This window comes from Ovis aries, chromosome 15, assembly GCF_016772045.2.
Source record: "Ovis aries strain OAR_USU_Benz2616 breed Rambouillet chromosome 15, ARS-UI_Ramb_v3.0, whole genome shotgun sequence".
NCBI classification, from domain to species: domain Eukaryota; kingdom Metazoa; phylum Chordata; class Mammalia; order Artiodactyla; family Bovidae; genus Ovis; species Ovis aries.
In genome coordinates, this window is record NC_056068.1 from 74,201,698 (window position 1) to 74,253,204 (window position 51,507).

The 51,507-nt window shown below is 48.9% G+C and overlaps 1 protein-coding gene across 1 annotated transcript; it reads right to left on the reverse strand.

Annotated features, from left to right (window-relative positions):
• Nucleotides 1-1,105: 1,105 nt before the first annotated feature.
• SYT13 (synaptotagmin 13) lies at nucleotides 1,106-44,392 on the reverse strand. Its single transcript, XM_027979653.2, has 6 exons — nucleotides 44,091-44,392; nucleotides 17,448-17,673; nucleotides 14,622-14,756; nucleotides 12,855-13,156; nucleotides 6,792-6,921; nucleotides 1,106-4,997 (listed from the first exon to the last, which is right to left on the reverse strand). The coding sequence occupies exons 1-6, from the start codon at nucleotides 44,271-44,273 to the stop codon at nucleotides 4,693-4,695; spliced, it is 1,281 nt and encodes a 426-aa protein (XP_027835454.1). The 5' UTR covers nucleotides 44,274-44,392; the 3' UTR covers nucleotides 1,106-4,692.
• Nucleotides 44,393-51,507: the final 7,115 nt, after the last annotated feature.

Below are 51,507 nucleotides of genomic sequence, written 5' to 3' on the forward strand. Positions count from 1 at the left end.
TTTAGTATTCTTGCCTGGAAAATTCCATGGTCAGAGGAGCCTGGCAGGCTACAGTCTATGGGGTCACAGAGAGTCGGACACAACTGAGTGATTAAGTAGCAGCATCCTTTTTCAGAGCCTTTGGTTTTAATTCCACATAAACTGCCTGATTTCCTACTGACCTGAACATTCAGGCCCTTCCCCTGGTTCATTGTCTGAGCCTCTTCCTCCTGAAGCCAGGGTGGCAGCAGCTACAAGGAGGCCCTAAGATGATAGGACTCTGAAGTTCCCTTGTCCCTGCCAGCCACCTGGAGCACAGGTGACTGCTCAGCCACTGCCCTGCCTCTTCCAGTGATGGGGCTATTTCTTTGGGCGTATGTTAGAGGAAACAAGTTTCCATCTTTCCTTGTCAAGAATAAAGTTCAAGCCCCAAGAGACCTTGCCTGAGAACATTCACAGCAGCAATTCCTCCAACACACACAAAAAAGAGAGAAATATCTAACCATGTGTCAATAGGGGAATGCGATTGTGGCATATTCATGCAATGGAAAATAACACAGCAGCAAAAAGTGAGCAGCTAGAGCGACAGAAATCTGCACTGAGGAAGCTCAAAATTTTAACGTGGAGCAAAAAAATAATGTGAGACAATTTGAAATTAAAAACACAAACTACTCTATGAGGTTTACACATACATATAGTAAAAATACAAAGAAAGGTTTGGGGTGAGAAATCCCAAGTTCAGGATGGTGATGTCCTGAGTGAGAGGCTAAGGGGATTTCAACTATATTTGTCAAGTTTTATAGAACTTGGCAGGAGTTCACATGTGTTTATAGGATTATTTTCCTGCATTGCCTATGTCTAAAGTTTTTATGTGTTTATTTTTATGCTTCATCTTTTAAAAACTATTTGTTCACCGATGGCTGCACAGGGTCTTCACTGCTGGGCATGGGCTTCTTGCTGTGGTGGCTTCTCTTGTTGCGGAGCACAGGTTCTAGGTGTGTGGGCTTCAGTAGCTGCGGTGCGTGGGGTCATTAGGAAGTCGATTCATCACCACTGGACTACCAGGGAAATCCATGTCCAAAGTAAGAAACAGGAACTTACACACAGGCACACACTAGGCAGCTGACCCTGTTAGAAGTCATTTATTTACCACTGCAAGGTTTTTGCTCCAAAGTGTGACACCAGACATATGAGTACAATATCTCATGCGTCTTTTTGTGCTTCGGTTCATGATTGCAGAATAGACACAGCACTGACAACAGGAAACACAGGCAGCAAAAACAGATCACAAGGACTAGGTCTTTTTTGGCGGTCCTCACCTCCGATTGCGTGGGCTGCAGTCTCCCGCTGCCCAGGACTCCTTTATTTCCCAAAGGAGCTGCCCCAGAGGACTGCTCTCCCACCTAGCTCTCTCTACACAGCATCGACTGGGGGAGATCCATCATTACTCAATCTACACCCAGAGTCATATCTCAAATTGAAATGGGCAGACGCGTGCAAGGTCTTGATCAATAGGCACTCAACAAATATATAGGGACTTGATGCAAGAAGTGAGTCGCAAGATGAATGAGATTAGACTCTCAGTTTTCTACCCCATCGCCATATCTGTGACAAAGTCAGATCAGCTCGTGGGCAACAGCCCAGTCGGAGACAGTTTCTCCCTTTATTTTCACCTCTACTTCATGCACTTAGAAAATGCTCCCTGGCAAAGGACCAAGTGTTTCTTTTAAAGAAAAGATCGGATGCATTCGCATAGACCCAATTACTCTAATCTGGTAGTCAATTGCAAAATTATCTGGTACAAGGTGAGTGGATGCAAAGATTACTGAAGTTTTTTCATCTGCAAGTCTGATATCTCTGGGTAATTTAAAATTCACTGAGATGGAGTTCTGATGGGAAACGCAGCTTTTATATTCTCATCTATATATCCTCATCCTTATAGCTCACTATGCTAATTATTTACATAAAGTAAAATTAAAGGGAAAGTCACTCAGCAGCGTCTGACTCTTTGCAACCCCATGGATTGCAGCCCACCAAGCTCCTCTGTCCATGGGATTCTCCAGTCAAGAATACTGGAGTGGGTTGCCATTCCCTTCTCCAGGGGATCTTCCCGGCCCAGGGATTGAACCTGGTCTCCATCGCTGCAGGCAGATTCTTTACCATCTGAGCCACCAGGGAAGCCCAATTATTTACACAGTGAGCTATAAATTATCATTAGGTGAATGGTAATACTCAACATTATGAATTTCTAGGCCAGCTGCTAAGGTTTCTGAGGACCTTACCATTGAGAACTCAACTAGGACTCAGATTTGCATTCAAGTTAGATAAAAATGTATATTTTTTCTCCTACTCCCCTACCCATCTTTCATTCACTAATTCATTCAACACATTTTTATTAAGGGTCGATGAGTCGACTGTACTCTAGGTGCTTGGAATACACCAGTGCACACAACAGGCAAACCCACCTGCAAAATCTGTCTTATTTCTGTTCAGTGAGATGAAGGCTGACACCAAAGATGTCAGGCAGTGACATGTGACTCCTTTCAAGGACACACATTTCGTCTGGATTCTGGAAAACGAAAACTTTGACACCAAAGAAATGAATGCCTCATGATATTCATGGGGTGGAGCTGATGGCTGTGGGTGGCATCAGGGGCCCCGAGAGCTCACTGCAAACATCTTTGGTGTGACTGTATGGCAGGCTCATGGACTTAGAAGGAAGTAGAACCCACCTTTCCTGATGTTAAGTCTAGGATCCAGACTCCTCTGAATTAGAGTAGCAGTTGTCACCAAGAACTGAGTGCTGGTCAGCTTACGCAAGGGAGGCTTTGCTCTGTTTCGGCATGCCAACCAAAAAAGGGAGGCCACAGTGGTGAGAGGGCTCTCAAAAGATGTGTTGTAGGAAGTCAGTGACCCACGCCTTGCCTAAAAAACACTTGGCAGGAGGTGGCCAGACTTAATGGGAGAAATGTCCAATTATGTGAAAGATCTTCTCATTTATGAGGAATGAGATATTGTTACTGTTCCTTCAGGGGATCGGCAGAAGTTATCTCTAAATGCTTTCCTACTGCTGTCCAGAAAGGAAAAGTGATGACAAAAGATGACACGTCTCTGCTCAAATTCTCAGGCAGAGACCAAGAATGACTTGACTTGTTACAGGACTGAAGGAAAGGAATTCTAGATCAGGGACCCAGGGTGACCTCTGAAGGCCCAGAGTTTCCCTGTCAGTATTAAAAAGTCCAGATGCGGAGTCCGTGGTTCTAGCAATGTCTGGCACTTGCCAGGGATGCTCAGCTGCCAACATGAAGCTTAGAAATGATCTGCTGGTGGCCTCGGAGTTTGTTTCTAGTGAGGGGTGGGTGCCTGTGGCATGGGAGCACAATTTCATCTATTGCATCATTCAGAGGCCAAGCTGCCACATCATTAGGCTGCGTTTACAGACGGTCAACAACAGAACCCAGAAATACTGTTACCTAGGCAAATATTACATCCGCTCGAGCAAGGCTCATAATATTGTACTTAATGATGTGGACAGCTATTTGGAATAATCAGGTAGTGATGTGAAACCTAGCTGCCGATTATTTACTAATTAAAGTGATAGATCCTAAACACAGCGAGAGGCACACTTGAAAAGACCTCCTATCCTCCTCCCCTTCCACAGACCCGGACTAAATTAACGTGCGCCCCAGATGGAATTCCTCCTCACGCAGCTGGGAGGCTGAGAAGGAAGGAGTCTGACTCAGAGGGTCACTTTGGTAATGCTGGTGGACATGACGACTAGTGCCCAATAACCAATGGGGGAATCCCACCTACTCCTAGTCAGGGAAGGGCTCCCCAAGTATAACAGAAACCGATTTTGAGATGAAACAATACAGTTATTCAATAGAAAGCACAAAATTCAGTCCAAGAGCAGGATCCAAAAAAGCACAAACGACAACATTAAGAATTCAAATGATTAAAATAAAAAACGGAGGCTCCTAAATTTCACACCATGGTTGAAATGTCCAGCGATGGCACTGGCTGCCCCAGGGAGTTGGGGGCCCGACGAGGACTGTGAAACCGAGTTGGGGGTTTTGTGAAAAGGATTTCTCCAAATGCAGTGCTCCAGCTTCTTCATCCAAACCACTCTGTGCTTGTTAAAGATGCAGGCTCCTGGGGTCCAGCCAGGATCATGGATTTGGAATGTCTAAAGCAGGGTCTGGGAATCTGCTGGTGATTCTTCACACACTGTTTGGGAACTGCTAGGTTAGTGCCTTGGGTCAGTAGCATGATTTCATGCCGGCTGAATTTCCATCCCGCCCTGACCATCTCTAATTCTTTTGAGATGATCCAGGATACAGCATTTCTGTCATCCTTTTTGACATGCTTATTTTTAAAAAGCCACATTCTTTGCATCCGTGATTTCCCCAATTCAGCTTTCTCTGCATCTGATACCCACTGCAAAACCTCCACACGGATCCTATTTGATAAGCATCTCTTTCAACAACACAGATCAGCAAAATGTGTTCCTTCTGATCCACATGTCCTGTCTCGGTCCTTGCTCATTCTTAAGAAACAGGAGTGTGATGGGAGAGGAAGAGGGTCCTGGTCTCTGCACACATGTCTTTCTTCTGGTGTCAGAATGCGGATGGGGCACAAGAGGAGGGGGCAGAGGGTAGTGGGGTGGGGAAGGGGCAGATTGTGCCCCAGGAGGGCGGCGGCTTGGGTGGCTGCCTAGAGGTGCAGCTGATGCCACATGGCGATCTGCCGGCGCGGGTTCTTCAGCATCTCCTCCCAGTGGCTGCGCTCGGAGCCCGAGGCGTGCAGGCCCAGGCTGCAGTGGCCAAGCACGCAGCTCTGCCCCTCGGCGCCCAGGCCCAGCACGTCCAGCTCCACGCTGGAGGCCCGCAGCAGGTCATCCGGCAGCTCGAACATGATCATCTCGTTCCACACGGGGTTGATCTTGTGCTTGGCTCGTTTTGTCTGCTTCTTCTTCAGCTTCCGAGCCTGGTGCTTTAAGGTCACCTTGACAGAGACATCTGGGGAGGGGCAGGGGAAAGAGACAGAGAGAGGGGCCAGGAGTCAGCTTCTGGGGTCTGAGGCAGGAAGAGCTGGGGTCGTGCTGCTCTTGGGGATGGAGAGACAGGGTCTCCGGCTCTAGATCCTCACTGAGGCTTCCGCTCCTCCAGCCCTTTCCCCCGACCTCATGGGCCATGTATTTATTCAACAGTGATTCAATGCCCACCTTATGGCAGGCATCAGTCTGAACATGAGGATACAGCAAAAGCTCCTGCCTGGACCGTGACAGGGTCACACTGAAACACCGCTAGGAAACCTTTCTCAAGAGCCCCTCTGAATGCCTTCACGTCCCATATCACGTCCCACAGGCCCAGGATGTTGGTTCAGACGTCCTGCAGCTTGATTTTAAACCCAGACCAGGAACACTAAGCTATCCCTATGTCTTCATCCCCTTAGCTCTTCATCCAAGCATTTTCATCCCTTCCTAAGATAGAGGTCTCCTGCTGGTTGACTGCGTTTTTCTCTTCTGTTCTTTTGCAAGTTTTACTGGAGGATCCCACCCCACGTGGAGGGTGAGGGCAGCCTGCCTTGACCCCAGTAGAGCTGCCCGGCTCCCAACCCCCACCCCAGAAATCAGGCAGCAGGTTACTAGACAAGTTTCACACAGCATCTCGAGGCTCTGGGCTGGGATCGTGTTTCCATCAGTCAAGGTTTCCAAAGCTAATGTGAGAATAATTGTTACTCTATGTTTATTGCTATAATTATCACCCCCAGGTGGTTAGTTTGTTATTTCAACAGAGATATTTAAGTGATAAAGTGTTGGGCTATAATTGTCCTGACAGGAGCTATAAAAATAAAATAAAATAAAAAGGGCAGGAGGCAAAGAATTGTCTAGAGGGGATGAGGCAAAGGCATTGAGTTCTGATCTCTGGCTCAGGGATCTGTCAGCCAGACCAACTCGGGTGATTTTTCATTCATCAAAAATCTCTTGCCCAGAGGTCCTGACTGCAGAGGCAATTCTTTATTTGCTTCCTGCTATAAATATCTATGTATTTATATCCTGCTCTGAGCACTTGGCTCCCAGTCCGGGTGTCACACGGCTGACCAATGCTGCTTTCTTTCCTGCTCTGACCAAAGGGGCTGTTTGGTCCTTAAGCCTTGGGGCCTGTGCTGGAGTATCCAGAGAGAAAAGCCAAGGCTTCCGGGCCATTGAAGAGATGTTTATTTGGGTATATGGGGCAGAGACGCCTCCTCAGCCTGTGCGCCCACATGCCTCTGCCGTCATCCACACCAGCTGGTCTGGGGATGGCAGGTCGACAAAGGCTGGGAAGAGGGAGGAGTCTAGGGTGGGTGTGGAGAGCAGAGTGGTGGCTAGCTGAGACTGGAGAAGGGAAATCCCACCACCTGCCCAGAAGATGTGCCTAGCCAGGCCTGGGCGACAAAGTGGGGCCAAGCTTCCCCTACAGCCCAGATTCTCCACTCCCTGGCTACAGTCTGATCCTAGGATTCCTGTGACCCACGGATGAGGCTGTTCTTCTCACTATGGATCTGCAAGGTGGGAGCCCTAGGAAGCTGACATCTGGGCACTAACGGGTAGGACTGGCCTGGGAGTTAATGGACATGACTTTAGGGAAGCGAGGGTGTCCTTCAGAACTGATTGTGAGCTTGGGGGTGGAGGACACAGCTGAGGCTGACTGTACAAAAGTACTCAGGTTCCAGGACCCTGCTCACCTGTCCCCACTGCCTCCCAGGTGCCACCTCCATCTGTGCACATACCTAGAAGGGCCCCGGCTCCCCTCTCACACCTCACTCACCCTTCCCCAGGAGCTCCTTGGACTGGCTAGAGTGGAGGTTCTTGGCCTTAATCAGCACGACTAGGAGGCGGTTGGCAGCCGGGAGGTAGCTGATGGAGAGAAGGACCTCTCCCATCCCCGCAGACAGCTCCTGAAACAGAATCGGGGAGGCAGGCGTGGAGCCTCACTTAGGGATGCCCTCTGGCCCCGTCACTATCGCTGAGGCTGAGGTCGCCCTGGAGTTGTATCCAGGAGGCATCCTTGAAATCACTTACCCATCAGGGCTGCTTTCTCCAGGCTTGCAGAAGGGAGGAGGGCATAGAGAGATCCTATGCCAGCCTGTGTTTCAATATGAGTTTGTTTCATTCGCCACAATTGTGATTTTAAAAACAGCTCCTATTCAAACCCAACATACCGAACAGATCAAAGAGATGCCATTCAGGATGCGGCCGGGACAGAGGGCCAGGACTTCCTCTCACTTTATCACCTGTGCCCCCCTCAGGCATCTTTGCACAGAACCCTAGGGTTCTAGTTTGAAAACCACTGCATTGACTGATCAGGTTCCTGGAGCAGCAGGATGTTGCAAGGCATTTCTGTGGAAAAGAATCCTGCCGGGGGGCCAGCGTGAGGAACTCCGCCCATGGCAAGGGTCATGAGGAAGGAGGCTTGGCATACGCAAAGGCATGATCAAGCCTCAGGAAACCCCCTGTTCCCAAGCATCTACCCCAAAACCAGAGTCTGTTTTATGCTCTCACCTACACCTCTGACTTTACGGGGGCTCTCCCCCATAACTGTTTCTCTCGGAGAAGGAGTAAACGTGCAGCTACAAGGCAATAAAAATTCCTGGGCGTGACAAGAGTGTTTCAGCTTACGGACTCCTCTGAAGGTTATCTAGCCCACCTGTATAGGTTCGTCCGGCCACATGTGATTGTTTACAGCCTCCCAATCTGAGAGGCATGAGATGTTTTAGACTTACTAAAGGCAAATTCTTTTGGGGAGTTAGAAATTATTAGTATAGTGGGTTGGTTAGGAATTATATTGCTGAAGGGTTTTTCATTTGTTGTGTCAATAATTGCTGCTAATTCTCTGCTCTGGGTGGGACAAGGATGTCTCAGGTCAAACCTCTCTGCTGACAGACTAGCTTGTGTGACAGGATTATCCATACTCCTGCCACTACGCACATGATTGTTTACTACCTCTTAACCATAAACAGCTTTTTCTTCTCGTTGAGTCAATGATGGCCGCCAGGCCTCCATATCCTTAGACACCTGGGAATATATTAATCAATATATTTGGACTATAGAAAAGGAAATATAGTAGTTTTTGATGTTAGCAATACTAGGCTTTTTGAGTTAATGGATTTTCTCTTTTGTAATAGATCACTGTACTTTGTTATAAATCACTGTGTCCTTGCTATGTAAAAATGTAACTTTATCACTATCTTAAGACTAAATAGATCTTAAGGGGAACATTGATGAAAGGATTTTCATTTGTTGGGCTGATGTTTGCTGCTAAATCTCCATATTCCCTGCCCTTATAATGAATATAACAAGCATATAGGAGAAATAAGCATAAACCTTTAAACATACAGGAGAAATAAGTATTAACCTTTAAGATTAATCATGTTGACCTTGGGTTGAATAAATTCCTTTCTTGATTGTAACTCACTACACCCTCACCCTATAGGAATGTAATTTTATTTGGAGGGTGGTGCCTGGTTTAAGAAAAAACACCCTTGAAAAAAATAAGTTTTTTGGTTATCAGAAATAAAGGATCATAAAATCCCTAAGACCTTTTTATGTGAAGCACCTGGTTTTGATAAAGGTCAGGACTGCTGACCCCCGTGTGACTCTGTATTCGTGCCTATGTGTAACAAAAGGTATATAAGCAAACCTAAAAATAAAGAAATTGGATCAGTTTCCGGAAAGACTGATTCCCCCATGTCGCTTCCTTCTTGCTCCCATTTCTCTGGCTGAATTCCCATCTGGATTCAGCCTCCTTTTCTCCACTACACTATCTCCTACTACACTATCCGTTTCTAATCTCTATATCTGTAATTAAATATGTATTTTTCCAAAGATGCCGACGCCGTCCCCCCACCTTCGAATCACCCTGGATCCACCGGGGCTGGACCTCGGCAGAATCCCTTCCAGCCCCTGCAGGGTTGAGAGATGTGATGTGATCACGTCAATAATGTGATGCACTAATGCTGAGCGGGGCTTGGCTTAGTCTACAGAATGACCAACCATGTCAACAAAGGCCAGGCATACGATGGGAGCTAACATACCACAGACACTCACTGTGCTTTGTGATGCCTCCAAGAAGCAGCCAGCATGTCTATCCTCCTGCCCCTCCCCCGCCCCCCACCGTCTGCAGCTTTAGAGAGTCTCTCCACTGAGATTCCTACAAGAGTTTGTTTGGAATTTCAACAAATCCATTGAAGGACAAAAATGAGTGGGAGTCCCCACAGGGGGCAGGTCATAGTCTGAAGGGTAGAGGGAAGCGTATGGACTCCAGAATCTGACCACCCGGGTCTCAAGTCTGATCTCACCATTTACTAGCCATGTGACCTTGGGCAAGTTATTTCACTTTCCCAAACCTTCATTTCCTCATCTGTAAGATGGGAACCATAATACCTCCACCCAATAGGGTGGTAAACATTAAATGAGGAATTATTTAATGGCTTAGAACAGTGTCTGGTGCACACGACGGCATCTTTACCCTTGCTTTGATGATTATCATCAGTTATCAAGAAAGGATAGTCACTACTTCTTGAAAATATTAATTGGGAACAATGTTTCTGGGTGAAGGGGAGACAGGATTTAGGGAGTAAAGCTGGATGGAGGAGCTAGCCAGCCCTCTGCTTGGGTCACACCTTCCATTCAGGAAACATGTCTTCAATATGACCGCAACAATTCAACCAGCCCTAAGTGGCTAGTCGTGTGATGGAATGTTTCTGGGGGCTGCCAGGAACTTTGGTAATGGCGTTAAGGGTAGCAGCTAACGCAACACACTCCGTGCTAGGTACAGTTACAATATCTGTCCATCAAGGCTGTCATCCGCACAAAGCTATTCCCAGCACGTAGGACACAGCTAACACATAATACATAGCGTGAGGAGGAAGAGTGAGACATCCTGTTTAATCTTGATGGCAAGAGTAAGAGGGATACTGACCTGGTTCCCATTTTAAGTCTGAGTCCCTGATGCTCAGAGAGTGAACTTCACTACCTGAGCTCATGTAACCTCTGTGCGTGTGTGTGTGTGTGTGTGTGTGTGTGTGTGTGTGTGTGTGTGTGTGAGTCACTCAGTCGTATCCGACTGTTTGTGACCTCATGGACTATAGCCCACCAGGTCCCTCTGTCCATGGAATTCTCCAGGCAAGAGTACTGGAGTGGGTAGCCATTCCCTTCTCCAGGGGATCTTCCGACCCACGGAATGAACCCAGATCTCCTGTACCGCAGGCAGACTCTTAATGGTCTAAGCCACTAGGGAAGCCCCATGAAGCCAGTTAAGTAGTGAAACTGAGCCTCGAATGGGGGTCTGGTCTGATGGCAAAGCCCAAATCCTAAACCTGTGGTCCTCCAGAATCCTCGACGGACAGACCTCTCCTTTCACAGTGAAGGACCTGAGCTCAGGCACCTGTCCAGGTGCCCAGTGGGGTGTTGCTGAGCTGGGATGAGCACCAGGCTTCTGCTTCAATGGCACTTCTTGGAGGTCCATCCACAGGTGTTGGCCTGGGCTTTGGCCACATGGTGCCCAAGTGAGAGGATCCTGGACCTGGCAACGTGTGAAGGGCTCAGCAGTTCCGTGCAGGGTGCCCAAAGCCCCAGACGAGCCCAGTTGGCGACACCACAGCCACCTGCCCCCTTGGCTCTGCTGCTGAAAGTACCTGCTGACAAAAAGTAACCCTCCTTCTTTCGCCATCCTCTCCCTGTCTTTCCCTGCTCCCCGTCCTTCTCTCGGGCTCTCGGGGAGTCACGCCAGCTGTCCTTGGAGTCGGCCACTCTGTGGCCCCCGGAGACGCACATGCTGCTTTTGGCTGACCATCTTCCGGTGAGAACTGGGGCACCGCCGGCACTTCCTTTAACCCATTCTGATCAAGAGAGGAAAAACACGTGGGCTATAGCAGCCGATGGCTCCACCCACTTTTTTCAAATCAGCCCGTAGGATCCGCTCTGGATGGTCAGGCAGAGGGGCTCCCAAGCCGGGCCTTGGGGCTCTCCCTTACCACTTACACTGAGAGCACCGCCTCCGACTTCTGAGTCTATGCTGCCCTCTGACACTGTTCTTATCCGTGGCAAACAGGCCAGGGGTCCAAGTGGATGCAGGAGTGTATTTGTGGGACAGTGATGGCTACAATGAGTGTGATGATCAGGATGAGCGATTCATGAGGGCGGGTCTTTGTCCTCATCTCCTGAGCTCCCAGCTTCAGGCACACTGCCTGGCACATGGTGGAAATCAGACAAAACCTTTGTGGAATGAGTAAGTTTTCTTCTAGGGGAAAGGGTAGAGGCAGGTTTGAGACTTCTACCTGTTGGACTGCCACCCTTTGCGGGCAGCACCAAGCACTCCAGAGGCCTGGAGGGGGAGGCCCTCCATCTCCCAAAGAAGCTGGGTTACCAGCTGAACAAATCCGCATGTTGGGCGCCTCTTCCCAGGGGCCCCGGCTGTGATTCCACACAAGTCCCAAACCGCACACTAATTAGAGAGTGTGCTGGGGGAACAGCCTGGTTCCAGCTGAGAGTGGCTGTCCATGCTTATCAATTTTCTGAGCCTGGGAAAGAGAGGAAAATGAGGCAAAGAAGAGACCGCAGCAGATGGGGAGTGGAAGCGTACTCTCTCCTCCCATGGTGTCCATCAGGAACGGCGCCTGCTGGCCACGGCTCCTGTACTACCGGGCACTTATGTCCCATGGCGGCGGCAGGACAACGTGGGCTTTACCAGCAGACTGACCTGACCTCAAGGCCGAGCATGCCAGGTCCCAGCTGGGCAACCCCACGCCAGTTACTGAGCTTCTCTAAACCACATTGCTCTTGCCTATCAGCGCATACTCCTGTCTCAGTCCTGCTTTGCTCATCGGGGGCAGAACTTAGGTAAAGTTCCAAGCACAGCAACTGATAGATGGTAAGTGCTCAAAAATTACTACTCTTCTTCCTATTTTTATTACTCATGGGAGTCGGCAAACTTTTTCTATAAAGGGCCAGATAGTAACTATTTTAGGCTTGGCAGGCTATATAGTCTCCAGAGAAGGCACTGACCAGCTGGTTGAGAGACTGGCCATCCAGAAGGGTCCCTCTAGGCACCATCATGGCAGGCCCTTGAATGGGGGTGTAAATAACCACACACTGTCCCACAGCCCTGACCCTCCTTGACCTGCTCACTGCCCTGGCCTGTGGGGATTGGTGGTTGGCTCTCCAAGGAACCTCTCTGGACAGCACGACATCTCAGCAGATGATTGTTTTCCACTCACGGCTTTGGCAGCTGGGGAGGGGTGGGGAGCCCCAATGTGGGCCCCCAGCCGTGGTCACTCCTTCAAAGTCCAGCACAAATGCCACTGCACACCAGGCCTTCTAGAACTCTCTGTCCTAGAGCACTTCAGTCAGGCCCCTCTTAGACATCTTATGTAGATAACATCAGTATCACAGCCACCATCATCATCGCCATCTTTTGTTCCAGTTTCTCCCTCTGGCTTGTCCTCTCTACGAGCAGAGGTGCTCCTCTCCCCTGCAGGGCCTGGCATGCAGTGGAGGCAACAGGGAGTGTGAGTGGTTCTAGATGGGGATAAACATCGTCAGCACCAGAGTCAGGGCGCTCACAGTGCGATCTTTTCCATGATGGTGAGGCCAGGGGCAGGGGTATCTGTGCCCGGCAAGCACCTGGCAAGACTAGGCCCCAGGAATCCCCAAATCCTGGACTATCAGTCTCCTCTAACCGCCTCCCGCCCACCCTATTCAAGACTCCACCTTACTTTTACACGCTGCCTCCCTGCCCAGACTCCCATCCCCAGGCTGGGAAGGTCTCCAAGCTCATTTCATGAGCACTGGCCCAGTCCTGGCCTGCCACCCCAGGGAGAGGCGACCCTACCTTCATGGAAGTCTTCAGCTCGCCCCACTGGGCAGCCCCCAGGGGCACGGACACCCCATCCAGGCCGAGGCGCAGCTCCCCGACCACACTGTGGCGGGAGAAGCGGTCGCACGTCCTCAGGGTCAGCGTCAAGGTCGCTGCGGGAAGCTCCTCCTCAGCCAGGGGGAGCACCAGGCCTTCCTCCCACGTGGTGCGCAGCTCCCGCTTCTTGAGGGCCGTCTGGGCCTCCACGGAGCCCATGCTGTTGGCCACGCTGCCCTGGACGTAGCAGTCACAGCCTCCATCGTGGTCGCTGGTCACAGCTGCAGCCAGGGAGAAACGGGCACAGACGCGGGGGTTTGTCAGGGACAAGGGGAGGCAGGAAGCATGGCCCTGCTGTGAGCTGCAGAATCTGCCTTAACAGCCATGACCTTGGGGGTCTGAAAGAGACCCCACCGGGGCTGCCTGACCATGCTGGCTTTGTGAGATCACCTTTTGGGAAGCCGTTTGGAAATAGGAGATCCTTCTCATTATTCCGAGACTTCCCCAAGGCGCCTGGGCCCACAAACTGCTGATGATTTTTATTAGGGTTGCCATGGATACCGTAACTCATTTGTTCTCTATTTTAAATATTTATCACATAACCACTTGTGATGTGAATCGCTGGGCCACAACCTCATGAGTGTTGTTTTACATTCTGAACCTCAGTGTTTTTAATGCTTTCCCAGTGGAGCTTTCCAGTTTGCACCTGGAGAGCTTTCATGACTGGTTCCTCAGTGACAATATGTGAAGTGGTATCTAGTGTTATGCAGAATGAGAGGATAAAGAACAAAGGCCATGTGTGCTAGTAGAAAGAAACCTGAACTGAGCTTCAGGGGAACTGGCCTCGTCCTGACTCTGGCACCAAATAGCCAGAGTAATCTTAGACAAGTAACTTGATGTTGTTAGACTTTAGTTTCCAAATCTGTAAAATGGGACTATTGTTAAGACCAAATGTAAGAAAGTCTATGAAACACTAAAAAAAAATCATACAAGAAAGCTAAAAGGAAAAATACTCCATCAAGAAAGCAAAATTAAATACAAAACTCCAGTTTTTCTTGTTCCCAGCTTCTAGTTTCCAGGCATCGCAGAGTAGCCCATTTTTAGCCCCATGTCCTTTGCAAAGTCTTAGCTTTGTTTGTCGATGGTAAAATGAATTATCAGGGTACGGAGACCAGGGACAATCTGATTCCATAGGAAAGACTGCTTGGTTCTAGGACTACAGAAGCTTTGCTAACCATTCAGAACACCCTCTGTGTCCAGCACAAAGCCCTGTTCAATGTCAAAGGCCTCTATAACAGAGATGATTAGCTGTTTATCAAAACAAACCAAAAAAACCCCATTCTTTTAACTGGGGACCCGGTAAGCCACATTTCCCAGCCTCCATTACAGTCTGCCGTCCTGTGACTTAGTTTCAGCCAATGGGAAGTAAGCATACATAGGTTACAGTTTCTAAGGAATGGCTGTTCTCCCCATCTTTCCACTTGCTGGGAATAGGCCACAAGGAGGCCTCAGAGAGGAGGAGCTGGTCCCTGAATCACTATTTGGAGGAAAGATGGCCGCCAACCAGGAATCCCCAGCTTGGACTGGTATATGAGAGAGAGGAAAAACTCCTGTGTATCTGAGGATCACACGCCTCAGGGTCTTGTTTGTTGCAGAGTGCTCATCCAGCCCCCAGTGCTCCCTCCAGCCACAGATGCTCAGGCAGACAGGCACACAGAAGGCCGTGAAAGTCAGCTAAGAGCATACCTTCCAGACGAGTCACAAATAGTTCAGCCTTCTGCCTGTCATAGTCCAGGCAGTAGTGAAGTTTGGGAGCTTGGTTCCAACTGGCAGCTTTCTCTGGGTTCCAGGTCTCCATGACACAGACATCCTCCACCACACCTATCAAGAAGGTAAAGTCATTACTGATACCGACACTGGGATCCTGTTTTCCAGCCCATAATTTTCTATCTCTGCCAGCTAGGCCATGACCCCAAACCAAAAGCTTCCTAACTGGGTGCAAAAGCATGGTGGTACCATCTGTGGTCCTGGGCATCAACTTCCAGGGACCATCACAACCCAGTGGGCAAGACCTGGGCTTTGGTGTCAGGCATGAGCTGCTGCATAACAGTTACGTGATCCCGGACAAGTTACTTGACTTCTTTGAACCTCGGTTTCCTCATCTTTAGAATGGGAGTGACAGCGGTTCCTTCTTCCTGGAATTATTGTGAGCATTAAATGAAATAAAGTGAGAAAAGCACTTAGCTCAGGGCCTGGCCCCTGGTGAGTTTTCAGCAGAGAAAACTCCCAGCGTATGTGACTCTAGTCAGCCTGTGTCAGGCAAACCCTTCCCCAGCCCATCTCCAGCTCCACCTCTCCGCAGAGTCCAAGCCATGCTGGAAATAAATGTCAAACAATGAGTCAAGCTTAGGGAGAGGAGAGTGGACTTTAGTGCATGTTCAGTGATCACTTGCTGAATAAATGAATGACCTTATCTTTAATTCAGTTAGTAAAACTACAGCTGTCACTCACTCTTCCCCTAACTTGGACTGCAGCCAAACATCTGGAAGATTCTCATTACTCAAGCATAATTCAAGAATAAAAGGATCCAGCAGCTGCAGCAGACTTCGCTTGAAATAAATTGGAATAAATTTTTTTTTTAATTTTCAGAATTAATTTAAAGGGTAAAATCATAGAGGAGTATTTCATTTCCAAAATGGTTCACTATTGGGTTCCTGCAAGTAGTGAAGAATCTCCCTGGTGTGTCTAAGCAAGGAATGAACTGACCAGGATGTGAACAGCCACGTGGAAAGCCAGACACACAAGCACTCAGGACCCAGGTGGCTTGGACAACAGCAGCAGAGTCAGCGCCAGACGGGGCTTGCCTGGCACCCAGCGCTGTCAGCCCTCGGACTGCCTTAGCCTTCAAACTCCAAACCAAACCAAAGCCAGCACCCTGGGAAATGCGGGAGTGGATGGAGCTTCAAGAATCAGGACCCTGAGCCCGACAAAGGGCCAGTGAGGATCTTTGCTTGTGGGAGCGGACTGAGTTCAGCACATCATGGGGACATGATCCAGCGAACGCAGGACATGATCCAGCGAACGCTGGCCGGATCCAGCGTTCTCCTCCCTTGCACCCTCTAGCTTCTGGTCAGTACTTGCTGAGCCAATTTGGCCCTTGCTAGATTGGAATCAGAACTGGAATCATCAGTGGAATCAGAACTTGGTTGTTGCCTCTGCAGTGGGGAAAGGAATGAGGAACCGGAAAAAGAAGACGAATGTGCCCTGAATCCTTCAGTTTCAGACTCTGAAGTGCTCTGCTGCTGTCCTTGGTGGGCAGTGCCCATGCCTGGCTTCATCCTTGGTGGGCAGTGCCCATGCCTGGCTTCATCCCAGCTTTGAGAAATCTGGTGTGTGTGTGTGTGTAGTTGCTCAGTCACGTCCAACTCTTTGCGAGCCCATGGACTGTAGCCTGCCAGGTCCTCTGTCCGTGGGATTCTCCAGGCAAGGACACTGGGGCTCCCAAGACAATGGAGCCATCCTGTGAGTTTGATTGTGATAACCACTCCCAAGGGTCCTCCTGCAAATTGTTCCCCACTCACCTTCACCTTGAGAGCTCAGCTTAGCTCTCAGTCCTCAATAGGTCTATTTTAATTTAAAATGTGGGCTAGCAAACCTGGAGGCTAAAAGCCTATCAGGGGATTCCTTCCTGCCTCAGGTACTACCGGAATTTGTTCTTGAAGAAATGCTAGCATAATCACTGTGGTCCTGGGCCAGGTTGGAGGAGGGGCCACCTGTTCACTGGCCAGCACGGGGGTGCTGGCCCCTGACCAAGAGATGCCTTAGGAGTCGGGTCAGTGTCAGAGCTGGTTATGCTGTTTCTGTTTCCACCATCCCCCTCTCTAACCACACAGAACAAAACCCCAAACCACAGAACAATCCATTCTCCTGGCTGGATTTTTTTTATCTCCTTATAAAAGTCTGTGTGCTCTGCTCCTTTGGGTTAGGGACTGTCTCTGTTTCCATATCTGCCCCAGGGCCCAGCAAAGTGCCTTACACGAAAAGGTGTTCCATTCTTGATGTTGATGAGAAGGAGAATAATAACGATGCTTTGATTATATCCTTGTGCCAGGCTCTGATCTAAACACTTCATATGCATTGTTATATTTACATTTTACAACAACCTTACTGGACAGGTGATAGTGTCATCTTATTTTATACCCAGGGAAACTGAGGCCCAGAAAGATGATCAGTATGACCAGGGTCACACAATGGGTACATAAAAGGGGAGAGAATTAAACCCATGACTCTGAATGAAGCCCATAGTTTAACCACAACTCTTTATCCCCTTTGTAGTTGTACATACAGCTTGGAAGGGACTCTCCATTTCCCAGTGGAAAGCTGGAGGCCTTGGGAAGACACAATGTGGGAACACGTGGGGAATAATGGAGTGTAATTCCAAAGCCTGGTGCCCTCTGACCTGGTTGCCCAGTGTCCAACGCTGCGGACACAGGCTGGCCACGCCCACCAGCTAGAGATGCTTTCCAGCCCTGCTGGGTATTGTCGACAGAGTGAGGGGCAGGAGAGCCCTACCATTCTGAGGAAGGACGAACAGCTCCTCTGTGACCTGCCTCTTGAGGCGGCTGTCATTCGGGGCTTGGGGGCTGGCTGGTGCAGCAGGCTCTGCCGTGGTCTTCAGCGTGTAGTCAGCATAGTTGATGACCTCCGGGGCCGTCACAGCTGGCCTGGGTCCATAGATGTCTGGGAACTTCAGGAGGGCTCGGGGCTGGACGGGCTCTGTAGACTTTTTGACATTAAACTGCAAACACAAATCACTCTGATTAGTCCACAAGAGGTCCGCTTGCCTGTTTCCATCCACAGAAGGGAGAAGAGATGACCTGAGCTTTCAAGGGAGGCAGAGGAAGGGCTGGGGTTCCTTTCTGCTCCGAGGAACATGACCTGGGGAGGCAAAATATCATCGCCAAGTGCAGCAGAATCTCCACCATCGTGAATGACGCTGGGGCCTGCCGAGATGTCAGCCCTGTCGGTCCAGCCCCTGGGCATCCGTGGCCCAGGTGCCCTGCTGCTGTGTCCAGAGGAGTTCCCCGGGCCTGTTGTGGTTACCCTCCCCCACTGCTCTCATCTGCCTTTGTTTTCTCTTCTCCTTGTCTTCCTCTCTTATTCCTTCTCCCCCTCCCCTTCGCCACTCAGTGACTCAGAAATGAATGTGGTCCCACCACACTTAGAACCAAATCTAAACTCCCTGCAGTGACCCTTAAGTGCTTGCCCAGCCTGGCCGTGTTCACCTTTCTGACATCACCCCCAAATCCCTCTCCAGCCACTGAGCAAACTGCTTCTCAAACAGGCTGAACTCTTTCAGGATCTGGCTTCTGGCCCCCAACTCCTCCCCACAAACCACCCACCTCCACCTCCACAGGCTCTAAATTAAGTCCCTCCTCCAAGTCTGTCCCTTCCTACCACCTCATTCTGCACTTTGCTTTAGAGCATGGCTTTCACCCTGTACTGTCTCCATCACTGCCTGGCCTGTTGTGGTCAGTCTCTCCCACTAGCATACAATCTCCATAAGCACAGGGATTATGTCTTGCCTTGCTCCTGCAGCGTCTGCTCATGGGGAGCACGCAATGCATACTTATGGCTAGGGCTCCCATGTTCAGTTGTGCGGTTTGTGCACTGTGCAAAGATGCCCAGATGAGGACCAAAAGGTGATTTGTGCTCCACTTGCCTGGCTATGTGCCCTGGGGTAGGACTTAGTTCCACTTGGAGAAAAGGGCATCTTTACCCATCTGCTTGTCAAACCTTAAGTAAGCAAAGCTCCCTCATACAGGAGTGGAATCTTCTTTCTTTGCCTCCACTGGGGACTGAGATTTCTCTTATTTGACAGATTCAAAGTTACATAACAGGCAGCAATACTGGGGACCTGCCCAGTCCCCAGGAAATAGGAGATGATGATCAGATCTAGAGCTTGAAACGCTGGCACACTGGGTGGGCCACCCACAGAACAGCCCTCAGACCGAGGCAGGTACCAACCCACAGCAGGACCCCCAAGCAGCTGCCTGCTCCAGGCTCTCCTCCAGCCCCTCCGCTCTCTGTGGCTGTGGGAAGGGCTGGCCAGGGGTCAAGGTGGCTCTGCCTGGTGGCAGGAGTGACTCAGAGACTGGGAAGTCCGTGCAGCCCTGGAGCGGGGCGGCGGTTGCACTGTTTCAAAGCTCATGTTTAGTGGTTGCCCTCTGTACATTTCATTACCCCAGGACAACTAACTCCTGGACACTCTGACCTGGTTGAAACTCTGTCCCCAGATATTCCTGGGGGAGGCTGGAACTTGATGGTAGGAGGGATTCCTAACTATCTTCATTAATTGGACAATGGACGGAGTCCATGAGAAGGTGCTAATGAGACAAGACACAACACCCACTTCCTGCGGACACCTGAGGGCTGCTGTCCCCGCAGTGCGTTATGCATCCATCAGAGCTCCCTAAGGGGCTCAGAGGGGATAAAACACCTCACCCTCCCTTGGGAACACTGCCCAGTAGGCTGTAATACAGCCGAAACACATCTACCCTGATCTCTGTCGAGTGCATCTGGCACGCATGAGCTGGAAAAGCACTTGCTGACTTCCACGGACGAAGGTTTCCTGGGGCCAGAGTGAGGGCAGGGACAAGACTGAACCTAGACCAGCCTAGACCCAAAGCCCACGGCCCCAGTGGCTCCCAACCTTTTTCTCTGCCTTCAAGCCTTTAACAGGCAGCACCCACCCATCAGAGAAGCTTGTCATGATCACACATTTCGACAAATCACCCTGGGAGGAGTTGTATGCTTTGCAAAGTCAGGTCTCCTTTGCACCTTCACCCCATCGAGAGTGCCCCTGGGCATCCAGGGACCTCGCTTCTAGTACTGACCTAACTGTGTGAGTTGAGCAACTTTCGGCAAGATCGTTTCGCCTCTCAGTTATATCACTCAAGGAAGAGGTGATTTCAAGGCTTGTTTCACTCCCACATGCTGAGCAACAAAGAGGTGGGAGACACGGTTCTTTATTCGCAGATGAGTTGAGGAGACCATCAGAAACAGGAGAGTAAGTGACAGTGTGTTTGGCAAGCAGGACAGAGGCAGGCAGCAGACAGCCTGTGTGAGTAACAGATGGGGCAGGGCAGAGGACACCTGCAGCGGGGCAAGCAGAGCCGTCCTGGGAGCCAGGGCGTGAGCTAGACCCGAAAGGAGAGGGTGTCTGGAAGGTGGAAGGAGTGGGAGGAAGGCCAGGCCCTGGGAGGAGACACGCAGAGCAATGACTGATGTCCCCATGTCTGTCTGTCCTCCACAAAGTCGTGCCCACCTCTAATATTGCATCCAAGTCTGAGTTACGCTAACTATTCTCCTTCACAATAAGGAAAGGGAGGATGGAGGAAATTCAAGGTCATACAACTGAAGAGGGGTATACCATCAAGCCTCCGCACATTTTCACTTCAAGTTTGCGTCATTTCCACTGCCTCGCAGCTGCTTCTCAAAAAAAAAAAAAAAAAAAGCCCTGTTTGTTTAGGATGCTGGATTCTCAGTGGCAACTGCAGCATCCCACGGCTTCCCACAGGGACTGGACCACATCCTCTTCTCAGAGTCGTCCTTTTCTGTCACTTGTTGGGGCCAGAACTGGGGCTGTCAGGCTGGTCCGGGGAACACGTTCATATTTTAAATTTTGTTTCACCTTAGTTCAATCATTTTAGAAAAGGTTTGTGTGTGTGCAAGCCAAGTTGCTTCGGTCGTGTCTGACTCTGAGACCCCATGGAATGTAGCCCGCCAGGCTCCTCCGTCCATGGGATTCTCCAGGCAAGAATACTGGAGTGGGTTGCTATGCCCTTCTCAGAAAAAGGTTATGTTGATTAATTCCCAATTTGATCAAATCAGGCTGACTCTGCATTTTTAAGAGGGGAAATAATCATTGGGCTCAGTTCTGAGTGAGGGTCAGCCTGTCACTTCCAGTCCCTGCAGAGCCTGGGCTCGCATTCCTCACTACTGAGTGGGTCTCACTTTGTGTGGCCCCTGAGAACCTCAGGAGCCTGCATCTGGCTGGGTTTTTCTTGGGTGCCCGTCAAAATTGATCCCCTCTTTCCTCCCACTTCCCTCCAGGTCACCAGGCTCTTTTGGGTCCCACTCCAGTTCCAGGGCAAGGGTGGGGAGGGGGTACTGTTTGGTCTGATTCTATTTGTTCTTGGCATCACCTTGGGGACTGTCCTGGGGAAACCACCCGGACGGAATGAAAGGACTTGCTTTCCACGGCAATAGAAGAGATGCTCTCCCCTGCTGGATAGGAAGCACGTGGTTCTGACTCGTGACCGCAAGGTGAGCCAGTCTTAGGACAGAGCTGCCAAGGTGCACCGCAGGGTGGACAGACAGAAGGAAGCTGTGTCTTTGATGACAGTGTCATTAAGTCACCAACTCAACCAAGCCTGGAAGCTGTCCTACCACTGCACTTCCGGTTACATGAACAATATTGTTTTTATTGTTGAAGCCTCTTTGGATTGGGGTCGTTGTGAATTGTGGCCAAAAGCATCCTGAACAGATGCCATGCATTTTTATCAAGCGACACAGAAGATCATGACCTTGACGTAGAGAAACTGCCTAGACTCAAACCTCTCCCCAAGCCCCTGTGCCAAAGTCCAGCCAAAGGCATCCTCACTGATTGCTGCCTCTTGCCCAGCATTGGTAAGATCCTGCACAGCCATGGCTGCCTTTAGTGAAGAATGATTATTGCCCTTGATCTCACAGAGAGCAGAGCCTGCCGACCACTCCATGAGCCTCTCCAAGTGGTGAAAGCAGCCTCTGATGACCTATCTCCTTCCCTTGTACAATCTTATTTACTGCATTTTAAAACCCTGGTTCCACCACATCTTTCAAATGCATCTGTTTCCACTTAAATAGCTTAAACATCAATGCCCAGGAAGCAGAAAAGAGGTTTGGGCGCCGAGGGAGGGAGCCTGGGAAAGGATTAGAGATGGAGGGCAAGAATGCTGGGAGGAAGGAGGTGGTCCGGGGAGCAGACCCCAAGGAAGGACCTGAGCTCGAGCCTTACGATGTGGATGTTGGTGGGGCAGTCTTTCAAAGTGGGGTCCTCTTTGTAAGCATCCCTTGAACCCAGAGAAGAGGGCTTGGAAATAGAGAGGCAGGGTGAATCAGGAAGGCTTCCAGTGGAGGCAGGCGTCCAACAACTAGGGAACGCCCAGCTGTGCTCAGCATCACAGGTGCAGAGATGGGAGAGACACCCTCACTGGAGCATCAGCCCCTTGTGATGCGTCTCCTTGGCTTCTCCCTCCTCACCTGTCTCCGGAGCTGTGGGCCACTTACTCCTCCACACGTGGCCAGATATGCATGGTCACTGACCAGCTCCATGTGGGCATAGCCCCAGACTGCCTCATGTCACATCCGTGCCACACCCCTCTTGCCTGCCTTGGGGCTTCTCTGTGGCTTCTGAGGTCTGAGACACCCAGGGACACACTGGGTGCACCCAGAGGCAACCCCGATGTGTCAAGGATTAAAGCTCCATGGAGAAAAAAAAGCTCCATGGAGGAACTTGACCACCGAGGGCGCCCACTTCCTCCTCGCTACTGCTCCCGACGGTGTCCAGCGGCCTTTCGGAAGGTGACCCCTGGAGATCCAGCAGTCGCCCTTGGGACTGGCTGGTGGCCGGCTCTAACACTCCCTGTGTGTGCCCCTCCCCACCTCCCTCCTACATCCCTGGACGGCACTTGCTAATTAACAGAGGCTCAGCAGGCTCAGCTTTCCCGTCATCCAGGCTAAGACAGATGGCAGGGCGAGGAGGGGCAAACCTTCATTTAATGAACAAATATTTATTGATCCCCTATGACAGGCCAGGTCCTCCGCTAAGTGGCAGGAACACAGAAGCGAACAAGACAGATGCTGTCCTTTCCTATGGGGCTTATGTTGAAAAAAAAAAAAAAAGGAAATTAATTATGAAGTTAATGATCTGTAAACAAACATTTAACCTTACTAGAGATGTTAGGTGACCCCTTTTGTGACATGATTAATTTTTTCACCTAAAGACTGTTTTGTTAATTAGGGGTTTTGCGCTGGGACATCCATCTTAAAGCATCACAGCGTTCAGGAAGTTACCGGCGGGGGAAACAGACCCAGATGGAAATGGAAGCAGATGGCTTCACCCTTTATATTTGAACTTTAAAAAAAAAGAGATGGGAGAGAGGAGAGAGTTGAACATAGAGTATTCAGATGAGGCCAAACATGGGCCACTGCGGCTGGGGTCTGCAGCTGAGCACAGCAAAGCCCCCCTCAGAGGGGAGCTGGATCAGAGGCCAGGAACCTGACAATCTCTGTCATTCTGGGCTCTAAAACTGGTGTAACATGTGTAAAAGGGTTTGAAATATAGCCTGGTCATCAGAACTGATGCTCTAAAATAAATGGTTTGGTTGGGCTCCAGGCTCAGCCAGTTACTCACTGTGTGATCTTGGATCTGTTTAGCCTCTCTGTGCCCCTGGTTTCTTATCTGTAAGAAGGGGATGTTAGCAATAGGATCTGTGTCTGAGGCTGTATTGAGGAGTAGAAAAGACAGCCGGGTGTCGAGCACTTAGCGCACAAGTGGGCATGGCAAGCCCTTGGAAACACTGGAGATACTTATTTGACTGGCATCTCTGCAACATGGATCCATGCTTGGGATGGATCATCAACATTTTTTGACTTCATCTGTGATGAGATGTGTGTGTGTCAGTTGCTCAGCCATATCCAACTCTCTGCAACCCCGTGGACTGTAGCTCACAGGGCTCCTCTGTCCACGGAATTCTCCAGGCAAGAATACTGGAGTGGGTAGCTACTTCCTTTTCCAGGGCTGCTGGAGCAAGTGCTACAGTCCCAGGGACACTCACCTCCCAGGGGGTCTCACCTTTGCGTCATTCTTTACCCTTGATTATTGGCTGAACCTTGTGAATTGCTTCTGATGAATAAAATCTGCAAACAGGATGGAATATCTCTTCCGACACTAGGTTACAAGAAATCCAATTTTACTAGTTGTTCAAAGTTGTTATTTTATTTTAATTGAAGTATAGTTGGTTTATAAGATTGTGTTAGTTTCCTATACTATGCAGTAGAACCTTGCTTATTTTTAACTAATTAATTTAATTGGAGGATAATTACTTTACAATATTGTGATGGTTTTTGCCATACATCAACATGAATCAGGTATACATGTGTCCCCCTCATCCTGAAACTCCCCCCCATCTCCCTCTCCTATCCCATCCCTCTGGGTTGTCCCAGAGCACTGGCTCTGGTCACCCTGCCTCATGTATCGAGCTTGCACTGGCCATCTATTTCACATACGGTAATATGCCTGTTTCAGCACCATTCTCTCAAACCGTCCCACCCTCACCCTCTTCCACAGAGTCCAAAAGTCTGTTCTTTACATCTGTGTCTCTTTTGCTGCCCTGCATGTCTTCTGTACAGGAGCTTGTATCTGCTAACCCCAAACTCTCAATTCACCCCTCCCCCAGCCCCTTTTCCCCTTTGATAAGCATAAATTTGTTTTCTATGTCTGTGAGTTTGTTTCTGCTTTATAAAAATGTTCATTTCTATCATATTTTAGATTTGGCATATAAGTGATATCATATGGTACTTGTCTTTCTCTTTCTGACTTCCTTCACTTAGTGTGATAATCTCTGGGTCCATCCATGTTGCTGCAGATGGCATTATGTCATTCTTTTTATGGAGGAGTAGTACCACACCTTCTTTATCCATCCATCTGTTGCTGGACGTTTAGGTTGCTTCCATGTCTTGGCTATTATGAACAACAACTAGTAGTTTCTAAAAACTTAAATATATATCTACCCTCTGACCCAACAGTTCCACTCCTACGTATTATTCCAAGGAAGATAAAAATATTTGTTGACATAAAGACTTACACATGAATACTGATAGTAACTTGAATCGTACTAGCCCAAAGCAGAAATCAGGCAAGTGGCCATCAACAGGACAATGGCTAGATGCCTTATGGCATGTTCTTACAATGGAATATTCCTTAAAAGTAAAGAAATGAATTGTCAATACACACAACAAAAGGGAAAAATCACAAAAACATGATGAACAAAAAAAAGTCATAATACATATTCATCTATACTACGTGATTTCATTTATATCAATGGTTCGCAACTCAGGGAACATCTGTAATGTTTGGAGATATTTTTTGTTTGTCCCAACTGGGGGTGGAGGTTGTTACCAGTTAAGAGGCCAGAAAGCTGCTAGCTATCATCCTACATTTCCCAGGACAGCTCCCCACAACAAGGAATTATCTCACCCCAATGTAAACAGTGCCAAGGTTGAGAAACATTGATGGAAATTAAGCTCTAGGACAGGTGAAACTAATCAATGACGATAGAACGTAGACCAGCGGTCCTGATTGCTTCCAGGGAGAGCTGAGTGGTAAGAGGCATGGCAGAAGTGTGGGTTGCAGCCTAGAGGATACATATTTGTCAAAACTGATCTTCATAAACTAGTGACTTCAGATGCTTGCATTTCACTGTGTGACAACTGCATCGGAATTAAATTTAGACAGAGATACACACAGAGACACACACACACACACACCTCTAGCTCACCTGCTGAATTAGGCTTTCTGGCGTCTGGATTAGTGTTTCTCAAACTTCACTTCCAAAGCAGCACCCACGGCGACAGAGCTAACATGTGCCCCAGGGAAGGGGAAGTCTAGAACAATTGGACCTCTTTACTGAAATCTCTCGTTCTATCTTACAGTTCATGTGACTTTTTGTATTTGGCTCCATATAAATGACTCAGTATTATAATATTTTGAACGACCACAAGAAAGGATAGAAAAGGTTTTCCTGTTTATTTTGTGAATATTTTCCATAATACTGGCTAGTAGCACATTCCCTCTGCTCCTCAAGACACACACACACACACACACACACACACACACACACACACACAGAGGCCCTAGAGGAGAAGCAGGACTCCTTCTCCCTCTCTCTGTTGGACGACATGCAATAAATCAAGCTGAAAGCTAACTGAGAATAAGTCATTTTGTCTCCAGGAAAGGAACAATTCCTAGAAGCTCAGCCTGTGTGAATGGCTCTCTATCCAAGTTTTCCTTCCAACCATATAGATAACTCCCCTAGAGAGAATTTGGGGTACAGCTGTAGAAGCTCTTAACCAACCCAGAGGTTTGACCCCTTTTGCCCATTCCCTCTGTAAAGCATCCTTACACACACTACAGCTGATCGTACCTTCTTGGGCCACTTGTTCATGACCTTGTATTAGTCAGGGAAGACCAACTGCTTTGTAACAAACAACACCCAACCTCATCTCAGTGGATGAACACAATGAAAACTGGTTTCTCTAGTCTTCAAGGATCTGTTCACTCTTCTACAAACTCAGAGTCCTCCAAGCCCCTTCCATCTTGTGGTTCTGCCCACCTGCACCCTGTACCATTCAGATATGAACTCAACAAATCCTCATAATAACCCTATCAGGAAGTGTTGTTGTGACCAATCCCATTTCACATATGAGGACACACAGCCAGCTGGTGAGCAGTAAAGGTGAGATTCAAACCCAGGCTGGCCCCCCGCCAGAGCTCTCTGTTTTAACTGTTCTGCTGTGCCTCCAGCCCTTTACCACCTCGTCACATTTGGAATCACCGTTTGTTCACCTGCATTTTTGTGCCACTTAGACTGATGCCTGGGCCACTCCACCCCTGCACATCTTTAGCCAGAGGCAGAGGGTTGAGCACTGTTCCACACTTCAACCTGTAGAAATGGCACCTGGGGGAATGTAAAATTCAGATGTCCAGGTTCCTTCCCTGCTTTGTCTCAGAAGTCCTAGGTGGATCCTAAAGAATCTGTGTGTCTAAGAATCTCCCTAAGGTGACTATGATGCAGGTGGTCCCTGAAGCTCACATGGGAACCCTCTGGTTTGGGGGAGGTCCGAGAATTCCAGGCAAGGTGGAGAGATAAGGTGAGCTGCTCACAAGCATGACCTCCCTCTCAGTCAAGTCCTCTCGGCTTCCAACAAACAGTTCTTTGTCTGGTAGATCTCCAGCTCCTGGGGAGCTGCTCATACCAGGATCTCCAGTTCTTGGCTACTTATGGGCGAATCTGCAGGGTCAGGTCCTGGCGGAAGGGTTTATTTCAACCTGCAAATTTGAAATTCTCTTTGAAGCAGCAGCTTGTCTTCCAGTCCAGGCGCCTTGCAGTGTTTCCATGGTAACCTAGCCACCACACATCTTTTGTTGTCCCTTCCAACACCTCTTCTTCTGTTTATTATAGATCTGTGCCTTCTTAAATCCCCTTCCCTTGAGACTCACCCCCTGCTGGTCTCTTTCCCTTCCGTGATTATTTTAAATTCTAAAAAGGCCAGTCTGTGATTGACTTCGCACACTCCCTGCCCCATAGCTGGCATCTAAGGCGACACACTAGGGGGTTTATTGGTGGGGTAGACTTGCCAGCTAGGCTTATCTATCAGCCAGGTAAATGCACCTCGCCCAAACCAGCAGGAATGAACTACAACTGGGAATAACAGAAAACCCTTTCTCTGCTGCTAGTGATCCACCAGAGCCTCCTTGATAGCTCAGGTGGTTAAAAATCTGCGTGCAACGCAGGAGACCTGCGTTCAATCCTTGGGTCGGGAAGATCCCCTGGAGAAGGGAGTGGCTACTTACTCCAGTACTCTTGCCTAGAGAATGGCATGGACAGAGGAGCCTGATGGGCTACCATCCGTGCGGTAGCAAAAGAGTCAGACACGACTGAGTGACCCACACTTTCACTTTTTACTTTCAGTCATTCATTCATTTGTTTGATGTTTACTAAATCTCCAGATACTTATCAGCTTCAGGAATAACACGGTCCAGTCATTCTCTCGTGGCTTGGGCGTTTCCAGGGGAGTGGGAACAAGAAACCAGTAAATGCAAAAAAGCAATCTCAGGTAAGAAGTCCTTGCAAGACAGGGACAGATGGGGATAAGGCTGTGTCTACTAGGAATCTGAAATCAAGAAAGGCTTCCCGAGCTAAAATTTGAGGGGAGGAGACCAGCTAAATAAGAGATAGGGTACATAGGAGCCCATCAAACATTACCTGGGGGAAAAGTCACAGGGTGGGTTTGGGGGAATGAAAACAGGATTTCAGGACGATCCAGAGACTCTGACTTCCGGTTGCTGCACCCACCCCCCAGCCCCAAATCCAAGGCAGCATTCTGCCAAGCGCAGAAGTAGCAGAAGAGCTTTTTGGGTCAAGGCGGCAGCTTGAAAGCCTGCAGTGTGTTCAGAGAGCCATGGGTTCCACCAAAGCTTAAAGCCCCGTGAGAAGAGGAAGGACAACGAGTGTTGTCATTATCCCCACACTTCTGGAGGACACAGAATTCAAACTGATTTTTGGATAGATAATAATTCCACCGGGTTGCCACACAGTGGCAAGATCCCACCAGAGAACCTTGTAGGTGGTGTCTGCACTGATTCCACCAGTCACATCACAAAACCAGACAGGACAATATAGCTGCCACCTCTCCACCACTTCCTCTGCACCAGGTGCCCTGCAAAATGCAGCAGACTTTACGTATTTGATCCTCACACGACCCTAGAGATGAGCGCCTACGGTTTTTTCTTTTTTTCTTTTTACGGCCTTCCCTGGTGGCTCAGTGGTAAAGCATCATACTAGATGCTGGATCAAATCAGAAAATGAAAGTGGTTTCTAAACAATCAAGCTGTGAGCAAACAGAGGGCTCAACATGTGGGCCCTGACCTTTGCCAATTTGTATACACTCTTCCTGACTCGCTGACCCGCCCCCCCTTATTATTTATTAAGGTTGGTAGCTAACATTGATTGAGCACCTTATCCACAGGGTTGTGGCAGGAGCAGATGGCACATTCAAAGCAGATAATTGAGGGGAATTTCATAAAGCAGATGTTGACAAAGGTGTGGAAGGTTAAGGAAACTAACAAGTCATTGGAAATATCCAGGGGCCAGGAGAAACTGGGCAATGTTCACATGCCTAGAACTGGCCCCTGGGATGAGGGCACAGGGGATAGACAATGGGGTAGGTTTGGGTGGGACTGGGGGTGCGGGTGCAGGGAGAAGGATCTGGAATGTGGTTCTGGATGCTTTCCGGCCCAGCACTAATGTTCTGGGCACTGTCCTGTCCGAATTAGCTGACTGAATCCTCATGACAATCCAGTGTCAATGACACAGTTAACAGATGGTCACATTGAGGCACAGAAAAGTTAAGTCACTAACCCACCATCACACAGCAAGTGAGGGGCAGATTGGAACCGAAACCCAAAGCCCGAGTGCTTCATCCCCTCCATACATCTTGTATGTGAGGTTCAGCCATTTAAAAGAATCATTATAAGGATGACTTAATTATTCATACTATTTATTAATGCATTAACCATTCCACAGGCTGTTGCAATTAGTGCATTCTCCCAAGGCCACCCGTGGGAGTCACAGGAACCCCATTTCTTTCCAGCGGTAGTGTCAGCCAGAGCCACCCCTTCTCCTCTGCTCCTGAGGAGCCGAGGCCCTGGTGTGCCTCCTTGGGGCAGTCCGTGCAGTTGACATTGCCCAGATCTCAGGCCACAGCCCAGAGTAAGGAAAGCATACCGGTGGTGTTGACTCTGCTTTCCAGACTCTAAGCCACTGGGACAGCCAGGCTCACAGCTCAGGGGAGCCAGGCCCCTGCCTGATCCTCCTGTGGGCTACAGAGGTTAGAGGTTCAAGGCCCTCATCTTTTAGAGTCTTTCGTTTTCCTACAATTAAAAATTCCAGAAACACCATATGACATGTGACTGCTAGAACGGACATGCAACAATGGACTGGTTCAAATTTGGGAAAGGAGTATGACAAGGCTGTATATTGTCACCCTGCTTATTCAACTTACATGCAGAGTACATCATGTGAAATTCTGGGCTGGATGAAGCACAGCTGGAATCAAGATTGCCGGGAGAAATATCAACAACCTCAGATACGCAGATGACACCATTCTTATGGAAAAAGCAAAGAAGAACTAAAGAAAAACTTTCATCTCTTGATGAAAGTGAAAGAGGAGAGCAAAAAAGCTGCCTTAAAACTCAATATTCAAAAAAACTAATATCATGGCATCCAGTCCCATCACATCGTGGGCAAATAGATGGGAAAACAATGAAAACAATGAGAGACTTCATTTTCCTGCGCTCCAAAATCACTGCAGATGGATTAAATGAAATTAAAAGATGCTTGCTCCTTGGAAGAAAAGCTATGGCTAACCTAGACAGCATATTAAAAAGCAGAGACATGACTTTGCCAACAAAGGTCTATCTAGTCAAAGCTATGGTTTTTCCAGTAGTCATGTATGGATGTGAGAGCTGGACTATAAAGAAAGCTGAGCACTGAAGAATTGATGCTTTTGAACTGTGGTGTTGGAGAAGACTCTTGACAGTCTCTTGAACTGCAAGGAGATCCAACCAGTCCTGAATATTCATTGGAAGGACTGATGTTGAAGCTGAAACTCCAATACTTTGCCCACCTGATATGAAGAACTGACTCATTAGAAAAGACTGATGCTGGGAAAGATTGAAGGCAGGAGGAGAAGAGGACAACAGAGGAGGAGATGGTTGGATGGCATCACTGACATGATGGACATGTGTTTGAGTAGGCTCTGGGAGTTGGTGATGGACAGGGAAACCTGATGTGCTTCAGCCCATGGGGTCTCAAAGAATCGGACACGACTGAGTGACTGAACTGACCTGATGTGACTGCTGACTTACCCAGCTGCTGACCCATCTGGTCTTCTGAACATAGCCATCCCTTAGGATTTCTGGTGGATTGGTTCCAGGAACCCTTCAGACACCAAACCCACAGATAAGCAAGTCCCTCATATAAAATGCCATAGAAGAGTCGGCCTTTCAGATCCGTGGATATGGAGAGCTAGCTGAAACAACTTTAAGTCCATCAGTTACTTACTTGAATTCTGTGTCCTGATCCTGCCCCCTATAGGCCTTGTGAAGGAAGGAAGGGATGGTTCTGGCACCTTTGACCATGGTGGGCATATTGCCTTCAGGGTGCCCATGGCCAGCTGTGGGACCAGCCCTTCTCAGCTGTTCTTCCAAACGCAAGGAATCTTCAGACCTCGGAGGCCTCTACTCTTTCTCCTCTTTCTCCAGTTTGCAACTTTCCCGATTCAGTTGCCCAGGCCATGATGTCAACAGCACCCCTCTGAAGTCTAAAGATATCCCTCATCTCCCCATTCTTTCCCTGATCTCACAAGGTGAGTCACTGATGATGCCTGCACCCAGTAGCTGGGCTCCACAGAAGAGTCACTCAACAGGGCAGACGGTTCCATAAGAAAGTCACGGTCACCAACCTTAAGCTCAGTACTTCCCAGAAATCTTACTGTTTCCTTAACTCCTTCTTCAAGCTCACATTTTGGAATTTCTCTGTCTCCTCTGACTGCCTTCATAGAGGAAAAAGGAAACCAAGAGAACGAAAGACCCTTCAGTTCAGTTCAGTTGCTCAGTCATGTCCAGCTCTTTGTGACCCCATGGACTGAAACACACCAGGCTTCCCTGTCCATCACCAACCCTTGCAGCTTACTCAAACTCACGTCCATTGAGTCGGCGATGCCATCCAACCATCTCATCCTCTGTCGTCCCCTTCTCCTCCTGCCTTCAATCTTTCCCAGCATCAGGGTCTTTTCCAATGAGTCAGTCCTTCGCATCAGGTGGCCAAACTATTGGAGTTTCAGCTTCAGCATCAATCCTTCCAATGAATATTCAGGATTGATTTCCTTTAGGGTGGACTGGTTGGACCCTCAGTGTCCTGTTAACAGACACGTGGAAATGCCCTTCTTCTCTGGACTGATGTTGTGGCCCGTCCAGTGTCTTGGGACACCGCAGGAAGTGTTCCCCTCTCTCCCTCCCTCCGGGATCAGTCCTTCCATCCCAGCCTTGCGTCCCCTTCTCCATGCATGAGAGCCTTACCCTAGCTATTTTCGGTCTGTTTCTCTCCCTCTCTCTTGAACATTCTTCTTCTCTTTCAACTGGCTCCTTCCCATCAGCTTTCAACGGTGCTCAATATTTTTTTGATCTCTGTCTTCCGCTCAGCCAGGCCCTAGCCCTCTCCACCCCTTGGCAGCTATGCAACTCAGAAGAACTGCCTGTACACACCTACACCCCTATGCACCCCCCCCGCCCACACTTCTTTCCCAGAGGCCCCATCAACCCACTGAAGGTCCCTGTTGATCTCCAAGGTCATTGAGAATCTTCCCTGTTTCATTCTATGGGATTTTTCAGCCTTATGTTACTTGACTTTTCAGTGACTCCCTTCTTCTTCAAAAGTTTTTCTCTTGTCATTATTAGTATTTTGACATCACAGTCTCCAGGTTTTCTCCTTCCTCTCTGGCCACCCTCCTTGTTTCATGAAACACTGGCGTCCCTCAGGACTTGTTCCCAGGGCCTTTTCCCCTCTCATTCTGCTTTCTAACCAGATGGTCTCAGCCATGCTCATGGCTGGGCTTTCTACTCCCGAATATACATCCCTACCAGAAGGTGAGCTCCGGACCTGCAGAACCACTTCATGGAGATAACGCAAAGGTTCCTCACACTCCCCCTGCACAAAAGTGAACTCATGACTGAAATCCACGGCCTCATCCTTGTTTCACCAGGTGGTACCACCACCCTAAGTGAAACCCTTAGCTCTCATCCCCAACTCCTCCCTCTTCCTGAAGCCTACAGCCAACTCAGAGGCAAAGCCAGTCAATTTATCTCCTAAACACCTCTCCAGACTATTGCCACAAAGACAGCGGTCCACGCCATCATGGTCTCTCTCCAGAGTTTCCCTGGTCCCCTCACTTCTAGTCCTCTCCCATCCAAGATGCTGCTGCACCTTAAATCCAACTATGTCACATCTCACTTAAGACCTTTCAGAAAAAAAAAAAAAAAAAAAGACCTTTCAGTAGCTTCCACTGCTCTTGGGAAAATATCCCAATAGGTCCTGTGTGGTGCTCTCTGGCCGGACTTGCCTTGCTCACTTGCAATTATTCTCTCCTGTACCCTTGGAGCTCTACCCACTTTAGCCTTCTTCCAGTCCCTCCTTCATGATATTTCTTCTTGCCACAGGGCCTTTGCATATACCCTATGCCGAGAATACTTCAAGTCCTCAACTCCAGTACCTTTACTTAGTAAATGACACGAACTTTATGCCACAGGGGTGTGCAAGATAGTTCATTTGGGGTATGGGAAGAATATAACAGAATTTCATTTTATAATTTATTTTTACATTACTGTTTTAAAAGGTCCACTTTGTGCATGTTTTATTATGTACATGATATCACAGTACATACATATAAAACATACGTATGCTTTGCAAAGAATTGAGTCTGTATGTATAAAGGGTCAGAGAAGGTAATGGCACCCCACTCCAGTACTCTTGCCTGGAAAATCCCATGGACGGAGGCCTGGCAGGCTACAGTCCATGGGATCGCTGAGTCAGACACGACTGAGCGACTTCACTTTCACTTTTCACCTTCATGCATTGGAGAAGGAAATGGCAACCCACTCCAGTGTTCTTGCCTGGAGAATCCCAGGGACAGGGGAGCCTGGTGGGCTGCCGTCTATGGGGTTGCAGAGAGTCAGACATGACTAAAGCGACTTAGCAGCAGCAGTATAAAGGGTATATGCTCAAAATTCTTTACTAAGTCTTCAAATATGTTAAGATCAGAGCACTGATGAGTTATCACTTCTTGAGAGAACTCTTACCTACCTTACCACACCTAATACCATTAGATTTATATCCACTTGTACGACCGTGTAATGAAGCTCTCTACCCCCGAGGATATGAGCTTCAGGAAGTCAAGGGTGTTGTCTGCCTGGTCACTTTGGTGTCCCTAGTGTTAATTCAGTGTCTTGCATGTAATAGGTGACCAAGAAATCTTTTGTTTTGTTTTGAATTGCTGTGCTTGATTTTTATTGCTCTATTGGAGTGCAGTTGATTAAGGCCTCCCTGCTGGCTCTGTGGTAAAGAATCCACCTACCAATGCAGGAGACACACGTTTGATCTCTGGGTTGAAGAGACTCCTTGGAGAAAGAAATGGCAACCCAGTTCAGTATTCTTGCCTGAGAAATCCGATCGACAGCGGAACCTGGCGGCCTACAGTCCATGGGGTCACAAGAGAGTCAGACATGACTTAGCGACTACACAACAACATTGACGAACAATGCTGTGTTAGTTTCAGGCATACAGCAAAGCAATTCAGTTATGCATATTTGTGTCTCTATTCTTTTTCAAATTCTTCTCCCATTTACATTATTACAGAGTAAGGAAGAACTTTTTGAATGAATGAATATCCTAGGATTCAGTTATATCTAAAGGATTCAGATATACCTAAACAAATATCCTAAAGGATTCAGAGATACCTAAAATATACTGAATAGAGAGGCCAGGCACTGAATGTGTTGGGTGTGTTCAAAAGTATTGTCTCATTTAGTCTTTAATATTACTGTGGAGAACCTTATTGCTATCACCTCTGTTTTGTTGGTGAAGAAAGCAGGATTCAGAATGGCCAAGGTCATTTAGCTGGAAGACACTGGAGAGTGAGTTTTGGGGGCTTTCCTGATGGTCCAGTGTTTAAGAATCTACCTTGCAGTGCAGGGACACTGGTTTGATCCGGGAAGATCCCATATGCCACAGAGCAGCAAATCCTGTGCGCCACAGCTGCTGAGCCTGTGTGCCCAGAGCCCAGGCAGTGTGCCTTGCAATAGGAGAAGCCGTCACAAGGAGAAGCCCGTGTACAACTCCCCTGCTCGCCGCAACTAGAGAAAGCCCAAGTGTAGCAGTGAAGACTCAGTGCAGCCGTAAGATAAATAAAGTTGTAAAAAGAAAATAAATTCAGGTTTAGAGTCGAAGTCTAATTTGCTTCCGATTACATCTCAGCGATTTGATCATGAAGTGAACATTTTCGTTCTAGGAGGTAATTTCCTCTTTTACGTGGTCTCAAAGACTAGATTGTTCTTAAACTCATTCTGGTGAATATCCAAATACACAAGTCTACCGAGCAGTGGTTACCAACGAGATACCTAAGCTCTTGTTCCCTCCTTTCCATCCTCTGATCCTTCGTCTCTCTGAGTTTGGTAATGAGGCTGTTACATGAAGAGCAAGAGTCACGTTGCTGCTTAACAGCTTCAGCCTACTCTCGAGGTAAGCAACTCATCAGATGATGCCTCTGCAGGGAGTACGCCCCAAAGCCCTGAGACCACGTTGATGTTTTCCCAGGCAGTTTCGTCTCTTCTCGTGCCCTTGCTGCCTTCACTATATGTCTCTCTGGGAGCCTCGCCCTTTCTTTGCGAATTGACTGTGCTGGAAACAAAAACACAATCTAAGGTGCTTGGGGGGTGCACTGTGAGAAAGGATGGGGGTGTCGGATATGAAACACAGGAGTTGAGAGCTCACTGAAGTTATTCTCAGCTTCATTCTGCAACTGTTTCCTAATAAATCATCTAGTTGCCAACCAAACCACTCTTCCCCAACCTTCTCTTCTTCAAATGGAATTCTCTTGAAAACATCCTTCTTTCTTTCTTTCTTTTTTTTTTTTTTTTTTTGGCCACCCCTCATGGGAAGGATCTCAGTTCCCCTACCAGGGACTGAACTCAGGCATAGCAGTAACACCGTCTAATCCTATCCACTAGAACACCAGGGAACTCATGAAAGCATCAATCTTAATTCTGTTTGAAAAGCAGTCTTCACTATCCTGCCTCCGTAACTCACATCCCTTTCATCAGGCTACTTTTAGCAGCAAGTTCAAAACTGTGTGGTTTATAATGATTTTCCAAGTAAAATGGGCTCCCCCAGGGTATTATCTCATTGGTCTTTGCAACCGGAGATTTTTAAAACTGTTTCCACTGTCAGCTGTGTGATCGGATGCTTGAAGGGCAAGAAACCAATAGAAAGTGAGGACTCCACACCCTCCAGGCTTGTCTTGATTCCCTGCCTTGTCACTGGAGGTGAACAGGGATTCTTCCACAAGCTCAGCACCTTCTCCTGCATTTCTGTGCTTGTGATTTCTATGTTGGCTGCAAGCAGAGGCGGTGGCCCCATGAGTCTCCTCCCCATTCATCTATCCATCCATCCAATGACTCACACAGTCATTTAGTGTTTCTCCTCACTTCTCTTTCTCTCTGCCATCCTGCTCAGTTTTTCTATGAAGGAACAGTACATCTTGGATTAATGAGAGGAGGGTGGGCAGAATCAATGAAATATATCAAAGTACCCCAGGGTCTCCGCCAGATGCATGAAGACTCAGTTTCACAGATTTTCCATGGGATGCTCTTCCCCTTCTCTCTCTCGTATATACATGTATACATATTCACACCCACGTATGCACATATTCATATATGCAACCACCCCTCATCCTTTGACTCTAATCTGTTCATGGAAACAAGCCTGCCAGGCCAGTGAATTCCAGAGAGCAGTCACTTGTATTTCACTGTTTTAAATGGGAAAAATTAAAATGCATTCTGAGTCCACCCCAAACATCGGTCAGGCTCCCAAAATATTACTGTAAATAACTGCAACGCCCTTAAACACCATGTAAAACTCTCCTAGGAATGTTCTATAATATGAATCAATTAAAACACCCTTTTCTTAATTAGCACTTGGGGAACGCCTCGGTGGGAAGGTCTATTTTTGTGCAGTGAACAGACCTGGTAAGTGATCAAGGCTCCTCCTCCTGGCATCACGTTGGCCCAGTGATGCCAAGGTGAAGAAATGTCGCTGAGAAGTAGTAAATACCACCTCAACTGGACCTGAGTTTCTAGAGCCCCCAGGAACCTAGGTGAAGCAGATTGGGACCCTTGAGGGACTAAAGCCTGGGGGAAAAGGATAAGGAAGCTGACGATGATAACACGCACGGGGGTCATCCACACAAAGTCTGCTTTCTCCCTCTGACTCTGGAAGGTCGGTCACTTTTCAGCTTGTCTCCTTTGTCTTCTGGGTCTGCGGCTTCCCCATCCTACCGGTTTCTCCCCTTCCTTCTGCCTTCCCCTTAAGCCCCTCTGATTTCTAGTTCGGGTGTTTCTCGCATTGTGCTCTGATGGTCTCGCTCTCTCTCTTCCTGTACTCCAGGCACATGAGAGGAATCTGGGCCAGTATCTGAAAATCTAAAAATGTCGAAAGATGGAGCGGCATTTTCTGCTGGAGTGAACAAAGGGTGCTAGTGAGCCGTCAATCACATCAAGAGAGGAGCCATGAACCCGAATTATCTCCATGCTAAACCAGAGGAGAGACTAGACAGGGAATAAGACGGGGCAGGTCTGGGACCTGTCACTGAGAAGGACTAATGGACACAGACCAAAGGTCCGCAGTATGTTTCAAAGAGCCTAGTGCTTCCAGTGGGCATATGCTCATCTCCCTGAAATAATCCATGCTGATTTCTTGATGCAAAATTCATACTGTCTTCCCTGTTACTAAGCAACCAGCCCAAACATGTTTACTGTGTAAATTTCTCTGGAGGGCCTGGGGCTGCACCCAGTGCTCGAAGCATGAAGGATGCAAGAGGCACAGAAGCCAGCCAAAGCTTTGGGAAAGGTTTCTGAAGCTGACCTGCAAAGATCCATACATTGTAGACACTTTTAGGCCATACCTGGGGAAATGCAGTGGCTCAAGTAAAATTTTGACTATTTTTTTCCTGCTACTCTCCAGCCTAGTGGTCAAAGATGTGGACTCTGGAGCCCGACTTCCTAAATGTGATTCTCAGTTCTGCTATGGAATAAGTTGCTACAGAGTAAGTTCCATGTGTAAAATGGATGCAATAAGTATGCATATTTCATAGGGCTATTGTCGGGCTAAAAGTAATATGATTAAAGAGCTTAGAACAGCGCCTGGCACACAAGAAGAACTCAATAAATGTTACCTATACTATCACTATTCTTTATTACACTATGGAAACGGATATACTTTTTGTTTGTTTATATCAATAGGAGAGTTTATCAGCTGGGAGATCAGCTGAGAAATCAATTCTTTAAAAGGACTGAGAATCCAAGGAGGTCAGGCCTTCCGGCAGTCCAGGGTCAAATCAGTTCCAGGAGTGGGGTTAGCAATTCATGTTGGCCTCCTGGGATCACTGAAGTACCGGGAGGCCTTGTCAGGGCAGCCAATGAGAACTGGAGACAAGCCCTACTTTGGGGCCAAGTTGGAGGTGCCTATCCTAAGCCCCCCTATATCTCATCTGTAATATGCTTAATAACAACTGCTGGCTTCATTGTCTCCTTCCTCACTTACAAGGAAGAGCATACACCTGTCTTTTTACTGCTATGTCCCAGTGCCTAGAATATGTTCATTAACCTTTAATGAGTGAATTTATTAGCTGCTGAAGTGTAGCACTGGGGCTCTGATCCATCCTCTCTGCCAAGTCTACGTTCAGACAAGTACTCTGAGAAGATGTTGCTCCAGTGGTCTAAGGAAGAGGAAACAGGCGGGAGCATTAATCAGGCCGTGCTGATGTTCCCCAGGCCCTGGTCTGAGGGAGGAGGCAGCTGCAGGAGCAGCAGCAGAAAGCAGACAGGGCCGGGGGGTGGTGAATAGCAGACCACAAAAAGGAGGGCCGTGTCTTGACAACAGCCCCCAAAGCCTCCTATTAAAAAACACTGGCTTGATACTAAAACAATATTCATAAACATTACATCACAACTTGACAGATAAGAACTTTACTGAATTATAACTACGTTCAGAAAAGTACACAAATCATAAATGTAGAGCTGTATATGCTTTCTTTCCTAAAGTGGACACAGCTGTGTAATCAGTACCATGTCAAGAGGCAGAGCTTGTAAACAAAAGCTCTAGAAAGAGAAGCTTCCCCACTGTGCCCCAGGCATTACCTGTCCGCAGCGGAAACCCCAGACATAAATGGGCTTGATTTCAAATCTCGTGGAAATGGAATCTTAACCACGTGCATTCCTTTGTTCCTTTACTCTCTTCTTCAGTGCTATATTCTGATATGATTTAACTCAAAATATACATTGATATCACGTGCCCAGGATCTACCGGATAGCGTCAGAGGTACAAGGCAAATGAAACACACTTCTTAATCTCAGAGAGGGGAAAGACTCTACTATACATATGTTGCTTGATAAAAATATAGCACATATTTAAATTATTTCTTAAAAACATCGAATCTATTAGGTGTTTGCTCTGGTCAAAATGTTTATGCCCCCCGAACAATTCATATGTTAAAACCTAACCTGAAAGGTGATGCTATTAAGAGGTGGGGCATTGGGGTGAGCAGCTGTGAGTATGAAGCCTTCATAAGAGGGATTAGTGCCCCCATAAAAGTGACAGAAGAGAGCTTCCTGCCCCTTCTACCCTGTGAAAAGTGAAAGTGAAAGTCGCTCAGTCGTGTCCGACTCATTGCAACCCCACGGACTGTACGGTCGATGGAGTTCTCCAGGGCAGAATTCTGGAGTGGGTAGCAGTTTTCTTCTCCAGGGGATCTTCCTAACCCAAGGATCGAACCCAGGTCTTAAGCATTGCAGGTGGATTCTTTACCAGCTGAGCCGTCAGGGAAGCAAGCGCAAGAATACTGGAATGGGTAGACTACCCCTTCTCCAGCAGATCCTCCCGACCCAGGAATCAAACCAGCTGGGGTCTCTTGCATTGCAGGTGGATTCTTTACCAGCTGAGCTACTGGGGAACCAGGTGAGGTTACAGGCAAAAGTCTAGGAAGCAGGTCTCCACCAGACACTGGGTTGGCCAGAGCTTTGATCTTGGACTTCCCAGCTTCTAGCTCCATGAGAAATAAATTTTTGTTTATAAGCTACCCACTCTGCGGTATTTTGTTATAATAACCTGAATGAACTAACACAGTGTTCCATCAAAAGTCACTTTGCTTCACAACTCTGTTGGAAAGAAGGTAGGATTTTAGAGTCTGGTAGTAAGTAGCAGTGGGAGCTGGGCGATGTCGATAGAAGAGAACCTGGGGACCACTGCCGGGGGGCCCTCGGAGGAAGCCTTTGACCACATGTTAGCTTTAAGGGGACAGCAGCAGGGTTACTCTGGGAACCTCTGAGATGCATCTGAGAAGATTCACATAAGGGGACAACAAGATAAGCGCCAGAAAGAAAAAAGCTTTCTGAGAACAGAACCCAAGTCACGCTGAGGCGTCAGGGGCACCGAGCCCTGGGGAAGGACAGCTCCCCCCCTTGCTCAGTAGTCATGTAGGTTCACCAAAAGGAGGGCTTCGTCTGCAAGGACCCAGAAATGCAGTGAGTGGCAGCCTGTGCAGACAAGCATGAAAAGGAAACTGGGGGATGGAACCAATGGGTCTTGCTGCCTGTCACTAATAGGTTCAGCAGCAGCAGTGAATTAAAAATGATCACACACACACATCCCACATCTGACCCTCCGCTGTCTCATGGCTCAAGCATTCGGCCATCACTGCATAATAACCAAGCTTTGAAAGCTGGGCTGATAACAGAGAATGGGGTCGCAGGTGATGCTACCAGGTGACAAGGACGGCGCAGTGAGACTGAATCCCTCTCCCCCTCCATAAAGGACTGCACACAAGGGGGTGGAGGGGGTGAGGGATTGTGTAAGAAGGCAGGATAAAGGGTCCATGATGTACATTTTGGAAAAACCAAGAAAAAGAATGAATTGGAGCCAGCTGGAGGCATGAACAGCAGTGAGAGTTTGCACCTCAGCCGCCTCCCACTTGGCAGAGACATTGGATGAATTTCTACGGTTGTTTAGAGAAGCCTATGATACCTCCTCCGAGTGCCTGAAAAAGCAGCAAATAAAAGACACAGGACTAAAACAGTCCACCTAATAAAATCAGTCGGGGAAACAGCTACACATGTGCCTCTTTATTCTTTCATTAAATGAAAGGATCTCGCGGGAGATTTAATAAGTACATAATTTAGAATTAGGGATGAGCATAAACCCTGTCGTAAAGCATCTGCCACAGCTGTGAGGTACTCTGAAACTACCCGTGATTTCCCTTGAGGACCAAGTCACAGATATTGTTCATATTCCTGTGACGTGGTGTTTATACTCCTGTTTACAGAAAATGCTAAGTTTCAGGTAGAGGCTCATGAAAAGGGAGAGAGAGTTTTTTCCTCTCCAAGACCATGAACCCCTTCCATTTTAGCTACAGACTCCTTGTTGGGATCTGTGGATCTCAGGTGAAGAACCCGCAAGGAAAACTTCAAGTTCTTTTCAAAAGCACTATAAACTTTAACTTCAGCTGACCACTCATCGCCAGAAATTAGATTCCCCAGGCATAGGTAACAAATCCAAGGAATTTTTTCCCCAGTTCTCCTGGTTACAGGAACCTAGAGCCCTCTTCCCCAGCCCCAACACCCTCTCTGTTTAAGAAGCATCTTCCGAGAACCTTCCTTACCAGACTCTTCTCTTTGACAGCATGTGCCAAGCCCATCGCCCTGCTGCCATCTGCCCTACCACCACCTCCCTTTACTCTTTTTGAAATGTCAACACACTGTCTTTTTTCTCTGTGTACTTTATCTGGGTCAGCGGCTGAATCAGTCTGAGCACAATGGCAAGCCAAATCAACATTGTGAGATCTCAACTTCATCACGTTCACACCTACAGATTCATATCCAGGTGCTCAAATCCTTGTCACTGAGGGAACCAAGTGAGGGATGTGAATGGATGGGTCTCACGTATCAGCAGGGGCTTCCCGGGGGCTCAGCATCAAAGAATCTGCCTGCAAGGCAGGAGACGCTGTTTTGATCCCTGGGTCGGGAAGATGCCCTGGAGAAAGAAATGGCAACCCGCTCTACATTCTTCCCGAAATCATCCCATGGACAGAATTAGCCTGGCAGGCTACAGTCCATGGGGTCACAAAGAATCGGACATGACTCAGTGAGCGCGCACATATCAACAAGCATTTATTGTGACCCTGTGAGCCGGCTCTGGGTTGCAAAATACATCTACATTTGAAGAACTCAGACAATAATCCCCAACGGCTGGGCATGGGGATGCGTTACTATGGGTCAATAATTTCTCACTGGGCACCTACTAGGTTTCGGACACTGAGTAGGTGCTGGGAATGAATATTGTAAGCAAGCAGATACGAAAAATCACACCCAACGGTCACAAACGCTACAAACAGAAATAAGAAGGAATAGTATGGAGGGTGTAATGGGGGAGGGGGGCTTTGTCACACGTGGCCACGGACAGAATCCTCGCCCTGAAGAGGTGAAATGCAAACAGAAGGAGGCCCACACGATGAGGAGGAGCCATCTCTGTGAAAAGTCAGAGGAAAATGGGAGGGGTTGGCGTCTTCAAGAAGGATAAAAACCCAGGGGAGCTGAGACCGGCTGGGAGGTGGGGCGTTCACATGAGCTTGGCTGGAGAGGTAAACACGGGCCACATCAGACAGGCGAGGCTGTGGGGTGGAGTGGCTCACAGCACGGACTCCAGAACCAGACCAGCTTAGAATCAGGCTCTGAAACTTCTCGGGCTGTGTGGCCCTGGGCAAAATCACTCACCTCTCTGAACCTTCATCTTTAAGCTGGGATCATCATCTACGTCTGTCACTGAGTGTGGCTAAATGCATTAGGTGTAAAGCACTTAGAAGAGAGCCCAGCCCCGGCAAGTGCCAGGCTACAGTGGCTGTGGTCTGTTCAAAAGCTCAGTGAGAAGCTGGGGAGGATTTTAAGCCTGGGAGACGCAGGATCTGGTTTGTCTTTAACAGGTCATTGGCCGCTGCTTGGGCTACTGGTCCTCAGGAAGACAAAGAGCTGGAAGTGATCCCGGAGGTCATTTGCACCAACAGGGCCCTAGTGATTCTTTCCGGGAAGTCGGGGGAGGGGGCCGGACAATGCCTGAAGAGCTGCCACGGTGAAAGGCAGAAGAATGAATGGCTGTCCCTCAAGTGTGCCGAGTGGGAGAGGAGGTTGGGGCCTCCATGTTTGGAGAAGAGCTTGTCCAGCAGCCCCCCACCCTGGACCCCCTCCCAGGCCCCGTGGGGAGCCCGCTGCTCCCATTTCAGACGGCTCTGGATCCCACATCGCCCTGCCCAGCTGACCCCGGATCCTGCCAGCATGAATGTCACTTTGCTGGGATCCTAAGTGCCTCAAGGACAGCAGCCATTTCCTTCCCTCTCACAGTGACTGACAGGGCCCCCGCAGCTGGGCCTGAGCTTTTGAATAATTAATTGGCAAAAGGAAGGCGGAGGCAGGGCTCTGTAGTGCCGCTCCTGGAGCTCTGAGCCCTGGAAGGAATCGAGGGGGCCCAGGGAAGTCGTGAAGTCACCTCTCTCTTCCCCAGGTGGGGCCTGCCTTCCTCCAGTCTCTCCCTTTCCCCGGGGTCTGCAGAGGACATTTCACCTCTGCCACTTTGGGGATGTGTCCTGGACTTCACAGCCCACATAGGGCAGTCCTCCCAAACCTTTCTCAGACCCCCTTCGGCTGCACTGTACAATGGGGACCCCACCCATTTTCTGCCCAGAGAGGCCCTGGGGGACGAGCTCATGTGGAGATAAAAGCCCTCCGGTCTCCAGAGACATCTGCAGCCACATCTTTGGGGAATGGGAGGTGGGAGGGGGGCTCAGAGATACTCCCTCAGGCTGGCTGGAGCTGAGGGCCGCTGGGAGCGGGTGAGCGTCCCCCAGGCCCTCCATACTCACCTGCCTCTCCAGACCCCAGCACCCCCCCGCCCAACCGCCCCCTCCCCCGCTCCCACTGCAGCCCCCGGCTGCCACCCTCTCTCTCCCTTCTTAGCTCGGTCAGTGAGTTCCCCTGAGCCAGCGGCACAACGGCCTCACTCTGCTCTCTGTCACCCTTTCTCTTCTCCCCAGTTCCTGGAGCTTCTCCTTCTCGGTCATTCCCCTCTTCCTCTCCGCTAAGCCTCGCAGCCCCCTGCTCCAAACCCTCACAGCCTCCCTGTTTTATTACTCCCCCCGGCCCCCAACTCGCCTCCCAGCTCCTATTTCTATCCAAGCCCCCTTTCCCACTCACTCCCATGCCCGTGCCTTAGGCTTGCTGGCCCCTTTCCTCCTGTACCCTAGTCACCCCCCCACCCCCAGGCCTTTGGGACCCCCTGCCCCAGGCCCAGGGCCTCTGAACACATCCGCTGTCCAAATCCGTCCGCTGTCCCCACTCCCAGCCGGGCTCTGTCGCGCAAAGAAGAACGCCAACCATTCCTTCCCATCCACTCCCCCTGCGCAGCGGCCAGGGAGACCCCCACCCGAGCCCGGGGGAGGCCGAGGCCCGCGGCCGCTCACCTGTTGGGCGGACCGCAGCACGCTGGGCTTCGCCTTCTCCGGGTCGGGCTCCAGGTCTCGCTGCAACACTCCCTTCTTGGGGTGCATGTGCCGGCACAGGCAGGTGACCCCGCACAGCGCGAGGATGCTGGTGGCCGTGCCCAGCGTGGCGCCCAGCGCGATCACCGGCACCGACAGCACCATGGTGCCCCGCTTCCCGCACCGGGCTCGGTCCCGCCGCCGCGCGCCTCCCGGGCCTGGGGACCAGGCGGGCCAGCCGCTCTCCCGCCGCCGCCGCCGGAGGGGCGGAGGGGCGGAGGGGCGGAGGGGCGGGTAGGGAGGGCGGCCCGAGGACGTCAGAGCGGGAGGCTGGACCCGGAGCTGGCTGGCGCGGCACCGCGTCAGCCCAGCACGTGACCCGACCCCCCACCCCGGCCCGAGGCGGATCCGCTCAGGTGGAAGGCACCTGAGCGCATCGTCCTCTCATCTCGAGTCACCCTTAACGCTTTACGCAGGACACTTGGGTTCAAGAACAGGAGCTCGCCAAGGTCACACTGTGCCTTAGGTTAGTCGGCAAACCAGGACTCAAACCCTGGCCTGCGGCTCTGTCTGGATAGGAGGTCGTTTTACCAGACTACTAACTGGTGCAGAGAGCCCTCTCCTTGGAAAAGACCCTGATGCTGCTGGGAAAGATTGAAGGCAAAAGAAGAGGGCAGCAACGGATGACACGGTTAGATAGCATCATCAACTCAATGGACATGAATTTGAGCCAAGTCTGGGAGATGGGGAAGGACAGGGAAGCCTGGTATGCTGCAGTCCAGGGGTTTGCAGAATCTGATACGACTTAAGGGCTGAACAAAAAAGCTTTGTTCACCCTCTGGCCAAGGAGGCTGGAAAATCGAGGCTTGCAAGAACTTTTTCAAACACAAAAAGCTGGAGATTTCCCATCTCCTGAACTTGCCATGTGCTTACTACCAGGGAGAGGGACTGGTGACCAGGGAGAGGGCACTGATGCCGTGTCTGGGGTTGAGACTATACCTATATTGTCCTGGAGAGGATGATTGCAATGAGTCTTTTCACATCTGTCTGCACTTCCTTAGCCATGAGATTGGCATGTATTCTCATCTCCATTTACAGATGAGGAAGCCTAGACTCAGAGGGGATGTGGGGCAGGTTGAAAAATCCAAACTCAAGTTTGCGGGATTCAAGTCCACCCTAAAGGAAAGGACTTACCTTAGAAGGATAAACAGTATCAAATGCAGCAGCTAGGAGTCCATGCTTTGATCCAGAGAAAGAAATTTAGTGTGCTTCGAGTGAGGGAAAATTAGAATTCCAGGCATGAGGAGGGTTGTCTCAGATCACAAACAGGGCTTTCCAGTGATTTTCATTATGTGGAATGTTTCATTTAATTCAGCGAGCATTTGCTGTGAGTCGCTGGTGATTTCGTTTCAAATAGGGTTCTAAACTTCCCATGAGGCTGATGACTCCCAAATCTATGATCATTCTAGCCAGACCTTTTCAGTCGAGATGCCGACGTGACCAATATTTGATACCTCCCAGTGTTATCCATTTCTGCATAATAAACCCGTAACTTAGTATATTAGAGGGCTTTCCAGGTGCCTCAGTGGGTAAAGAATCTGCCTGCAATGCAGGAGATGTGGGAGACATAAGTTCAATCTCTGGGTTGGGAAGATCCCCTGGAGAAGGAACCCACTCCACTATTCTTGCTTGGAGAATCCCATGATTCTGGTGAGCTACAGTTCATGGGGTTGCAAACAGTCGGACATGACTGAAGCAGCTCAGCATGTAGTGGGTTAGAGCAATTCTTTTGTGACTTCTCATGTGGTTTGTGCATTGACTGGGCTCAGCTGGGCAGTTTTCCTGCTCAACATGGTATCTCCTGGGACAACAGTCAGCTGGGCTGAAACATCCAAGATGGCATACCTCATGGCAAGTGGTTGGTACTGGCTACTGCTCAGGACACAACTGGGCTGTGTATGAAGCACTTGGGTTCTTCCTTACGCGACTGGAGCTTCTCACAGCACCGCAGCCAGCTTCCAAGAGGAAAGAAGGAGAAATTTCCAGTTCTCTTAAGGCCTGGGTTTGTCAGTCCGAGAACATCATCTCTTTGGTCAAAGCAATCATCTCCTTCTAATCCTTTCTCTCAGTTCAGTTCAGTCGCTCTGTCATTTCCGACTCTTTTCGACCGCATGGGACTGCAGCACGCCAGGCCACCCTGTCCATCACCAACTCCCAGAGTTCACTCAAACTCATGTCCGTTCAGTTGGTGATGCCCTCCAACCAACTCATTTCTCTACAGGGCATCAAAAGGGATGTTTCTGAAATGCAGAGCTGATCTTGTCACTCACACACATAAAAGCTTTCACAGTTTCTCCAGTAATAAACCCGATAGACTCCAGTTGAATCCAGAGCCCTTTCTGATGTTATCCCAGCCCTCTACACACTTCCCAACCTTCCCTCGAGCCCCAGACACTCCTGGGGACAATTGAATTCAGTCAGCAAGTGAATATCTATAGAGCTTCCACACTGTCACCTATGGGTATGTCCAGCAGGCCCTCAGTAACTGCTGAAAGGGTGAATGGTTCACCATCTCATGTAGGACTTCCAGTGACTTGACAGGAATCCCATTTGCTAAATGAGCTCCATTTGATTAAATGGACTCTTCTGTAAGTATTTATTTTGTGCCTGCTGTATGCCCGGGCTTATTTTCCTACAGAGCTTCATTTGCTGCCATCTGTGGAGCTGAAGTGCTTTATTCTCGGGTGATAGACTTAGCATTCTCTCTCATAAGAGCTTCCCTGGGAGGCTTTCTTGGCTCCTGAGCCTGGCAATGCAAAATGTCCTGGGGAAATAAGAGGTTTAATTAATGCTGTCAGTCTGGATTTCCCATGCCTGAGCTGCTCCCCTGGGAGACCCTCAATGCCACCTAACAAGATCTGGGGTGGGGGTGAGGAGAAGGAGGAAGAACACTTACTATCAGGCATTTTCTGATGGGGATCAGACATCTGTCATGTGGCCCCTTGTTACTATGGTTACTGAGATGTTAGCAGCTGCAGTGACCTTCATTTCTAACAGGAAGAGGGACTCCAGTCCAAGAAGAACAGAGTGCCTTTTGCCTCTTTCACACACAGTGAACCGAAGGCAGAGCTCAGCTAGACCTCTGGAGATTTGAGACCCAGTTAAGTCATTAGGGCCCTGGGTCACCTTGGCTACATCTCATCAAAGATGTGACTTTTGCTTCTTGGTTACTGATACCCAGGCAGCAGCCTTTAACGACAACTCTCTAAGAAAAGGCATTAGTGGGATCCTTTGAAAAATGAGATCATCACTATTGAGAAAGGCAGTTGACAGAGTGGAACACTAAGACAGCCTGAGGATGAGGTTTGCAAATAATTGGAATGCTGGGACCACCAGAATGCCAAGGGCAGACAGAGCAAGATGTTCGGGTTTGGAAGCGGTGGTGGTGGGCGGGGGGCACTTCTGGAGGGCTGAGGAGATCCCTGAAGATTCCCCAGCCTCTTGATGAAATGCCATTGTTATTTTGATGTACATTTTACTTGTTGGATGTTGAATTTTGTTAAGTATTCTGAGTAATTGCTTTGAATTTTTAAGATATTAAAATGCTTTTAACTTGGGGGAAGGATTTCAAATATAGGAGGTACTCTTATTTAGTAAACATTTATGATGTCTGCCTATAGTGCTGGGCAGGAGGGAGGAAACTTATAAGCAGAACAACTGAATTTTAGCATCAGAAGGATTTCAGAGATCACTGTGTGGAATTCCTTCATTTTACTAAGAGGAAGCCTGGAGGCTGGAGAGATTGTGGCTGGTTGCGGGGTGGAAGGAGTTAATGGCAGAGAGGGGAAGGTGTTTTCCATCAGGGTAGATTAGGTTTTGCTGCAGTAACAAGTAACTTCAAACCTCTGAGATTAACTCAATCAAAGTATATCTTGCTTCTATCACAGTTCAAGGAAGGCCAGAGAACCTGGGTGGGCAGCTCATCTCTAATCAGGAATCTGGGCTTTTTCTGTCTTGAGACTCCTTTGCTTTCAGCCATGGAGATAGAGGGAAGAGAGGGGATTGAGGACCGTCTGTGACATTTCCAAGGCCATGGATGAAAACAGTACCTACCTGTCACCCCGATGATCAGTCAGAATTTGATAGCATGTCATCTTATAACATGACAAAGGAGATCGGGAAGTACAGAGGAGAAGCAGAAACAAAAGTAGTCTTGGCCCCAGGAGCCAGAGCTTAGGACTTCCTCTCTAGTGCTTTCATTCTCTCGAGAATGTTTTCGAGTTTCTACCACACTGCCAGGCACTGTACTCAGTGAAGGAGTTATTTTCGCTGTTTAGTTGCTAAGCTGTGTCCAGCTCTTTGCGACCCCATAAACTGCAGCACACCAGGCTTTGCTGGCCTTCACTATCTCCCAGAGTTTACTCAAACTCATGTCTGTTGAGTTGGTGATGCAATTTAACCATCTCATCCTCTGCCACCCCGTTCTCCTTTTGCCTTCAAGCTTTTCCAGCATCAGGGTTGGTTTTTTTTTTTTTTTTCCCAATAAATTGGCTCTTCGCATCAAGTGGTCAAAGTATTGGAGCTCAGTTTTAGCATCAGTCCTTCCAATGAATATTCAGAGTTGATTTCCTTAAGGATTGACTGGTTTGATTTCCTTACAGTCCAAAGAACTCTCAAGAGTCTTAACCAGCACCATAATTCAAAAGTATTCAATTTTTTGGCACTCAGCCTTCTTTATGGACCAACTCTCACATCCTTACATGACTACTGGAAAAACCATAGCTTTGACTAGATGGACCTTTGTCGACAAAATGATGTCTCTGCTTTTTAACATGTTGTCTAGGTTTGTCAATGCTTTCCTTCCAAGGACCAAGCGTCTTTTAATTTCGTGGCTGCAGTCACTGTCCAGAGTGATTTTGGAGCCCAAGGAAATAAAACCTGTCACCGTTCATGCTTTTTCCCCTTCTATTTGCCATGAAGTGATGGGACCAGATGTCATGATGTTAGTTTTTTAAATGTTGAGTTTCAAGCCAGCTTGAAGATTCAGGGTATCTTCCTAGCCCAGGTATTAAACCTGTGTCTCTTGCGTCTCCTGCCTTGGCAGGCAGATTCTTTACCACTAGGACCACCTGGGAAGCCCATGAAAGAGCAAAGTTAGGGGGCAAAAACCTAATTTTGGCATGGTCCCTCTCACCATGGAGTTTACATTCCCCCAGGGAAGACAGACAGTAATCATTTCTCACACAAGTACATGTGAAATGACAACTGTGATACAAGCTAAGAAGGAAAGGTTCAAGGTCTAGATCTGACTTATTCTGAGATACCAATGACGGATTCCCAGAGGAAACAGTGGGCTTCCCTGGTGGCTCAGACGGTAAAGAATCCGCCTACGATGCGGGAGCCCTGGGTTCGATCCCTGAGTTGGGAAGGTCCCTTAGAGGAGGGCATGGCAACCCACTCTAGTATTCTTGCCTGCAGAATCCCCATGGACAGAGGAGCCTGGTGGGCTACAGTCCTTGGGTTGCAAAGAGTTGGGCACGACTGAGCAATTAAGCATAGAGAAGCAGTGATCTGAAAGACTAAAGCTAATGCAGCAAAGAAGGAAGAAAAGTGTTCAGGGCAGAGAAAGAGTGCACGCAAGGCCCCTGTGATGGAGCTGCATGCTGGGCGAGGGTCAGCAGTGCGCTGGTCAACCGACTCTGGAGGATGGGGGAGTTGATTTCTCTGGTGTAAATACTCCTATCATGGTCGGTTTCCAGCTGCCAACAAATTCCCGAGCATCCACCAGTAAGAGCGGTTCCAGCACACAACTGGCCCAAGCTCTGTGCGAGGTGAGACTGAAGGGAGAGACGGGGGCTGGGGTACCGGGCTTGTGGGCCACGACGGAGGGGTGTTTGGTGTTCTCAGGCAGGGGCAGCAGGATGTAGCCCGACCTATGCTTGAAGAAAGCTCCTCTGGTTGCCCTATTGCAAACAGATTGGAGGAGGACAAAGTGGACGCTGGTGGATTGGAGAGGGGGCCACAGCGGGCATGCAGGAGAGGGGGGCCAAGCTTCCGTCATGACATGTATAATCATGGGATGGGCTGGCACCGTCAGTCCCATAAGGAGAGGATGGGTATGGGGGCACTTTCATTTTCCCTCTCTGCCACCCCCCAATTTTCAGTTCTGCACTGTTAGCACACTCATTGGGTGACCTTGTGGTTCTCCAAGCTGGACCACTGCTAACTGGAGGTTCCCTAAGCCCTGGGCCCCACAGAAGGCAGGACGTGCAGGAGGAAGCTGATGAGAGAGTGGGGATCCTGGGTCCCCAGCTCAGTGATGCATACATATCCCAGAGGCTAGACAGGGGCAGAGGGGCCAGGAGGTGAGGCCCATCCGCAGGAGGCCCACTCCTAAGACTCATGCTGCTGGCTCGGAGCAATTCTGGGGCCAGGTCATAAGGCAGGAAGGAGAAAGGGGCTGGGTATGGGGGCCCCTGAAACAGAAATCCAAGTCAGCAAAAGGGGATGACAGAGGATGAGACAGTTGGATGGCATCACTGACTCAATGGACATGAGTTTGAGCAAGTTCTGGGAGTTGGTGATGGACAGGGTGGCCTGGCATGCTGCACTCCATGGGGTCGCAAAGAGTCGGACACGACTGAGCAACTGAACTGAACTGAACTGATGCCACGTGCCCTGGAAGGTCACCTTCAACACCCCTGTGCTCTTTTAAACCTCTGATTCTATCTCAGCAGAAGATGAAGCAGCATGATTCCAATTCTCAGAGGTGGAGCTCCTCAGCTCCATGCTATTTCTCAGGAAGCTGGCCTGACGGCTTCCTTTCTCCCTAGGCTTCTGGAATATATGAAGATTACAGGGCTTTGTCTAGAGGGTTTTTCCTGCCTGGTTGGGAGGAAGATAAACACTTACACAGATACGTGGTGCTTTACCTTGTGTGGGGGACATAGATCCCGTTCAGAATTGAACAAAAGCTACTTCGTTCTTCAGAAAAGTGCTTGAATGCAATTGTTCAAAGACCATGTGACACCTTCTGGAAGTTTATGGACCCCAGAACCCCAGAGGAATCTTTAGCATGACTGAAAAATAGTGGACCTCAAATCAGAAAAAATAGGTTCTATTCCTTTGTCTTTATGGACACTAGACAGCAACGGTCCAATGGCAGATAGTTTTTAAAACTTCAAGCTTTCTGAGCCTTGATTTCCATATCTGTAGAATGGGCACAGTCATCTCCACTTCATGAAGATGTTGTGAGGATCTAAAGCATAGTGCTGTATAAATAATAGAGAGTACTTAATGAATATTAAGAATTAAAATGATTCTATTTGCTCTAGACCCTTTAATTTCTCAATAAAGCAGCTTTTCTTAGTGAAAGGGTAGCTATTGAAGTCACACAGGT

Excerpts from the sequence above, each read along its gene's own strand:
- SYT13 (XM_027979653.2), bottom strand. The coding sequence starts at position 44,273 with ATGGTGCTGTCGGTGCCGGTGATCGCGCTGGGCGCCACGCTGGGCACG. Across the intron at positions 17,674-44,090 it reads TGCTGCGGTCCGCCCAACAG|TTTAATGTCAAAAAGTCTAC; the intron begins GTGAGCGGCCGC and ends TTGTGTTTGCAG. Across the intron at positions 6,922-12,854 it reads AGCTGAAGACTTCCATGAAG|GAGCTGTCTGCGGGGATGGG; the intron begins GTAGGGTCGCCT and ends ATTCTGTTTCAG.